The sequence below is a fragment of the Coturnix japonica genome, chromosome 1 (assembly GCF_001577835.2).
Source record: "Coturnix japonica isolate 7356 chromosome 1, Coturnix japonica 2.1, whole genome shotgun sequence".
Classification (NCBI taxonomy): Eukaryota; Metazoa; Chordata; class Aves; order Galliformes; family Phasianidae; genus Coturnix; species Coturnix japonica.
Window position 1 is genome coordinate 67,248,886 of NC_029516.1, and position 72,089 is coordinate 67,320,974.

General features: G+C 40.8%; 1 long non-coding RNA gene across 5 annotated transcripts; it reads right to left on the reverse strand.

The window, feature by feature from the left end:
• Window positions 1-660: 660 nt before the first annotated feature.
• LOC107318044 lies at window positions 661-53,076 on the reverse strand. Of its 5 annotated transcripts, none has more exons than XR_004308436.1 (3): window positions 31,856-32,090; window positions 22,620-22,809; window positions 661-981 (listed from the first exon to the last, which is right to left on the reverse strand). It is a non-coding gene; the product is annotated as an uncharacterized LOC107318044 (long non-coding RNA). The 5 variants fall into 5 exon arrangements; XR_004308440.1 differs by lacking the exons at window positions 661-981; window positions 31,856-32,090 and adding exons at window positions 22,071-22,258; window positions 52,850-53,076 and having other exon boundaries at window positions 22,653-22,809; XR_004308435.1 differs by lacking the exon at window positions 661-981 and adding an exon at window positions 22,071-22,258 and having other exon boundaries at window positions 22,653-22,809.
• Window positions 53,077-72,089: the final 19,013 nt, after the last annotated feature.

Genomic DNA, 72,089 nt, shown 5'->3' on the forward strand with positions numbered 1-72,089 from the left:
CGTGGACATTTGTGAAAAACTGTTTTGAAGGATGAAGCACAGGAAGAGTAGAATTTCATCAAAAATCTCTGGCAAACAACTTGAGAACTCACTGAGAATTGCAGCTATTGCCACTGAACCAGACTGATGGATTAGTTTCACAAAAACAAGGTCAAATATCCCACTAGTTTTATGTTTACACGGCCCTCTTTTTTTTTTGTTGTTGTTGTTATTTGAATAAAAAATATTAAAGATTAAAATACTTTGTTGGTTATATATGTGAACTAGATTTTACAATGTATATTTTATGAGGACTGCTCTGAAAGTAATGCCTCCTATTTTATTATGTTGGCCCACAACATCAGAGACGGATGTTGGTGGTATGTCCATTGAGGTTGAACCTTCCTGGCAGTATTCCGTTACATTTTCTTGCCAAGCAACAGGTGGCAGCAGAGGGACAGTCCATCAAAATGGCATCTGACATGCAAGTGTACATGAAGCAAATGTGTGCCATTGAATTCCTCCATGCGGATAAAATAGCACCCAGTGATATTCATCAGTGCTTGCTTAATGTTTGTGGAGACCAAACACTGGATGTGAGCACAGTAAGGTAGTGGGTGATTGTGTTACAGCAGTGGCATCAGCAGTGTAAAAGACAAGCCACAAAGACAAGCAAAAAGGTTGAATGCCAATGTGTATTTAATAGTAACATTTTTGGCCCTCCTGTGTAGGCTCAGTGTTATTGCACTCCATATTTTTGCTGACTTTCCTTATTGAGTCAGTTTTGGTTTCCTCTGCTCTTTGTGGGAGCGGTAGACCACCTTAGCAAACTCCAGAGAAGCTGTCTGATTCCCCTTGATTTGTCTTAGGCTGGTCAGGAGAGAAAAGTTCTGGTTCATTTGACAAGAAAAGTTTTGGTTCATTCCTATTGTTCTGGTGAGTCTTGATGGCACCTTCTGCTCCCTTTGGTCTGTACATACATAGACAGGTCACAGATGAGGGCTGGGAGAAGATGGGATATAGTAAGAATGCACTCTTCGAAAATTTAAACCCAAAAATCACCACATACATATTTGTTTTTAGACATGGTAAGACAATCTGGCTTGATGCTTCTTTGTTACTATAATCAACTAATCTTTGTAATTTTTCACTAATGTCTGGGAAATTGAGAACAGTAAAACTCCAAGATATTCCTGTCTGCTGTATCCAGAGGTCTTGCACGGGTAAAACTTGAACTTCAGTGGCAAAGTGATAAGCCACTAAAACCAAGAAGGTGTGTGAGTCTCGTCTGTTCCCCATGCATGGAGGTATGGTACTTTCACTCAGCCGGATCGGGAAGCGAGAAGTAAAAGAAAAGCAGAATTGCTTCTTATTTTCCTGAATGAATGGCAAAATTACCTTTTTTTTCTTCATTCCAGACAGAAAAACTACAGACACCAGGGACTTTGGGAGAAAGCACTGTTTTTGTTGTTGTTGTTGTTGTTGTTGTTGTTTGTTTGTTTGTTTTTTCCCTAGTTCAACAGTGTTATGATATAGATGGGGTTCATTTCATTAAGTTTTGCATGGCCTTCTTTCTAATCATCAGCCCTTCGAGAAGCATGCAGGAGAGACCAGTCCCTTTTCAGCAGTTAGAGGAAATGGATACCAATTAAATTATGGGCTTTGCCCTGTTATTTGATATAAAAATATCAAAAATGAAAAAAAAAATAAAAAAAAAAAATAAAAATTTGTTCCATTAATGTTCTACTCAATGTGAGCAAGGAAAGCTCCAATTAGTCCACTCTAGAGCAGCTCAGCTGCCCTCTGTTACAGCAGCTTTTCTTGGTGGAATGCCACATTACCAACCTGATCCTACCACTCTCCCTGCCAGACAGCTAAAGGAGCCATGCCTCTTGCTGCAAAGTCCAGTCCACTTAGTGCACTACATATTCACTTCATTGGCTTCAAATGTCTGCATAAGATCCTGAACAAGGCATAACAATGTCTCTACCATGTCTTTATCCTCCAAAAAATTAGAAGTCTGCTCATACAAATTGTTCAGGAAAGTCCCTAAGGCAGTGGAAGAGGTTTGTGATGCATCGCCAGAGTCAGGCCATCCTATAATAGGCATTTGAACAGGCAGTAGGAATTCACCTCTGTAGGGAGTGGTTCCATTGCACTGGTTGCAGAAGGTGGCCAAAAACTCACTTTGAGCACACTGTTTAGATGTTAGATGGCTAAGGGTAGGAGAGATTAATTTTCACTGAGTTGGAGGGTGTCAGACCTTGCCAGTGCAAATACATATTACATATAGGATATACTTCTAAAATATAGAATATAGCATAAATATAACATAAAAACCCACTGCTTTATAAACAGAAGGATGGCAGATTCTGGAGTGGCAGTAGGGATGAGGCTGGACTGAACTGAAGAGACTTCAACTAGCTAGAAGAGCATTTTCCATATGTCAGACCAGAAGCTGCCAGCTTTGTTCAAGCTGAATGATACTCTTGCCCATGATTAGTCTCATTGATTTTATCAGCTCTGCTCACGGAGAACTTGATCAGACCACAGTGCTTTGGCTCCCAGAAATGGAGCCACATACTACTGAGTTATCACTGGGACGGAATTGTCTCCCTGTTGCTCTGGGAAGGGAGAAAACCATGACAGGTCAGTAGCTGACACAGCACATACTTCCTGCTGTTAGATGCCTTGGGAAAGGAAATTAAGGATCCATCATGCTCTCCTTCTTCCCTCCTGGGCTAATGAAATGGCATAGTCAGCAGAGGCTATTATTCCCCTGTGTGTAAGAAGCAAGAAAGACACAGGACTGCAATGGCCCTTTACATCTTGCATTGGCATGCTGGCCATCATCTGGTCCCAAGTGTGGTTCTACTCTGCATGAAAAAGGGGCAGTGACCAGAGGCTTTACATGGCCCAGAGTATGAGGTCAGTACAAAACCCTTGAAAAAAGATGCAGCAACAGTGCATCCAGTGCATTTGCTGATGAAAACAAAAGCCATTTACAAGTTGAGGAGAGGAGAAGGAAAAGAAAAAGGCATGAGTTTATTTTCAGGGCAGAAAGCATGCCATTGAGCACCTACTCAAAGGCAGAGAATTGGTCTGTCACAACGCACCATTTGCTGGAGATTTCTAATCCACTGTGATATTATGGCTGATGGCTCAAAGACCTTGCCTTTACTGCCAATGTAATTGGCATGGCTGGATGTTTTTGATTGAGTTTTAGCAGCTCCTGGTGAATCTGCTGAATGGTTCTGCAGGACTTAGATGTAGGCAAAGCCGCATATTACTTACTGATCTACCCTCTGATTTTCCTGTCATGTGATTTACAATAACTAGCACTGTTCTTGTACCTCTAAGGTAATTAGTGAAAACGCTTTCTTTTTCCCCTAATTGTTCTACTGGTTTTACAGTTACCAAGCTGTAAAGCACCTCATCACTTTTGCTAATTCTTTCTTCCTTTTGAGCTGCCAGTTAGTAATCAATTATTATCCTTGTCATTCATACTGCAGCACAGCAGCTGGTCACAAGAAGCCTCTGTTTCATTGAGCTGGAGCCAGTCAAGTCCGTCCAGCTGTCCCTTGCTGCTCTAAATCATAATGGGCAGTACTTGTTGCTTTTTAAGTTCCTTTACCAGACTGCCTTTAAATATCTGAAAAATAAAATTAAATTTTGTCTCCCAGTTCTTCCAAATCTCACAGCAAATCTGGCTCTGAGAGAATAAACTCCCTAATACTACATTTTTATCAGGGGTGGGAAGATACTCTGTGTCAATACAAAAGAATTTTGGTCATATTTTCCATTTTATGATATGACTGCATTGATATAAAGACTGCTGACAGATCAAAGGTTTTACTGGTAAAATGATATGAAAGGGAGAGACATTAGCATCCATCAAGGTCCTGTCAGGATTTGCAGAACAAGGGTTCTGGGCCTCCCAAGTAAAATCTGGCAGGAAGGTCCATGAGCCCACACAGCAAATGAAAAGAAAAGAAGAGAAAGTACACAGAATATTGGAGGAAGTAGTGACCCACAAAATAGTGGCAATTCAAGCTTCAAGGCACCCTGATTGAATTGCAGCAGAGGCAAATGCTCTTAGGCCTTCTGTTCTTTTATGGAGTGATAAGCAGTTCAGCAATGTGCTCTAGGCCACCAGCAAGGCTTTTGGATGACTTTAATTCAGAGTGAGAAACATCAGTACCATCACATTCTTTGTTGTCTTTGTTCCCAGTATCCACTGATTAAGAGCTCCTGAGATAAGAAATCTTGCAGAAATACTCAGCCAATGCAAAATATCAGGGGGAAGTGATTGGCTTTGGAAAATGGATAATATCATCTTGTAGGATATGTTCCTCTTCATCTAATTTAATCAAAAGGAAGAAAGATTCCAGAACTCTACTACTGATATGGGTATTTTCATTAGCTTCAGAGGAGCAAGTCACAGGAATAGAAGTTTGGCCACTATACTTCACAGCAACTTCTCTTGCTCTCAGATGTGCCCCAAACAATCAATTTAATGGGAGAATTAAACAACAAATTTAAATGTGGTGTAACCCCTTACATCCTGTTACAAGAATTTGAACCCCTGGTGTTAAGGAACCCCATCAGTGCTAACTATGCAGTGTCCACCACTGATTACCTAACAGTGTCTAATTTTATTGCAGTTGCAGCTCATATCAATAAAATAATCTCTGCTAAACTGTGCGTGCACACACACACACACACACACACAAAAGAAATAAAAAACAAAACAGTTTTACAATAGCACACACCTCATAGAGTGCAGGTTTGCTATGGTGCTTGTAATAGCTTTCCCAAATAGGGCATTATTATCTGCTTCAGTAGAGAAAACAAAATAAATGCAGTCGTACTTCAGACATTGAAAAACCTGAGGTGCTCAATAAGTGCTTTGCCTCAGTGGTGGTCAGGCTCCCCATGTCTGCCAGGATCCTGAACCTCTAGGTGTGGGTGAGAGGAGCAGATTCTGTTCCACTGTAACAGCTAAACAAATCCAAGAAACTCATGATACTGAATGTGTATAAATCCATCAAGCCTGATGATATGCATCCCTGGGTTCTGAGTGAGATGGCTGATGTGGTTGCCAAACCACCCTCCATCATATCTGAAAAATCATGGTTGTCAAAGTCAAATCCCTGGTGACAGGAAACACGGAAACATTATTCCTATTTTTAAGAGAGAAAGAAAGGATGACCAGGGGAACTACAGGCTGGTGAGCCTCACTTCTGTGCCTGGAGCAATTCCAGGTGTTTATGCAAAGTGGAGGAAGATCTTGTGAGCAGCCCTGCGGAAAAGGACTTGGGGGTCCTGGTGGATGAGAAGCTGGACATGAGCCAGCAGTGTGTGCTTGCAGCCACTCCCAGTCAGCATCTTTATGAATGATCTTGATCAGGGGATGGAATGCACCTTCAGTAAGTCTGAGGACAACACCAAGCTGGGAGGGAGTATTGATCTGTCGAAGGGGAGAAAGGCACTACAGAGGGAGTTTCAATAGGGCTAAATGTCAGGTCCTGCATTTTGGTCACAACAACCCCAGGAAACCCTACAGGCTTAGGGAGGAGTGTCTGGAAAGTTTTGGGCACCTCAGTACAGAAAGGACATAGAGGTACTGGAGCAGGTCCACAGAAGGGCAACAAGGCTTGTGAAGTGCTTGGAGAATATGCCCTATGAGGAGAGACTGAAGTCTGGGGAAGAGAAGGCTGAAGGAAGGCCGTATTGTTCTCTTCAAATACCTGAAAGGTAATTGCATTAAGAGTGGGGTTGGTCTCTTCTCACTGGTGACAGGTGACAAGGGGAAACGGCCTCAAGCTGCACCAGGGGAGGTTTAGGTTGGATATCAGGAAATGCTTCTTTAGAGGCAGTGTTGTTAAGCACTGGAATATGCTCCCCAGGGAAGTGGCAGAGTAACCATCCTTGAATATGGTCTTCTCCAACCACGAGCAATACTATTCTTCTATGATTCCATTTGTCAGCATCTGTGCCCAAGTGCATGGGTGGTGAGGATGCCCCAGTATTCTTTGCACTGAGGTACAACTCTCAGAAAGGCTACAACCACAAGATACAGTGATGTGCATACAAATCCCACAATTTAAATAAGTTAGCATGTGTGTCAGGCTTGGTACAGATGATATGCCTTACCCTCCTCTTGAGTCTCACTGGTTCTGCTCAGAGGACTGAATTTCTTCGATATGAAGGTTGCATTAACTCAGACAGAGCACTACACTATGGCAGGTAGATTGCTTTAGTAGCCTTGCAAGTTGGTTTGATTAACTCTATATGGCCTGATACAGTGCTATGTAGATGGCCCTTTTGAAAGACAGTGTGTTTCGTCATTGTGCACTTCAGGGGTATAATTAATTTTTTGTAAAGTGCCAGCACCAGGGCATGCTCTGCTGCTGTCTTGCTTTTTTATAACCTGCACTTTGCTCTGGTGCAGAGATCTGCTGTTGTGTGGTTCTAATTAGCAGACTTGGAGCTGTGAAGTCTCTTGACTCTCAAGGAAAAGAGGACTCAGGTGGAGTGAGCTGTGGCATTCAAAAAGCAAGAGTTTGCAAAGAAAGGGAAATTTCTGAAGTATAAAATCACAGGATCACAGAATCACAGGAGTTGGAAGGGACCTCTAGAGGTCATTTATTCCAACCCCCTGCTATAACAGGTTCCTTACAGCAGGCTGCACATGAAAGTGTCCAGGTGGGTTCTGAATATCTCCAGAGAAGGAGACCACAACCTCTCTGGGCAGGTTGTTTCAATACTCTTTCACCATCACAGTAAAGATGATCTTTCTCATATTTGTATGGAACTTCCTGTGTTCCAGGTTATACCTCTTGTCCCTCGTCCTGCTGCTGCATGCTTCTGAAGAGATCCTAGCTGCAACCATTTGACTCCTGCATTTTGGATATTTATTTTTCTAATAATTTTTTATCCTATCACTTTTTAGTGATAGGATACCTGCTCAGTCTTCTCCATGCTAAACAGTTCGAGGTCTCTCAGCCTTTCCTTGCACAGGAGATGCTCCAGGCCCTTAATAATCTTTATGGCACTCTGCTGGACTCTCTTTTCCTCTTTGAATAGAGAAGCACAGAACTGGAAGCAGTATTCTAGATATAGCCTCACCAGAGCAGTGTAGAGAAAGAGGAGAAATTCTTTTGGCATCCTGGCCACACTTTTTAATGTGCCCCAGAGTACCATTGCTATTCTTGGCCACAAGGGCACACTGCTGGCACACTGTCAACTTGTCCACCTGGGCATCTAGGTCCTCTTCTGCAGAGTTCCTTTCCAGCAGGTCAGCCCCTAACCTGTACTCAAATGGCCTCATGAAGGGGTCCCAGAAGGCCTGGTAGAAAAAAGAGATTTGCAGAACTGTCACACAATTCTTTGTGAGAAGCTCAATTCCATCCCTGTGAGTGACCTCTTCTGCATGAATAGTTGGGAGTCTGATGTCATTGAAATCCTCTAGGCACAGAACTCACACAGATTTTCACTAACAGTAGGTTCCAAGAACCTCCAACATCTTCTCTGAGGCTCGCCTGATAGAATTAGTCTTCAAAATCTGTGAAAACAGCATGTGATGGGAATAAAGGGAGAGGTTTATGTTTCTGTCTTTCCATATTGTCTTAGAAGAACCGTTGGTAAAACCCATAACATCCATCATTTGAGATGTATTTATGTATTTATTTGATTTATCTCCTACCTATCCGACAAACAAAAAATGTTTTGTGAAACAGAAAAATTGTAAAAATATATTTTGATGTTACATGAACATTGAAGGATCAAATGTAAGCATTTATTTCTGCTTTTTATTTCTTTAAATTACTGCTGTTGTTATCACTGAGTTCTACAAATGAACAAGCTGAAGAGCATCAGACTCATGTGAGTAAGGTAAAAATACCTTTGCACCGTATTTAGTATTCTCCCATTGTTGTGTACTTGTGAACATATGCATTTGTTTAATGGCTACTTAACTAATGAGTAATCACCTTTCTATGCAGTATTACTATACTATACTATACTATACTATACTATACTATACTATACTATACTATACTATACTATACTATACACCTAAATGGAACACGTTTATTTAATATTGTCTAAATGAATATTATAGTGTCTGCTGGAATAAAAACATTGTATGGAACTTGGTTTGCAGAGAAGAGGAGAAGAAAACCTGTGAGGCACCTTTTCCAGATCACCTCATGCATAGAACCAGAGAAAACCATAAATTTGGTCTGCTTTCTCTGTTTTCTAAGATGAGCTTCAGATCTAGTTTACATTTAATTTCTAGTATCTGCAGCAGGCAATGGCCATTGTATCAGATACTTTGTACCTTTGTTACCTACCTTTAAGTATTCAGGTGAGTCTAGATATGTGGTGTAGCTGACTAATGACAGTAATAAAGGCAGTTATGTTGCCTCTATCTAGGCATTTCCACATGAACTAGCTGTGTAATCTCACTTTGTAGTCAGTGGAGACAAATGTGGGCTTCTAGAGTACTTTACTGCTCTGACTTGTCTTAGACATACCTATTCTGAAAGATACATTTATCTAATTCATTCAGCCTATCTGAAACTTTATATCTCTGGATGTAGTTTGACATTACAATGAACTTCAAGACTTACAGTATCAGACCATGAATGCTACATCCACAGAACACCAAGACAAGCATTGTGTCATGTCACTGTGTCTGTTCAAATACACTGGAAGTGGTTGAGTGCTTAATTTTGGATAAGCAGGGTCTATGCCAGATAAGGTATTGTATGCTGTTGCTGTTTAGCTTTGTGCTGTTATCAATTAAGTATGACAAATCCAAAGGCTCAAACTTGCTTTTAGATCAAGACTAAAGGCAAGACACTTCTTAAAGCAGTGGTCACACCAGGAATAGTGATAACAAAACTGGCATTAGATTTTACTGCTTTAGGACTTAACTCTTCAGCTTTAACTATATAGATCAACTTATTTCCTTTGTGTGAATATTACTCTGCTGATACTAGGCGCACATCACAGGTATGACTACCTTGACAGAATAATTCTGTGACACACACACATTGAAAATGCACTTCCACATCCTGAGTTTTCTCCCATTTCAGTGTACTTCATATGACAATATTTCTGCTTTGTTCAATCAATATCTACACCATCTTTTTCTAAAACTCAATTTCCGGTAATTTTTGCTCTCCCTCCTCTTCCCCCAGAATCTGAGTTTTGTAGTTTATAGTCTCCTGAATATACAAGCTGCCTCTTAAAATCCAACCAACAAGTTAAGTCTAATAAAAATGCAAAACAAACTGCAGTACAGATCAACATCCAGATGTGGGCTAGTGGATGAAATTCTTGTCTTCATTGGAATTTGTACTGGGGAAATCATAGTGCTGAAGGGTGTTCATGGGAAAAGTGCTACTGGCTTTTCTTGTCATAATAAACAAGTCTTTTCAGTATCGTCTGGTGGCTCATTCTTTACAGCTACAGTTTTCTATTCAGTTTGATCAGCCACTTGGAATTCCCAAGTGTCAGCTGCAGTTTAAAAACTGCTTTCCAAAGGGCAATTATGCAGTCCTGTTTTAAGATTCTTAAGTACCTGCTCTTAGAAGCAGAAGTGTAGATTTAGGCACCCATCTTAAAAATTTAGCCCACAGCAGAACACTATCATCCAGACTCCAAGCCTGGGCAGTGAACTAGAGGTTTTATGCTCTACATTTGTCCTGTTGCAATGTCTGCCTGTGGCTTGCTTATTGACAAAGAGACAAGAGTTTACTGCCTTCATAAGAAAATGTCTTCACAAGAGCTAACACAAGGTAATACCAGTCCTCAAAGTGAAGTTGGTGGCTTGATGAGAAACCTACCCATTACCTTCAAATTTCCATCCTCATTTGGATGATTGTTGCCCAAAAAATATTTGTTGTCTGTGTTTAGTAGATCAACTGTTAAGAAATGATATTAGTGTTAATAAGAACTACTTTGGCTTTAGCTTCTTGCATAACTGCCAAATCTAGAAGGAACAGAGTGAAGTCATAGAATCATAGAATGGCTTAGGTTGGAGAGGAATTTAAAGCTCATCTAGTTCCAACCCCCCTGTTATGGGAAGGATTGCCAAACACTGGATCAGGCTGCCCACTCAGTCTTTCCTCATAGGAGAGATGCTCCAGACCTCTGATCATCTTCATGGCCATCCTCTGGACCTGATCCAACAGCTCTGTACCCTTTTTGTACTGTAGGCCTCAGTCTTGGACACAGTACTCCAGATGAGGCCTAACAAGGGCAGAGTAGAGGGGGACAATCACCTCACGATCACCAATCATGCCTCTTTTGATGCAGCCCAGGATACTGTTGGCAAGGAGCATCCTTACCTGTAATATTCCACTTGAAGCCATCCTCAACTTTTAATTAGCCTACTGGGCTCTCTGCATCTATTTTTCAGCTATGAGATCTTTGCAGCAGGGGCAGGTTCATGCCATGAATAGAAGGGTTTCACTACTCTACTTTTAAAGTATTTTTAATTGTTCCATTCTGGTAGCCAACAGTTTCAGAAAGGTCTGTGAGGACACAAATGCTGCTTTGAGTGGAACACTTCCTTTGTTTTTCCAAACAATAAACCCTTTCCAAATATTTATATATGTTCACCATACTGTACTAAGAAGATAGAGTTGGGGCTGCACAGACTTATCCTGTGGCTAAGATAATTTTATTTAATGTACAGAAGTTTCTGGTGCAAGATATGAGGGGTTCAGTGTAAAAGTTCTGCAGCAGGAGAATCATATGAGAACAGAGGATGTTTTTCTTTCCTTCCAGAATGAAAATCTTTCTTTCTCTCCCCAAACACATCTTGATATTTTAGCACATTATTAATAAAAACTCAACAGAGATTTTAGTCTAAAACCCAAACATATATTCATTAAACCTCCAGAGCAAAATTATCTGATAAAATAATCGGGTGACAGTTATAACTGGATGATGATGATGATGATGATGATGATGATGATGATGATGATGATGATGATGATGATGATGATGATGATGATGATTACTATTATTATTATTATTATTTTGCGTTCTGTATTTGTTGAATATATCACTGAATATAGTCAAAACATCAGTGCAACAACAGTACTATTTCTGTCCTGGTTAGAAGCCTTGTGGGATGCTCACTCCTGTGGTAGACTTCTGGTGCCCTACTGGAAGAGTATGCAAATTGCACAAATAATATAATCATAGTGTTATAGAATCATCAAGGTTGAAAAAGACCTCTAAGATCATCCATTTCATCCATCCATCTACCACCAATATTTCCCCTTTAAACCATGACTCTTAGTACAACACTGAAACATTTCTTGAACATCTCAAGGGATGGTGACTTAATTACCTCCCTGGGTAGCCCATTTCAGTGTCTGACCACTATTCTAGAGAAATTTTTTTTCCTAACATCCAACCTGAATCTCCTCTGACACAACTTGAGGCCATTCCCTCTTATCCTATCTCCAGTTACTTGGGAGAAGAGGCCAATCCCCACCTTGCCACAACCTCTTTCAAGTAGTTGTAGAGAGCAATAAGGTCTCCCTTGAGCCTCCTCTTCTCAAGACAAAACAATCCCAGTTTCCTCAACCATTCCTCATAAGACTTGTGCTCCAGATCCCTCAACAGCTCTGTTGCTCTTCTCTGGATGTGCTCCAGGACCTCAATGTTTCTCTTACCCAAAACTGAACACAACAGGGGCAGCCTCACCAGAGCAAAACTGAATCTGCTTCAACAAACAGCAGACACAGTTTTCATCAATCTTTCTTTAAGAGATGAAAATAGAGGTGTTCTACTTGGACATACCATACAGCAAAATCTCTTACCACTGCAATTTGCTCTGATATGTCACTGCAGTGACACAACCATCCTGTTTGTTAGTTATATCTCAGACTAGCCTTTCCTAATTCCTTGTCCTATCATCCAAATAGTGCCAGTATAAAAATCATATCTTATTCTGGTTGGTCACAAGGCAACTCATGCCACCTTTGATTAGAAGTGTTCACACCCCATGTGTGCATATGTCAGTTTGCTCCACAACAATCTCAGACAAACTCAATTTCAGGATACAGTTATCAATAAAATTTCAAGGGGCTTATTAACACTGTCTCTTGATCTGTGGAATGTAACAATTTACTTAGCTTAGGGAAATGCACCAAAAAAATCCATAGCCTGCACTTTTTCTAGCAACAGGTTGCTACTTATTATGGGCAGAAACAGAGCGCAGGCTTTAAAATTTAAGGGAAAAAAAAAAAAAAGAAAGAAAAAAAAAAAAAGACCTCTGGCAATGAGGAAATGAGCCTAGACATTTTTTATGAATGGGATAGAGCTCCTTAACTCTGACTGGCTTGTTTTCTTTTCTTCCTATTCACATCACTCAAGTCCCACCTTCCTGCCTTAAATGGCGTCTTGTTCCCTGGCAGCAGGACAAGTATCTGTTTGATGTCAGCACCCTTTTATTTGCTTAAAAGCATCTTTTTTTCAAGCCTGTAAATTGAAAATGACTACCACATCGAGAACTAGCCAATTTCCATCATTCTCTGCAGAACTGGTCTGCTTTCACATTTAAGAGATATCATTAATTTTCTAATGAATAATAGGATCAGAGAGCTTGCATGCTGTATTATGTGTAGGAAAATGCTTATGTAAATCAGTATGGCTGCAGTAGCTTCCCAGGGGAACTTTAAAGCTTATCATATCATTAAATCTAATAACAATTCCTTTTTTTTTTTTTTTTTTTTTTTGGTAAGGGAAAAAAAGGTCTATTCACCACCTATTTGTAGTAATACATCTATAATAAGAAATACATGCTTATGATACAAAAGATAAAATAAGGCTACTAGATCATATATGAGAAAGTGCAACCAGAAATTACTTACTGTTTGCAAGCTGCACCCTGTATCGAGTGAAAAAGCAGCCCATATTTTTATATAGTTTAATCTTGTGAAATACACCAAATGCAGTGAAATCCTTGTTATAGCCCAATGTTAGATTTTGATGTTGATTTCATTTTTCTAAGCTCCCTGCAGCAGATAACAAAGCTCTTCTAACACCTCATTTTCAGTGACCTTAAGAATACTTTCCCTTATTCCCCTTCTTCTTTCCCATGTTAAAGGATGATCTCAATGAAATTAAAGGAGAACATCCAACTTCCTTGTAATTTAGTTCTAGCATCTTAGTGACAGAGATCCTTCTGATTTATACCAAGGCTAAAAACATTAGGATAATATTTTTCCAGTGTCACTGAGATCAGCTCTGTAGATTCTAGTCCTCATGTTTACCACCCAGAAAACTTTTAATTAATCTTCCTGTTTCCCTCCTCTGCTGTTTGTGCTGAAAACAAACAGTATTTAATTTGCAAGTACTGTTAATTCTGCAAATTACTGTATTTATTTTCTATCTCTTTCTCCCCCAATTCTTACAGCATTTTTTCCAAAGGGAATTTTTTGCCTTCTAGGCATGCAAAAAATGCATTTACAACAAGGTGCTCTCCATTAAACCAAGGTGGGGTGACACATCCTCTTGGTTCACATTGTGGAGCGTTATAGTGACTTCCACCACCCATCCATGAGGTGAGCAGCACTTGAGAGTCAGGGAACACATGGTAGGTAGATGTGGGTTGATAGGAAGACAGGAAATTCCTCTTCCACCTTAGACTTCCACCCCTTCAATGTTAAATATTAACTATATGTTTTTGCACATTTGTCAGAAAGTGAGCAAGAATGCATCTGTCCTTTAGCGATGATGAGCTGAATTTGGTGGTGATTTGAGGAGAAAAAAAAAAAAAAAAAGGTCTATTCAGCACAGCACTTAAACTAAGACACAAATGCCAACCTGAACAGGGACAGAGTTAAGCCTTTGTTTAAATGCTTTCCTGAACAGAGGTCATTAGCACTAGCTCTCTCACAGAACAATGCATTATTACTAATGGAAGCAGCTAGCATTCAGATAGTCATCCAAACTTTTCGGTGCTTTCTTCAACTATTTTTTGCTGCTACTTGCAGGCCAGTTGGCTGCTGAACACTTATAGAAATGAAGCACAGAAATCTGCCAAGAGAGCCATTCAACTCTGAAGTGCTGGTTTAGAGGGCAATGGCATGGGGTGGTGAATTGAAGGTGGTGTGAGAGAGGCGTGGACTCACTTTGAACTCAAGAAGCAAAGAACATCTTTTTCTAACAAAAACTTGGGCAGCTCACAATCAAGTAACAATATGAGAAAAAACACAAAACAAAGTAAATACTGTCAGATTTCAGAAGGAATCTAATTTTTCACAAAACATCACTGTTTTTGTCCTGTAAATATCATAAATATTTGAATGTCACTTGTCCAACTGTGAATAAAATGGATATATATATTGAGTTTAACAATACATAGGGATTCACTCAAAGCTCTTCTCAAACAATTATTCCCTTTTCCATGTGTAATTCTGGATGTATCCTTCATATACGGATAATCCACAAAACTGTAAGTTATTTTCAGTAGTACTTGCTATCTGGCCTTTTCTGTTCTCTAGTTTCATATTTGAGGTAGTAAAAGGAACACAAAAGTGATCACCAGAGAGAGACTAACTACACATACTGAGTACGTACACATTTAGCTCTGTGTACAGCAAAGTTGTTTAGCATAGATCATGAGCTTCTAGGTATTCCCCATCATTATCTCAGATAAATCTAGCTGTCATGGAAAACTGTGGACTTCAGGAAGATGACAGTCAGGACAATGCCAGGCAACACTGTAAAAGCCTCAAGTGCAGATCTATGTCCAACAAAGAGAATGGTGGGACAAGATAATGTGTTTAAAAGTGTGCATACATCACAGTTGTGTTGGATAGGTCATTTTGGTCTGCCTGGAGCCTTACTACTGAGCTGTGACAAGATTAAAATTCAAAGAAAGCTAGGTAAAAACAGCTCTGCCCTTAACTGTCCTTTCTGATAATCTGCATATTTTCCAGAAGGAATATGGCAAATCATGCACATGCACAAGAAATGGCACATTTATTGTTTAGGAATAGTCCTTTTCCTAACACATTTGTGGGTATGTGAAGATGAATGAGCTGTTAGGCTTTGGTTTACCAAAGGTGAATGTTGCTTAACCAAACTGAAAACCTTTTCACTAGCTTGTACGTGAAAGAGGGGCATCTACCTCTACTTGAGCAAGGCTTTTGACTATGTCTCCTAAAATATTCTTGTATGCAGTGTTATGATGTTATGATCTAGATGGATAAAAAGCTGGTTGAATGAAAGGGCTCACAGTGTAATGTTTAAGGGGTGTCATTCTACCCGGAGGTGTAAAACAAACTCTGTAGGTATCTATCTGTGTAGGTCCAGTCCTGTTTAATGTCTCTATCAATGACACGGAGGGAGTGATGGAGTGGTTAAAAGTTTTCAGATGACATCATGCTGGGAGGATCACCAAATAAGCTGTAGGTCAGGCCATTCAAAGAGACCTAGGCAGACTGTAGAATGGAATAAGGTTTACAAAATGCATCGAGAACAACTGCAAAATCTCGCACGTGGGAAAGAATAACCTCTATCAACAGTGTAGGCTTAGAACTGGCTGGTCTGAGAGAAGCTCTGCTGAAAATGACCTTGTTATCTATGTAGGCAGCAAGCTAAACACAAAGCAGCAGTGTACCCTGGCAAGACAGTAAGCAGTATCCTGGACAGTATTTGCAGAATAACTGTATTGAAGAAGTGTTTTTTTCTCTCTAGTCAGTATTCATTAAACCATAACAAGGACAGTCAAGTAGCTAAGATGCCAACATAGTGGAGGGAGTTCAGTGGAGTGACACCAAGATGATAAGGAGGCTATAGCACGTACCCTATGCAGAGGTGCAGTGAATGGGGATTGTTCAGCTTTGAGATGTAAAGGCTCTGGTTATTGAACAGATGGAGTCACGCTTTTCACAGTGGTGCAAAGGCAGGAGAAAAAAATAGACAAGGAACATAATTAAAACAAGAGTGATTATCATTGGTTATAGGAATAACATTTTCACCATGAGGTCAATAAACATTTGGAACAAGTTGCCCAGAAAAGGTTGTGCATTCTCCACCTGGGGAGTTTTTCAAGACCTTAACATGGGCATAATGGAAAGAGTTCAGCAAAGAGCTACCAGGATGATAATGAACTGAAACATCTTTCCTGTGAGAAGATGCTGAGGTAGATGCAACTGTGCTAGGGCAAGACTCTTTTCAGTGGCATGCAGCAATAGAAGAACAATGGGCAATGAGCAGAAACAGGAATGCAGGAAGTTCCATATAAACACAAGAAAGACCTTCTTTACTGTGAGACTGACAGTGCACTGCAGCAGGCTGCTCAGAGAGATTGTGGAGTCGTCTTCTCTGGAGGTATTCAAGACCCATCTGGAAACTTTATCATGCAACCTACTGTAGAGAACCTGCTTTAGCAGGGCAGTTGGACTCAATCGTCCCTAGAAGTCCCTTCCAACTCCTACAATTCTGTGATTCTGTTTAGCCTGGAGAAGAGAAGGCTCGGGATCTTATCAATGAGTGTAGATATGTAGAGTGGGTGAAAAGAGGATGAGCCGTGCTATTTTTAGTGGTAGGACAAGAGGGAATAAGCACAAGCTGGAATACAAGAAGTTTCTTCAGAATATCAGGAAGAACATGTTTACCGTGCCATTGATGGAGTTCTTGCACAAGCTGCCCCAGAGGGATTATGGAGTCTCCTCCTTGGAGATTTTCAAAAGCCATTTAGACATGGTTTTGGGCAACATGCTTAAGGGACTACCAGACCAGGGGACTGGAGTAGATGAACTCCAAGAGTCCTTTCCAATCTTAATCATTCTGTCATTCTGTGAACCAAGTGGATAAAGACCCAAACATCATGATGTGACTCATAGCAGCTGACCCTTCTTTGAGCAGGAGATTGTATTAAATAACCTCATAAGCTCTCTTTCCAAACTTCCTATCTCTAAGACACTTTCCTACTAGTGTCTCTTCAACACCTGCACTCATAATGCATTTCTCTCTCTGCTCCCAGTGTTCTTAAGTAGGTTCACAATGAGTTTGAAAACTACTTCATACTTTTCTCTGCAATCATAATAAAAACTTCTATAAGAAATGCTGGACTGAACTGCTTTTACTGTCAGAAAACACATGGCAGAAAAATTAACAAAAAGAATGGGAAAATGAATTACAATTAGATGAATATTTTTTGAGGCAACACATTTGAATTGGAAACGAAAACTACACAACACATAAAGAAAATCAGGCTAAGGATTTTATCAGTATTTGGATTTCAGTTATGTATCATCAGAATATTGAAAAAAAAATAGTCTATCTTCTTGGAATTAAGGCCATCTTCCATATAGAAGGGGATTTACTGTCACAGCCAGAAATCAACACTTGTCAAGACAAAATTTTTTTAGTGGGTTTGACAAAAATACTCAAACTAGTGACTGCTTGGTGTAAGGAGGCTATAGTGCCACTACACTACAAATTTTGAAGTTTTCAAAGGAGAATGAGCTTGGGATAAGAGTTATTCTTATAAAAGTGAAAATAGAAAGAAAAATGAGCTCTGAATTTCAAATATCTGTAATATGTGGTATGACAGAATCATAGAATCACTCAGGTTGAAAAAGACCTTAAAGATCAAGCCCAACAGCAACCTAACCATACTACCCTAACTATAACAACCCTCCTTTAAATCATGTCCCTGAGCACAAAATCCAAGTGGTATCAACACGTCCAGAGATAGTGACTCAACTACCTCCCTGGGGAGCCTATTCCCGTGCTTAACTACCCTGTCTGTAAAGAAGTGTTTCCTGATATCCAACCTAAATCTCCCCTGGCAACCTGAGGCCATTTGTCCCTTGTCCTGTCACCTGCCACCAGTGAGAAAAGACCATCCTTTCTCTCACTGTAAGCACCTTTCAGATATTGAAAGAGAACAATAAGGTCTCCGCTCAGCTTCCTTTCCTCCAGACTAAACAGCCTCAGTTCCTTCAGTCTCTCCTCGTAGGGAATATTCTCCAAGCACTTCACAAGGCTTGTTGCCCTTCTCTGGACCTGCTCCAAGTACCTCAATGTTCTTTATGTTCTGCATTGCCCAGAAGTGCACCCAGTGCTCCAGGTGAGGCAGTAGCAATGCAGAGCAGAGGGCAGGATGACTTCCCTAGTCCTGCTCACCACACCATTCCTGATACAAGCCAAGATGCCACTGGCCTTCTTGGCCACATGGGCACACTGCTGGCTCATACTCAGCTGACTGTCCATCAGCACACCAAGGTCCCTTTCCATCAGGCAGCTTTCCAGCCACACCTCCCCAAGCCTGTAGGGTTGCCTGGGGTTGCTGTGACCAAAATGCAGGACCCAACACCTGGCCCTATTGAAACTTAGACAGAATCATATCGGCAAGCCTCCAATCCTCTGGGACCTCTCCAGTTAACCAGGAGTGCTGGTAGGTGGCGGAGAGCAGCTCAGCAATTACCTCCGCCAGCTCCCTGTTGTTAATGTTGATATTAAACTAAGGACCTTTATGTGCAGGTGCTATATAGATGCTGCCTAGTGGGTATGCATTTCTGTTCCCATAGACATAGATAGAAACTGAAGGCATTCATCTGTTCCCAAAAGGCAGTCAGCACAACCTAGAAGCAAGCTTTAAGTTTCCATCAACTATAAGCTACTTTTTCCTTCTACTATAACGTGTTTATGTATTTATATCTATAGCAGTAGGTGGTTAAATGTTTGTTTAATGTGCTAAGTGTACATAGCCCTTAGTTTGGCCATATAACTGTGTTGCTAGTTACCATCCAGATTTGTAGCAACTGCCTTTAAGATGTTTCTGTCTGAAAAGCCATTCCTCTAGAGGTTCCCTAGCCAAGAGTGACAAACTCCTCCTGCCTTGTAATTCTAGGACTTTTTAGTTGAAAATATACATTACTACATAGCATGACCATTATCTGCACTGTTTCATTCTTGGGTTTTTCAGAATAAATGGGAAGGCTGTACTGTACTGTATCTTGCCCATAATGCACATTGGGAACAAAAATCAAGCAGCTGTCTGGAGCAGAATGTTAAGAACACTGAGATGATGACTGAGAATAGCATTTTAATTTTTCCTGTGTGAGAAGCAAGGGAAGTAGCTAATCCTGGCTCTGTCTGCTCTCACAGCAACTCCACTGACATAAATAGTTGTGGGATATTATATTAAAGCATTACATCACTGGGACAAATTCTAATTTACTTATTTATGGGCAAGGTAGAGTGAGATAGAGCTAGAATCCAATCTTTGCTTACCTGGTGTACACTGGAAGTAACAGCAGAGATAAATGGAAGATAAATGGACATAACCAAGATTAGAGTCTGGCTCCCCCCCCCCCCCNGGACAAATTCTAATTTACTTATTTATGGGCAAGGTAGAGTGAGATAGAGCTAGAATCCAATCTTTGCTTACCTGGTGTACACTGGAAGTAACAGCCGAGATAAATGGAAGATAAATGGACTTAACCAAGTTTAGAGTCTGGCTTTTCCCCCCCCCCCTTTTTTTTTATTTTTTTTAAGCTGTTTTTGGAAGCAGTTGGCTTTTAGACAATAAGGATGCCACATAAATCACTGGTAACAAAGTAGTTCTGGACTTCAGCTGCTAGCAGCTTCTGACTATCCATCTCTGTAAAACGGAAGGTTGTCCATGCAGCTGTTTTCTGTCAAATGGAATGGACAATTCTACATCTCCTATGGCCTCAAGGAAGCAGTGATATTTGTGCAGCATAGGAAATCAGAAAGACATATCTTGTGAAATGCCATCTGATTGGAGATGGGATTCTAATAATGGAAGTCTGCTAAAGCAGAAGCAATCAGATCTCATCTTCTTAGCTCTGGAGGAAAAATGACGTTGGACAATAAGTAGCCAGGATAACAAAGTACATCCTTCAGTGAGATACAGTCTGTTCATGACTGTAGGCAGAATTTACTGAATACAACAAAGGTAGAGAAGAGTACATGAATGGATGTGAATAGATGTATCTCACTCATACTTCGAAACCTTGAGGGAAGGAACTTATAAGACCTGTCAATCTCCTGTATTAAATGCAGATTGTTTACCTTGATGCTTTTTTACATATTGCCAGTCTACAGAGATGACCGCTACCTTCTGAGCTTTAGAAAGGCTTTTTTTTTTTTTTTTTAACATATATAAATCATTTCATCTGAAAATAAGCTGCAAAGATACACTCTATTGGTAATGAGTGCAAACACAACAGTTTGAGAGGCTATGTGGTGAAGACGCCCACATTTGCAGAAGTAAAAACTAAAACTCTGGGTATGTGAGGTCATCAACAGTCTGCTTTTACAGGTTGCAGAAAGGTTCCCTCAGCTCAAGGATGGGTTAAATACAGCCTTGGAAAGAAACCTTCTCCACCTTCCTGATGTGCAAGTACGTCCTTTCACTTTTCTGTTTTCTTTGGAAATGTCTCTCAAATACTGGGAGATACTGCTTTATTCATTAACCAGCTAGAAACAGAGAAGACAGGTCTGCCTAAAGAAATGCTGGAAATTTTTGTCACAGGTGAGTACCTAGCAGGTACTTTTGTAGAAGATAACAACACAAGGCTCCTTCCTAACGTTAGAGGAGCAGGAGCCAAGCATGCTGGTCTAAAGCGGTGCTGCTGCAACAGAGCGAAGAAGCTGCTGACACCCAAAGAAACTAGAAAGGGTGTGATAGGAAAGAAAAATATTTTGAAAAATTTTTGTTTGCAAGTAGGGGGTGGGTGGCTGCTAGAAAACTGGGGCATTAAACATTATTTCTCTAAGAAAATCATTTCCAAAGGGTGGAGCTGTAAAATACCACAACATAGCAATTAACATTTCAGTAAAATATTGTTGTAGGACAGAGGTTTCCACACATGAAATCTCTCCTAATTCTGAGTCTCTCATGGACATTCTGGCATTTCTTCATTAAAGGGATCAAAATCCAGCCTAGAGTAGACAGCAGCTGCAGCTTGAGCTGCTGAATACTATCAGTTTTATACGAGAGCTGCAATTTTTCTCTGGGAAGAAAGGGACTATGAAACTTCATGTGGCCTGCAGGAGGAGTGTGCAAAGGAGTTCTCTGTCTCCCATGCCCAAGAGCAGCTATGTGAAGGATATGGTGTCTGTCCAAGGATTGCAGGGAGTCAGCACTGCTTATCACCTTCCCAGGGGAGTGGTGTCCTGGAATGCAGTTCCTGCTGCAGACAGAGGAGGGAGGCCAGTCTGCTGCCCGTGGCCTACCACGCAGTGTGGGCTGGAGAAACCTGGCTGGGCCTTCTGCAGGGCTTGGCTAGCATTCCAAAAAGTCTTTGGCATTTGCTACCATGCCAAGTTCCCTGCTCTTCAGGACTATCCCCAGCTCTGTGCTTCCAGCCACATCTGCAGAAAGCATGGAGACACAGCTGTGCCCTCAGGGTGGGGGCTGCCACTCCTAATTCTGGCACAAGGAAACCCCCATCTTGCTAAGCCTCTGAATATTACTGTAAACACAGACAGTAAATAAGGGCACTGGCACGATTATTTTTTAAAGTGGCAGCTTGGCAGATGACAGAAGAAATACATACAGATAAGGTGACCTTGCGGATTTGAAAGTGAGACCCATTATTTGTTTTGAAATGTGACCCTGTTAGTCCTGCAAGTCATGTCCTGTCTGGAAATGACAAAACAGGTTGTACACTATATTTTTAACCAATTTAAGTTTTTGTTGAAATAAAGAGTATCAGTCAAGGGCTGTTAGGTCACAGGGCCACATTCCTTCAGTTGTTGATTTCCCTGGTATCTTTTGTCTGATATCCTTTGCTAAGAAGTTGTTGGAGGAGAACTCCTGGGGTGGGTGAGGATGACTAAAGGGAGACACATTTATCTGTGTCACTGTTCAATGTGTGCGATCAGGGATCAAGTTCTCAGGCTCCAGAGAAAACCTTCCAGTGCCCAGTGATTAGACAAGGAGAGATCCAGACACTCGTAGCAGAACAGAAACAACATTATGCAGAATGTGACAAGGAGAAATGGAACATAATACTTGGGAGCATTCAAGGTGCTTCTTATGGCTCCAGCAAGACTCAGGTAGCTTTGAAAGCATTTATCATTTATTTCCTCTTTAGGAGGAGTTTGAAAAGGTCACAAATCTGCCCTCAAGAGACAAATCTTTTCAGTTGTATGACTTGACTTTTAAAAGGGGGTAACTAGCAATACACTTGATTAACAGGTGCTCTCCCAGTGTGTTTCTTCTCCAGCTAGTGCTTTGGGTAGGGATTGAACCTGCCTGAAAAGGTAGAAGAATGCTGTATTAGAGACACCAAACCAATGAGTCTAGTACCTGCTGGTCCCCAGTCCATGCCACTGCTTACTATTATGCTGCTGCAAGATCTGAAAGTGCTCACTAACTCGAAGATGGAAACAATACAGCTAGGATATAAAAACCAAGGAGGTAATGTAGAAGACTATTTACAAACACAATAATTGAAGCAGGATTCCATGACCTTCTCTTTCTGTATTCCCAGAATCACAAAATCATAGGGATGGGATCATCAGGTACAGTTCCCCTGCAAACACAGGTTCCCTAGAGAAGGCTGCAAAGGAAAATGTTCAGGTGGGTTCTGAATTGCTATGCCTTTAGGCTTTACCTGATGGCAGGACTTCAGCAGTGAGAATGTTACCTGCCAGGAAGATGTCTAGAGACTTTTGGGGTAGCTGGAAGCTTTTCACTGTTGCTTGTAGATAAGCTGCAAGAAGGGGAACCAACACCTTCTGCAGCCTGACACCTCCACTTTTCTCTTTGTTCTACAGTCATTTTCAGATCCACAGAGGAGGAAACTGAAAAGGAATGGAAAAAAAATAAATAATAATGAAGGGCACTGAGAAGCTTGAGTGTGGAGTTCTTTGCCTGCCAGACAGTCTGAACATCTCTGTGAGCCTCCCCACAGGGCTGCATCTATTACATTCAAAGGCTGAAGACTGTGATAAGAGGAAAAGCTCCCTCAGGCAAACAGCAGGGACTGACTGAAAGTCTGTCAGACTATGTAACACACAGTTGCTCATACTCCAGGGTGTCAAAATTACAAGAATGCTTCCTCTGCAGCATGAACACATGAGCTGGCTTGCATGGGATGCAGTTTGATAGGGGGCACCTCAAGCAGCCTTAGCATTTGTACAGTCAAATACACAGTTGGAATAATGCAAGAATAGTTGTAAATAGATAGCCAGAGGGTACCCGTGGGAAAAACTCACCAACTCTGAGGCCTTCAGTCAAGATGGAAAATGTTGAGGCTTGCCACCAGAACTCCACAAAGGAGCGATCTCCAGAAAGAGATGCTGCCTTAGTGGTCAGCCCTTAAATGAAATCTAGGAGAGATGGAGCCAAGCTCCACCCCTTCCAGGAGCACAGCTGAATTACCTTCACCTGTGCTCCCACAGCTGACCAACACTTTCTTCAGATGGTTTAATCAGAGGTTCAGGCTGTGATTAACAGTTTCCCATACAGTATTAAGCCAAGCAACACTCATGCAGAACCACTCTGATTATGTCCTTTACCCATACACTTAAAACCATCAACCATTTTACTTCCCACTGTAGTCCTTCATGACTGAAACAAAAGCAAGGCAGATACTGCTAACAATGTATAGAGAGATAGCCTCTATAAAACTCTGTACAAATCTAACTAGTAGATTTTGCAGAACTACTAAAGAAAGCATATGATATTAACCAAAATATCACAAAATCTCTGAATTTACTAAAAAGTAATTCCCTGTAAATACTATGGTATGAGATGTTCCTCACTTCCCCTCTGCTGTAGCAGAGGTACTTCAAGGAGAACATATTACAGCTGCTAAGACAACCAATTACTTTCAAAAAGACTTGGGTAGTGCAGCTTGTTTCACAACAGAGAAGGTGGTGTGTGGGGGGGAAGTAAGTTTGTTTTCCATGCTGCCCCCTTTATCTTGTTGTGAAATATATCCTCTGGGAAAGGAAAACATTAAACCAGCAGATCCCATGAACACACACACAGACATACAAACACATCGTTTCCCTGTGAAGAGGCTGGAATGTGGTACTACTCAGTCTTCTGCTGGAGCTGGAGGTGTCTGGTGGGTAGGAAAAAATCATGGCAGAAGATGATCCAGGTGAAATATTTTCAGTATTGGGATGGGATGTGCCAGCCCATGACTGGGGGCTTGGAATGCAAAAGCTGCTGCATCTCAGGTGAAGCAGTCATTTGGCTATGATTGAGAATGCCTTCATGAGGTGTCTAACTACAGCAGGGGAGGACTATTAAAACAAACAACCAAAAATACCAAGTCATTTTAAAGCTCCCTGAACAGCTCACATCTAAAATAAGATGTACATTTTTAATGTGGAAGAGCAAAAAGTCTTTTGCCAGAACTTTTCAGGAAAGGGCTGAAAAGATCTTCACTGCCTCCCTGGATTACTTTAAATGAATTGATCTAACTCAGCCAGAATCTACTGACTTCATGCAAACATTACTGCCTAGATACTCTAGTCTTAGATGATCATAATGAAATCTCCTGGTCTGAAAATTCAATACATAATGCAATAAGCATAGTGGGCATACAGCAATGCTAATCCTTCCCCTATTATTCACAAGCCCAACAAAGAGTTGTTTCAAGAGCTCTGGACTGTAGCTCTGCTTGTGACTGCTGTGTTTAAGTGACTGGAAGCATGGTGCAACCACACTGAGGAAGTCATGCTTTTGACTAAATTGACAAATAATAATAAATAAAAAAAATCCCACAGAGTAAGAACAAATGCTGCAACAGCTAATGTGGAAGAAAAAATTACTTGCTAGTAGACAAGGAAGCACAGTACCAGTGTTCCTTAAGACAAAAAATAAAGTGAAAACCTTTTCCAGTCATAGGATCAAAGACGCAAACAAGGAGGAGTGCTCTTTTAAGAAGCCTTATGATTTGCTGGAAAGACAAGCAAAATTGTTGCCATTGTAATTATTTCAAAAGGTAGGGTGCCTGCAGTGCTGAAAGCTGTAAGACGTGCCCGTGGCTGAGGAGCTTTGAATCCATTGTAGTGTTGTTTAGACCTGGCCCCTGCAGACTTCAGACTGACCACAAAACTTATGGTGTGAGGTCCTCTTTCAGATGAGGTCTTCTCTGGGAGACCTTCTGGGATTCAGTTAGTTCAAAAAAAAGCTTTCAGCAGCCACTTAATCAGTTCGGAAGGTATGACTGATCACTGTAAAGGATCTGCCTGAGGACATAGGCAGTCATGGCAGACATAGTTCTGTCATGGTACAAGACCAGTGCTCCTCTGTGTGGTTAGTGCTTCATTTGAAAATGGAGTTAATTGTTGCTCATTTGAACTCAATTTTCCTCTTCCTTGTCCTCATTTGTTAATGGATTTTATTCCTCTCTAGCAGTTACTCATCTGTGAATGCTGGAATTAGATTGAAGATTTTTTCTATAGCTAGTGACTATTGGGAATCTTTGGCAATAAATATTAATAAAGATGAACATAAACTTTTTGGTTTTGCTATCATCATTAATAATGTTTGTACTACAGCAATGCCAAGGGAGCTTACCAGGTCAGGGTCCACTCTACACAGATGGTACACAATGTTTTACAAAGCTTATGAGCTTTAAGATGCACTGGACAAACCAGAGGAATGAGTAGCTGTGTGGGAAGCAAAGACAGGTGATGAAAATGTCAAGATAGTTTATTATATTGACTGTATTTCAACATTTTCTACATTCCCCCACTTGTCAAAATTAACTTGTTGATACATACGTATCATTTTCCCCCTTTTTTTTTTTGTACTTGTGAACTAGAACTAACCAAATATAAAAAACAACTGATTCAGAAATATTACCCCTCCCAATATATATTATTTCTGGCTTGGGAAGCATTTACTAATTTGAAAAACTATGCAGTTTCACTGTGAATCAAAATTTATCTTCTTTATTAATACAAATATTTGTACAAAAGACTTTAAATGAATTTTGCCATTTATATCCCCAGTTCTACAGTTACTACAGAAATATAATGCCAAATGCAATAGATGGCCAGCTGTACTGTTGACTATGTGAATATAATATCAGTTGAAAATTGAAGAAAATGGGACTGGTGATGTAAAACAGCCTGCTAACCAGAAAAAGATACAATCTTAATGGTTACTACTGCTACTATGTCTAGTGAATCATTTTTCAAATTAGCCATTTTTCATAACTGCTACAGGTTTTCTTCTGTTTTGAAGATATTGATGCAATCACAAAGCCATGCACTCTCTGTGTTGTCTTGTCTGTTTCATAAATCAATTAACTCGTGCCTCCATTAGAGCTTCTCATAAGAATCCATAGGATATTGGTATGCATGCTGTAATCGAAGTGTGCACATGTGGTCCACAATGTGAAATGTGCTCTGGGGAAGTTTGAGCACTGTTACAATGAATTTGACTCATCACATTATCTTGCTTGTTTGCAAAGCTCCCTAATTCATTGCCTAGTCTAAGCTACTGAGACAAGTAAGCATGTAGCCTAGACTCATCATATACTGAGAATCATTTTCATGCCTTAGACGTCTATCTTCAAATATAGCTGATCCATGTGCTTCATTTGCTTCACTACACCTTACTAACAGCAGGGGAAAGGCAAGTTTGATTTCCCCTCTCTTCCCTCCCAGATGAGCAGGAAGAGCATTGTTGCTCTGATACATGAAAGGAGCACATGCTGCCCTAGATACAGAGCAGACACAGAAAGGGTATATTTTGTTTTCTTTCTATTCTTATGTGATAAAGTCCATAAACATATTGGCTTAAGAAGTGACTTTCCCTTTTGTTACATATTTCTGGCAGAATATAACTACCAAATTCTGAGGTAGTTGTAATGGTCACCTCTTTGTGAATATGAAATTACATTTCTTCTGCCTGGTGTATGGACTGTTTGCCCTTTTTCCCATAACACTGAGAGGGATTAAAAGCTCAGTACAAACTCTAAACCGTTCATTCAGCTGCAGGATACTTGTAACATGAGGAAATACCTCAGCATGTCAAAAATCTAAGTACTTTGGAGAACTGCAGCTGTTCAATGAGCAGACAATACCTAGGTATTCCTTGGCAGCAAGAAAAATATCTGCCTAGGTATTATCACATTGTATCAGTAGAAGTACCTGTCTAGTTTAGTATCAGAGGGAGGACTTGGTAGAGTACTTTATAGTAGATAACACTGCATGACAGCACTTCTAAAGGATTTTTTCCTTGCCTCAGCTAGTTATGAGGTAGCGTCCACATTTTAAATAATAAAGAAATGTTCATAGAGGAAAAAAACCTAATTGTTCACTTCTGCAGTTGAGTAAACCATAAAGGAAATGAGTTTTTAGGAAAACACTTTTTAATACTCCTTAATTCTGACAGAAGTACCTTATGTTTGGAAAGTTGTTGTGAATTAAAAACTGCATTTAAAATCCTCCTGCAAAAGCAGTTAGGCCACTCTTAGGCCACACACTAATATAGGCAGGCAGATTAAAAATGATGTTGTTACAAGTTACTTTGGCAGAATGTCTGTTTGGAATCCCTGGTCTTGTAGTGATTTATGTACACTACTTATTTGTACAGGATTTAAAAGAAAGCACCTCATTCCTAAAAATTGAATGATCCATTTCAGGGGAAATTATTTTATAAAGATAAGGAGCTAAAGGTCAACATTTCAAAGGTATGTAAGTGGCTAAGGACACAGATAGGCATAACATACGTTTTCCGAAAGCCTGAAGATAGAAGTGTTCTGAAATCCCGTGGATAGCTGACTTTGTTTTTAGAGTCCCATATACCTTTGAGAAGATGTTCCTAAGAGTTTTGATTTGACAGAGGGAGAGACCTCTAAGATCTCCAGAGCAGCTTTAACTCAAAGGCTCCTTGAGACAGACATGGAGGACACAAACTACATTCCCGTCTTGTTATTCTAGAGTGTGGTTAAACCAAACTGGGTGGAAGAGCTCATGGTGCACTAGAAATATCACATGTAGACAATACCAATCTGGTGACCTTCTACAACCAAGTACCAGCAATAGTCAAAGGAAGAGTAACTGATGACATTTACTTCCAATGACTTCTGTAAGCCCTTTGTTATGATCCCACACTGCACACTCTAAACTGGAGTGATATTGGTTTGGAGGACTATTTATTAAATACCTAGATAGTAAGATTGAGTGCACCCACAGAATATTTGCTGATGATGCCAAGCTGATAGCTGCAATTGTTACTATGGAAGGAAGGAATACCACCCAAAAGGACATGACAAGAGTGAAAACTGGGTCCACATGAGCAAGATCAAGGGTAAGGTGTTGCACTTGGTTCAGGGCAACACTATGTGTGCAGACTGAGAGAAGAACTGCTTGAAAGTAGCCCTGTGGAGAAGGACTTGGGAGTCGTAGCAGACTAAAAGCTGGACATGAGCCAGCAGTGTGCACTCTTGTAGCTCAAAAGCCCATCAGTCTCCTCAGCTGCATTAAAAGAGGGGCTGCCAACAGGGTAAGGGAGGTAATTATTGCCCTTTATTCTTCCTTCGTAAAGCTCTATCTTGAATACTACAACCAGGCCTGGGGTCTCCAGTACAAGAAAGGTGTGGAGCTATTGGAGAAGACCCAAAACGAAGTCATGAAGATGATCAGAGGGCTAGAGCTCCTCTCCTACAAAGAAAGGTTGAGGGAGCTGGTTTTGTTTAGCACAGAAAAGAGAAAGCTCTGGAGAGACTTCATTGCAGCTTTCCAGTACTTCAAGAGGAGTTATAAATAAGAGATTATAAACAAGACTGACTTTTTACACAGTCTCATAGTGACAGGACAAGGGAAAGTATTTTTCAACTTGATGAGGACAGATTTAAGTTTCTTTACTCAGAGGGTGATGAGGTACTGGAACAGCTAGAGAAGTCATGGATGCCCCATTCCTGGAAGCCACTAAGACCAGGTTGGACAGGAACCTTAGGAGCCCGATCTTGTGGATGTCAGCCCTGTCTGTGGCGGGGAGTTTGGAACTAGATGATCTTTAAGGTCATTCCCAAACCAAGCCATTCTATGATTCCATTAATTTATCACGAATCCTACCATCTCACAGTGACTGTTTCAAATAGCATTATAGCACAGCTACTCTGACAGGCCACTCCTTTGAGTGGCTCCATTGTGTCATACCTCTACGGTAAATTCAGCACAGCAATAAGCATTGCAGTAACATGTAATAAGCACTGTAGGCTGGTCTTTTCCCTGCCTGGAGATACCTTACATTCTACATCTAAATCATGAAATTACCTTCAGGCTGGTTTTCCACACCCAAGTTTGCAAAGAGAACAGTTCTGCCCACCACAACCAGTGGGATGGAAAACTTAACACTGTCCACCAAATTCAAAGCCATTGTTTACAATGGGAACAATGGGAAAATGTAAACATGTACATATGATATCCTGCAATCCTGCTTTGAAAAGCAAAACAACTGTTTTTTTTTTTCCTTCTTAAAAAAACAAACAAAAAAAACCCAGAAAGCTTACCAAATATTTATTCTTACTATTGGGGTGAAAATCAAATACATAGCTGTGATTTTACTGTGATTCTAACTATGTTTGAGACTTTAGAGCTACTGCTTTCATTGAAAACATTCTTTAGCCTAACAAACCTCAAACCAAGAAAAATAACTCCATACTGTTGTAAGGTAATGACTCACTTTCATTTAAGCACTCCAGTATCCTTCAAGAAGCATTAATACTTGAAAATTCAGTGCTTCACGTATACCAAATAGAATTAACAATTATTACCCTCCTACTATTAAAGATCTTTGTGGTAAGTCATAATCTTCAAGTGGTTTAAAACAGCATAATAGTTAGAATGTATTATTCTTTCACATGTTATGAATTAGTATGTGTCCTATCTGCTATCCTTATAGTCACATGGAAGCATATTTACGTCAGAATTCATATTAAGAATATGAATTCTTAATATGTACTGAAACAGTAAATTCAGAAGAGAATTAAGAGAGGTGGTAAAAGAACAGTAAATGTAGGAGACAAAAAACATTTGGGTTGCCTAGCACTAAAGAAGTGAAATGTTCTGTGTCTATATACCTCTTATAGATACCAGACACTGAGACTACAGAAAAAGGAGAACAGAAGCCTAGCGCCATCATCGGGCTAACCAGTCTGTATTCCTTCCTATCCCTTTGCTTTCCTGCCTGTGCACTGGAGAAAGCATTAAATTTTCTGGTAGCATTTGAGAGTTCTGGATGAGAAAACCTAAATAAAAACCAAGCTACCATTTATACAAACTTAAGTTTTCTTCAGGAATCATATATGTTATGTGTTTTCAAAGGCACAGATTCTGAGAACAACCTTTAGTTCTTTGTGATAATTTAGTGTTAAGGAATGGGTGAAACCAAGGCACATAGCAGAGTGAATTTAAATGCACAAGTGCTCTCACCTGAGCTCAAAATGTATGGCATTATAACCACAAGATCGTTTTATTGATTCATTGTCAGTTAAAAAAGTGTCATTTAGTAAAATCCTTTGAGAGCACAGGAAATTTTATAAATTTTATATATCTTAGACCCCGTTTAAGGGCTGACTGCCACTGCATATATCTCCAGGCTCCCCTGGGAATTATTGGGAGATACTGCCTTGCTTCTGGAGTTATCCTTAATAATCAGATGAAGTAAAGCTCTACCTTTCCCTTGCTAGGAGCACGCTTGTTAAGTTCACCAATATCCTTAAGCATATTTTCATTAGTCCTAAATCCTTGGAGTTTAGGAATTAGCATCTAACTAGGAAAAAGCATATTTGTTAATGACTTATCGTTTAGTGCGTGAGACTTAACCTTTACTTCTTATCTTCAACATGAAGTGGCTGATACAGTGGCAAGAAGTCCTGACCTGGTAAAACTTTCTCCATATTCTGAAGCTTACAGCTATAAGAAATCACACCACTTTTTATTAAACCAAGTGTATACTGCTTCTCCTCAATGCATTACTCACTTCATCCTTAGGCTCATTTCTACAGCTCTCTTGTGCTACTTACCCACTCCACTCCACAACTTTCCAGAGGTTCCTCCAGCTTTTAAGTTATTCCCCCCCATCCCCCCTTCTCTCTTTAAAAACTTAATTGCCATGCTTTCTTTTAACTTAGTTCCCTCCCCCCCTCTTTTTTCCCCTCCTCTCTTTTACAACTTCTTCCCTGAATTTCAGTCACACCACTTCTGCTTTCCTGACAGCAGAATCATAGCAGCTGTGGTAAAGAATAGCACCTGAAAAGAAAATGCTAACAGGGGCTTCTATTATAGTAAAAAAAACCCTAATTAAAACAAAACAAAAAAAACAAAAAAAAAAAAAAAACCAAAACACGAAAACAAAAAATACCTCAAATACTATCTCTAACTCAGATGTATTGCCCTCTGATAGTCTCCCTCTACAACTGAAGTTACCTGGTAAAACCACAGGCAATACCTGAAGAGAAGCAGAAAACAGCCTTCATATAGCAACATTCATCTCATGGCTGATAACAAAACTGTAATTACTGTAAAAGACATTTTTTTACAGAGGCCTTGCAGATGTATCAAGAGCTGATTTTAAGTAGCCTTATCTTAGAGGCTCATCTGACCAAAACATTAAAGCAGCTTATTTTTTCAAGCAGAAAACTACTGAAACAATACAACAGCATATTACGTTATTCAAAGATGCCCTAAGAACATTACATTTTAGAACAGTACAGAAACTACAACCATTGGCTAACAGATAATCCATAATAAAAAAAAAATACCATTCTGCTCACAGAAAAAAGAAATCACTTATGAAAGATTTTTAGTGATACCATGTGAAATACCTGCAGGTAGACCAAAAGTCACGTACAACAGGAAATATCAAACTCACCCAACTAATGAAAGGGATCTCAGGCCACACAGCTACGCAGCGCACAACCTAAATCCAACAAACACCCTCCTTTCAGTGGCTGGCCCTTATATGAGCCTAGGGTGGCTCCACCCTGGGTCCACCCCTTCTCCCCTTCTGGTCACATAAGGAGTGCAGGTGCAGGCAATTTGCCTGTGTGTTCTGGACCAGCATTACCTCTTTATCAGGTGCTTTTTCACTAGCCCGTGACTTAGCAGTTGCCTTACAAATACTTTGATGTACATGGTTTCTCTTAAATTAGTTTTCCATAGAGTTTCTTTACAGAAAAAAAAAAAAAGAAAAAAGAAAAAAAAATGCTTCTACAAAATATATTGATAGAACAAAAATGAGAAATATTAGCAGTTTTTCCTTTGTCAATTCTCTTTTTTTTTTTTACCCCTTAAATTATTAGGCAAATTTTCTGGAAAAATAAAATAAATAAGTATTTCAGAAAAAGGCTATTTATAGGAAAAAGTGGAGTTTAAAAATGTTTTATACTTGTAGATTTCTCTAAAAGTAATGTTTTCTCTTCATTTCCATGGGAAATACAACAGATACAAAGAGTACAGTAATGCTATTCTCATCTATGGAACACTGTCTTTCAACCATTAGTTTTGCATTTTCACTAGTGATGAATGAAAGCATCTATGCCACACTCATCAGAATCTGTACCAATGGACATGATTGGTTTTATCACTGCTGCTGAAATGTACCATCCACTGCCTCTTCCGCTTACATTCACTGTTTGGTGTCCATGAGCATTCAGCAAGCACTGTTGAATGTCAATGTGAGCCTTTTCTTTTTTCACGCGGATGAATTCAATACCACATCTTTGCTTCGTCTGTACTTCCATGTCAGATTCTATTTTTTCAGACTGCCCCTCTGCTGCCATCTGTTGCACAACAACAAAGTGTAACAGAATATTTTTGGGAAGGTTCAACCTTTACTTCCATACTACTGCCTCTGGCCATCAGCCATCAGAATAAAATAGGACACATAACTTTTGAAGCAGCCCTTATAATATAGAGCCCAGTAATTCTGATTGTCACTGCCTCTCTCTTACCATAGCCCTTAATTACTTCCTCTATTCTGCTGTTTAAAAAAAAAAAATAAATAAAATAAAAAAATTCTAACCACATATTCTGGCACACAGCTAAGCTTTCATATGCTACTAGCCCTACTCCACCACAATATATTCTACATACACTATGATTTTCACCTGCACTTCTTGCATGCTTTGGTAGGCGGTGTAAAAGTGAAGCTAAGCTGCAACAATAAGGGCTACTTGGGAGTTAGGAGGCTTCGTGATCAAACCATCAATGACTGTGCAGTCACTGGGGAAGGGATTTGGCCTGATTCACGAGATGGACTGTATGCAGAGTGCAGAAAAGCACCTCTCACCAAAGGCCCAGGTGAGTTCTACCACCCAGCTCTCCAAAGAGCATGCTCACAGGCTTGGTGGGAGCTGTTGCTTACAGAGATCACAGAGTAAGTTATTAGGTATTTATTAACTCAGACTGGGAAAAGAGGAGAAGGGGAGGGAAAATCACTGGAGGGAAAATTCTTGCTGCAAAGAGGGAAAGCCCCATTTCCACTGGGGCTTAGCAAGTTCCTTGTAACCTGCCTAGTTTTAGTAAGTGTTGAAGGATATTTTCCCAGTTGGTGTGCATGTGTGTTAGGAAACAGTAATTAAAATATACAGGCAAGGACTTAACTTTTGATAGTGTCTCAGTTTTGACCCCCACTTAACAAAAAGCCCCATGACAGGAGCTTAGAGAGTATTGTGAGACATAGTTGTACCTCTTCCGGACATATCTCCCATACCAAGGTGCAGCCCTCGGTGGGATTAGGTGGCAAACAAGACAAAAGATCATTTGGGATGAATAGAGCCCTTGACTTGTTGTTCAGACCATCCAGCCGCTCTCTGTGTTCATTGTCAGGGCCAACACACTCCATATCATTACGCTGGCATTCGCTTGCCCAGTCTTATAATTAGGAGCATTAGCTGTGGGAACCAAATCCATGACAAAAAAGGAAAAAAAAGAAGAGGTAGAATTGGCACACACACAAAAAGGCTTTCCCAGCTCAGGCTAACAACTTGTGCCTATTAACTAAAAATGATCATTAGAAAATTCCCCTGCAGACTTAAAGCTTTAGGAAAAACTTGTTTCATGTATGCACTTGCCCTGTTACATGAACACATAACCAGCCTTAAAGAAACATACTCTCTCATACTCAGGGCTGAGTGAGCAGCTTTCATTCAGACACTCCATTGCCTATTAAAAAAACTTCTTCATTCTTTTGATATTTTAAAATAAACGTTAATATGAGATAATAATGATAAAAAGCTTTAATAGGAGAGGGATATTAGAGAGGAAAAGAGCACAAGCTGTCACTAAGTGGCCAATAAAACAAGAGCTTGTATAGCACTTTGATGTTCTTGTTTGGTTTGGTTTGATTTGGTTTAATTCTGTTATAGCTATCTTATATCAAACTACAGAAAAATGTGCAGAGGAGCAGGTCTCCATAAACTTCATAAAGAGAGTTTTCTCTAAGTACTACTAAACTGTCTTTGTGAACATCCATGAAATCTTGCCTGAAATACATCTTCACCACAACAGCAATAAAACACATGACTCTAGAACAGGCTCCCTAGGGCAGCGGTCAGGGCACAAACAATTCTGGAATTCAAGAAGTGCTCTCAAGCACTTCAAGACAATGCTCTCAGACATAGGACTTGCATGTTTAGGTGGTCCTGCATGGAGCCACTTGATGATGCTTGTGTGTCCAATCAATATTGGGAATATTCTATGATTCATAGGCTCTCTCCTCTCTCTTCCTCTCCTCTTCCTCCTCGCTCTCACCTCTCCTCTCCTCTCCACCTCTCCTCTCCTGCTCCTCTCCTCTCCTCTTCCTCTCCTCCCCCTCATCCTCTTTCCTCCCCTCCCCTCCCCTCCCCTCCCCTCCCCTCCCCTCCCCTCCCCGCCCCTCAGCCCTCCCCTCCCGCCCCTCCCCTGCCCCTTCCCCTCCCCTCCCCTGCCCCTCCCCTCCCCTCCCCTGCCCTCCCCTCCCCTTCCCTCCCCTACTCCTCTCCCTTCCCCTCCCTTTCTCTTCTCGAGTAGACTTACTTTCTTAAGATTTCCTAATGTTAAGGCTTTTTAGGCTGTACTATGATCCTCCTAGGAAATGCTGGAAATTCCAGTCTCTCAGACAGTCTCTTTCAGATTAAGGAAACATGTTCAAGACTGTGGTTCAGTAAATGTTGTTGGTGTTATGTACGGTAAGTTAAGATTAACTGAGGTAAAACATTATCATAATGGTTGCACCTGAAAATGTTGATCATAAATTTTTCTTATCTTCAGATTTGGTTGGAAAATGCAGTTTCACTGCTGTTTAAAGTATTGGTGGTATTAGTTTTGTATTAGAAGTCATCAAAAATTATGTTCTGTGTCAATGCTGAGCAAAATCTAATTGATGTAGCTGTGTACTTTGCTCTATCCCACCTTATGTTTCCAAAGGAAAGGCATGCTTCTGAGCATGTCAGAGAATGTTCCATTGGACTTTTGCAGGACATGTTGTTATCTGCAAGGATTAAAATGGGTTTATTAAATAGTCGGAACAAAACAATATCAATGCTTTGGTAGTAGTTCTTAGTGTTGAAGTTATGAAGTGTTAATATTCATAAGTTTATTTTTTTATTCATAAGTGTTTTTCATAAGTTTTTTTCATTATTCATAAGTGTTATGAAGTTTCAATATTCCATTTTCTTTAAAGGAAGGTTCAAAATTCCAGAAGCTGCTGTGTAATGGAGTTCTTGTTTTCTAACTAGCTCTGGAAATTCTCACTGATTAATCTAAAATTTATTTCTGAGTGTAGAGATCCATACATATGCCCGAATAGTCAATAGAAAAGTTTTGCTACAACTGCTTGGACTTCAAGCTGTTTTACTGGAAAAATGACATCAGAGCTAATGTTCCCACTGCCTGAGGAATGTAAATTCCATATTTAGGTTTCTAAACAAACCACAATGTGCATTGCAGCTGGTTCATGGAACTACTCTGCAGTATTTGCTTAGAATTTACCCTCCAGTAGGAATGTTTTTTGCATAAGATATTCACCATATTGACTACTGTGAAGACCAAACAAAAGGGAAATGCAGTATTCAAAATGAAGTGCTGGAAAAAGGGAAGAAGGTACTGCTGGGAAACTGACACATTTTTCTGGAAGACAGAGGTCAGTCCATCTTGCAAGGAGATATAAATCAGTCCTGTTTCATGAATACCAGTTGATCCATGCATGGGTCAATAAAGAACAGAGACAATAAATACTGTTACTACTAGTCTATCTAATTGTGCATTTTTTTCTTTTTCTTTTTTTTTTTTTTTTTAATGATATGAGCGGTTTTGTTACCTCCAGTTTAAAACTTGATCTGATTCCAGGAGTCTCTAAAAACATTTCCTAACAGAGAAGATTGTATGGGAAATCACAGCTTGAACCTCTGATTAATCAGCTGAGGCAAGTGTTGGGTCAGCTGTGGGAGCACAGGTGAGAATAATCTAGCTGTGCTCCCGGAAGGGGTGGAGCTTGACTCCACCTCCTCTATGACCTCATATAAGGGCTGACCACCACTGAGGCAGCATCTCTTGGAGATTGCTCCCCAGTTGAGGTTGCCTCAGCTTTCTGGTCAAGGCATCAACATTGGTGAGTTTTCCTTTGCAAATAATCTTTGAATATTTACTATCATCTTTGTTAAATCTTTATATTAGCCACCCTTACAGAAGATATAGCAAATAAGTCTCTGAACTTACTGTTAGCTCTGTATTCAAGAAGTAAAATGTACGCTGTATTACAACCTTGGTTTGACAGCATTTTCCCAGCTGGAATGATAAAACTTATCTATTCATTTATACGTCAATTTATTTGTCTCTGCACTCCAGCATACACTTACAATAGAAAAATTCTATTTTTTTCACTAGTAAGCATAAGAACATATGTTCTTTATTAACTCAAATGTTAGTTTAAAAAAAAATAAAATCTTTTGTTGCACATCATTAGAAAATTAGGACTAAATACACCAAAATAAATGGAAATCCTGTTGCTGCTTTTGAGGAAGTCCCATTAAGTTCTGTGTCTCTTGAGTTTTCCATGCATTTTTAGTTCACAACTCATTATTTCAGGTTGGTTTAACTTTGACATTAAAACCTTATGAGTTGACAAGTTGCCAAATATCTACTTATCAAAAAGTCCTTATGAATTCAATTTTCTCTTGTATTTTCAGATTAAAGAAACTAATTATTTTTGTTTAGAGTTTACAAAGAAAAAAAGTGTGGTATTAACTCTTGCACCTGAAAATAATTTGGGATGAATTATAGACAGTAGTTTGCAAATCTAAACAATGGGGAATCATTGTTTAAAAGAAATCATAGAATAATGGAATCATTGAATCATAGAATGGCTTAGGCTGGAAGATACCTTAAGAGTTCCATATCCCTTGCTATGGGCAAGGTTGCTATCACTAGATCAAGTAGTCCAACGTACCATCCAGCCTGGTCTTGAACACCTTCAGGGATGGAGCATCCAGAACTCTGGGCAACCTGTTCCAATGCCTCTGATTAAATAATTGCTTCATAATACCTCTGTTAAACCTTCCCTCTATTAGTTTAAAGTCATTTCTGCTTGTCCTAACACTATCAGGCTGTATAAAATGTCATTCTGTATCCTTTTTATAATCTCTCTTTAAGAACTGGAAGGCCTCAATGTCATCTCCCCAGAACCATCTCTTCTCCAGACTAAACAAGTGAAGCTTCATCAGTCTAAATTCATCCAAGAGGTGCCCCATGCTGATGATCATCTTTATGGTCCTCCTTTTGTCTTGCTCCAATGTCTTTGCACCTTTCTTTTGCTGAGGGGCCCTGGACCTGGATATGTTACTCCAGATGGGGCCTCATGAGTAGACGGAGATGGTTATGCTGGTGCCAAACTATAGAATGTGTTTGCCTAGTCCTCAGGTCCAATGCTGTGTGCCTCAGACACTGAAATACTCATTTGAACTACACCTTAGCTTTGCAGGTGTGTGGTCTAATATCCATCTCAATTCTCCTTGGTGCTGCTTTTTTTTTTTTTTTTCTGGAGTGACAGACAGCATGTCCTGAAGCCTATGGCAAACAACTTTGGAGGACTGTCTCTCTCAGAATGTGTGATAACTTTGTTGACCGGGAGTTCCCTTACTTCTTTTTCTTGGACTGTGGCACAAATCTTATTAAAATATTTCAGTTTAAAGCAATACATAGATTTGGACATGTAACATTTGCACGGAGCTTAACATGACAGTGTCCTGCCGTAACTCTTCTGTGCCTCCTGCGTACAAAGCTGGGCCAGAAGATTCTTGAGAATGAGCTTAAGTTCTTTGCTAATTCTGATTTCTGGTTACTCTGTAAATAGCATGTGAACTGTCTTCCTAGTGATTTTAGAGAATTTGTTTCTTAGTCATTACTAGAAAAGCCCAAGCTGTGATCTAAGTGAAAAGGAAGGGGGGAAAAAATTCTTTAACCTTTCAGAAAGCTCTTTTTTAGTATTAGGAGCTTGCTGGGGTGGATTCTGAGTATGCTTATACTCAGGTGAACAGGCCACTGTTTTCAACTATACTAAGACATGTATTTGTGAAGTTGGGTACCTTGCAGATGCTCAGTGCTCTATAAGCAGATATTGCAATGAAAATATCTTGATATAGCTGCTTTAGTGGAATTTTGAGGATGAGAATGCTAAAAACTGAACAGGCCTCAGTTCTTTTGCTACAGTTCTTCAGCAGAGAGACTCTGCAGTGGGGACTCCTAATTCCATTCATTCTGTCCTTTCTGGTTGTTTGTTTGTTTTGAAAGGTTTGCGAGGCTTAGAACTGGCTTTCAGTTGTGCCTTTGGACAGAACTGTAGTGCAAATAGTGTCTTCAAAAGAGTCTGAGTGTTGGAAGGCAGGTGGCATTTTTTTTTTCCTTTCAAGAAACCGCACAGCTACTATAAAAGTAATCTCAGAAAATGAATCCCTGTCCTGAAAACTAAACATAGACATCTCTGTGGTGCTGGGTACTCTTTCACAGGCCCAGACTTGAGCACTGGACCCTATCTCACATGCAAATTATTCCTAGCCCTGCTATCAGAAATACTAGTGAGCACGTCTGTAAATACCCCTGAGCTTTATTCCTATGTAATATGCTTGGGACGAGGTGTTGGATTATTTGAATTATTAACTGGAGCAAGTGTGCTACTAACGCTTCCTAAGCATGAAAAGATCACAAAGATGCTATATGTATCAAAGACAAAACAGATGAATAGTATAGTTAAGTATGGCTTTGCTTGCAATATCAATAAGCAAGCTATTGTAATTTCATGATATGTTAATGTCATTTCCAAACAATTTTCAGCAGTCGTGAGAACTGTCATAAATGACTTAAACATGCCAGAAAGATGTGGATCTCTTCAGTAAGGAATTAAACTACAACATGATTATCGCCAATAACACCTTGTCTAAAGAATATCACACTCAAAAGATGGGAAATAAAGCAACAGAGACAAGCATACGTTCTGTTCTTGTCTCTGTCCTGTGAATACGCATTATGGTAAAGTTCGTATTTGCATGGCAACACGCTGTTTTGCCACAAGACACTTGACTTATTCAGAATGCAATTAGATGGCTAGGTGTTTAATTGCTTATCCTCTGCTTCCTCTGTCTTCAGAGAAGATTACAGTTCTTTTCCAGAGAAGCTGGAGTTACCACATTGTTGGGTGCAACTCCAGTAAAAAAGGAGAGAAGTTTGGTATCACCTGCACTGTTTTAATACAGAATAGCACCTGAGGGACTCCTGGTTGAAATTCAGAGATCTGAACGTAGGAGATGGCCAAGAACGACTGGCAAAAGAGAACATACGCGGTGAAAAATCAAAAGTTCATAGCTGTATAAATAATAATCTGAGCCTAGAATGTGGAGTCTTGAAGTACATGCTGCTCCCTGCAGCAGTGGGGGAATAGAAGAGCCGAGTTTAATTTCTGAGATTCTGGGTGTTCTCTAGTTCAGCAATTTCCATTTTTAAGTGGTAGGACTTAATGATAGCTTCTACTCTGATAAAACCTCATAAAAATGCTATGAAAAAATAATTTGAGTCTAATCCTTACACAGGAATGTTCACGTGTAAGAATCCAATACTGGCTCTACAGCCATATCTGGTTCAGCAAACATCTATTTTTTTTTTTTTTTTTTTTTTGGTCTGTGCTCCTTTGAAAATTAATTTGTGACTGTAGTTAACATTAATTTGATCCTGATTCTGGGGAACTATTGAAGTCAGCTGTTTTGTCATTTATTGCTTCTATCTCTGAGAGGGCACAATATTTGCCCTCTTTCATATGATAGTATCCCAAACTCAGATCTGTTAGTATGGCTAGCAATCTAATTGTCAGCGATTTAGATGGGTTTTAGGTGCTTTGGGACTGATTCAATCATCTTCTAAAGCCTGAGTTGATAGGGAATGGTATCAGAACTGTAGCTTGATTGACCTTGGAGGAGCCTTCTGTAGCTGGAAGGGTCTGAGTTTGTGTGGCCTTGTCTAGGAGCATCTAGGATTAGATTGGTTCTCTAAATTTCTGAAAACTTGTCTACATATGAAACTAACATCACGCGATTTTCTAGTCTAGTCTTTTGTGTTGAAGAATGTTATGCCCCAAATTTCCCACTGTATTTACTTTTCATGTTCTTCATGTTATCGCAAGCAATATTTATACACACACAGTCTTTACTAACATTTGTGATAACAGCAAGTTTGAAAACTATAGACATAATAATTTTTTCATTAACAGCCTAGAATTTAAAATGGATTTTCCTAAAACCTTTGTTAAACAATAAAAACCTTATCCAACACTGAAGTCTTTGTAAGATAGAATGTATCTCTGTAAGCTAGCTATCAAATAATGTATTTCATCATAAGAATGGATTTTAGTATTCGTCAAGATGTCCCATTCAGCAGCTTAGGGGCAGAAACTGTGCCTCCTTCTTTGCAAACAGTATTGCTGGTATCAGACAAGAGAAACTGCAATAAGACTCTTAGAAAAAAGCATGGCAGAATCTGTTAAACTGTACACATTTGCAAACGTAGGCATCAGATATCAAGCAGGTACATTATATGAGCAGCTCCCGTTTACATGCTGCCCCTCCTATAAGATAAATGTAACAAGAAAATACCTACTAATTCCGTTTTATGGGTCCAGTACCTGAATGGAGCTGCAACAAGGCATGTTAAGAGTGCATAAAGGAGCAGAGAGACATCTAGTGGGGTTTTTCATTCTCTCTGCATTTGCAAGCCATTGGAAATCTTCCTAGAGGGCTCAACATATTTTTGACTTAACACATCAGAATGAGTTACCATAATTTTCAAGAACTCCCTTTAAAAATGAGGTGAAATGTTGCAGTTGCTGTGGCGAATGTTTAAAAGAGCATGCTTTGTCTTAATGCTAAAGTGTGGTTCAGAAACTTGCTGCACTGTGCTAACTTCTTCCACATGGCAGCCTGAAACTACTTCCTAGTTGAGGGTCATAACAGAGCCATGCATCTTCATCTCAGAATCCAGACTTCTGAACCACCTTCGCTTTGTGAGATTTAGGAATCTCAGTTGTAATTCAGAGTGAATCTTTGTCTACAGAGCCTGCTGTGAGAAAGGATAAGAGGAGCTGTGACTAATCTGATTTCTGTAAGAAAGCTCATCTTGATGAACTTTCAGTAGCAGTGAGTCTGAATGCATTCTGAAGGTTATCTTTATAAAAAAGAAGAAATGGCAGCTTACACTGGCAAAGGCTCTGAGTGCCCCTGTCCTGAATGAACAGGTCTTGTACAGTGATGGAAGAAGAGAAGGCTTCTGGATACTACTCATGTAGGAAAGTGGAAGGGCAGTGGGATGATACTACATTGCCCTACACCTTCGTTGGTAACTAGAGAATCTGATGGGAGACAAGGCAGACAAATAATTGTTTTCAGACTAGCTTTTCAGTTTCCTCTTTCCAGTGTCGTAGTCCGAATTTACACCTTTCTTCATCTACACTGACTGTATATCTGCAGTCATGCTTAATGTAGTCAGAGATGATGTAGAATCCAGTGAGAAAGTGGCATATTCCAGTGAGCACAGGTCTCTTATCGAGGGTTCTTCTTATTCAAATTGGCTAGCAAAGAATACCGAGCATCTTTTCCTTTGCATCAGGTTTAACAGAACAGCTGGCTCAAATATGCTAAAATTTAGACACATTTTCATTTCAGTCAGATTATTCTTTGAAACTGTGAGCAACCCTGCCTGACAACACAAAGGAATTTTCCCATGGATCAACTAAAGCTGACTCACGTGAAAGACTTGCCCAAAGTGGTCATGCCCTCTGAGCAAATACCACAGGCATGAGGATCTCTGCTCTTGGCCTAACAGCAGTGTTAGGATTCCAGAGACCCAGCCTAGGAAGGCAGATTTTATTGGAGGAGATGAGGTTGCCTACCTGTGACCCAGCCAATCTGCTCCTCTATTTATTCATGTTGCTAACTTGCAGGAGAGGTGAATGCTTTGTGTTGTCACTGCACGATCTGAAGAATTTCCTGCTCAGTTGCTGAAATATACTAAGCAGCACTGGCTATTTGCTTAAGCAGGTAAAGCACATAGCAAAAGTCACTTCTGTGGCTCAAAGGAGAAAGAAAATCACCTGAACATTAAAGCTTTGAGTACAGGTTTTAGTGCTGGAGCACAAATCCAGTGGAAGCTACACACCCTTCTAAGATAAATAGCTCCTCTGGAATTGCCAAGTGTATCATAGATGAATGCTTGCTTATTCATGCCTGACATGTATTTCTGGAGTCATTTCCTTTTCTTTCAGTGCTAATGCAGGACACATCACTCTGGATGTCCTGGCTCTTGAGAAAGGCAAGCATGTGCAAAATGTCAGACTAACCTACAAGGCAATGATGCAAACAGATCCAGGGTGTAAAAAACAAACAAACAAAAAAACTGAATGAAAATAAGTTTCTCTTTATCAGAGAAACGTTTGTGGAGGTAAAACTTCTGGCAGATGTGCTAATAGTAACTTAAAGTTAAATGTGTTTTGCACTAACCCCGGCATTCTCCCTCTGTGCTTTTTGTTTACTTTCTAGTCACTGGAAATAAAGCAGGCAGAACAATGTCACTTTCTCTTTCCAGTTTGCTTCTGTCTTTGTTCTAATAGTCCTGTAAGAGACATTTGTTTTAAATTTCTCAGACTTTCAGGAGAATGTTTTATTCATTAATTACCTGTCCCTCATTTACCATTCCCTTAGCTTTGGTTGCTCTTAGAGAATATTTGGTCTTAATTTATTTGATATTTTCTGTTCACATGTGGTCCATTTCTGTAATTGCATTTTGCATTTCAGTAAGACCACATGTGAGCTATGGCAAGATGTGAGATGGAATTTATCTACATTCCTAAAACTTAAGGCACCGGGAGCAGCAGCTTCATCTAAACAGAAAAATTCCAGTGGGATTCACTCAGTTGTGTGACAACAGTGAAGAAAACATTTGGTTGTAGTCTTTGCATTATTTATTTTAAACCATAGTATACAGCAGAATTTAGTATTGACAAATGTATGACATTTACAGAAAACAGGATAAATCCTTAGGGTTTTTTGTATGAGCTGAACATAGTTGAGGCTTCTGACTCTGGAGAGAGCTGTTTGAGTTAGGGCTTATCCTATTTGACAGATATGTCTAATAAAACACAGTCCCCAAATGTTTGGCTTGGTAGGATTGGACTGGTGAAGCAATGTCCCTTCCACTCTAAGCGAAGATCAGGTTTGTGACCACCTGAAGAACCTGAACTGATCCACAAGTCTATGGATCCCAATTAGATGCACCCAGAGTCCTAAGGGAATTAGCTGATGTAGTCAGCAAGGTACTCCCAATGGTATTTGAAAAGTTGTGACAATAAGTTGAAGTCCCTGATGACTGGAAAAAAAGGCAACATCACACACACTTTTAAGAAGGGTAAAATAAATAATCCCAAGAACTACCATCCTATCAGTCTACCCTCTCTGCCTGGAAATATGGAGCAGATCTTCCTGGAAGCTATGCTAAGGCACATGAAAGATAGGGAGGTGATGCAAGAGAACCAGCATGGCTTCACCAAGGGCAAATACTCTGACCAAACTTGTGGTCTTTTATGATGTTGTCAATGCATCAATGGACAGGAGAAGAGCCATTGATGCCATCGAAGCTAAACAAGCTCAGTTCCCTCAACCTTTCTTCATAGGAGAGGTGCTCCAGCCATCTGATCATCTTAGTGGTCCTTCTACTGGGCCCACTCCGAGACTTCCACGTCCTTCCTGTACTGGGGGTCCCAGGCCTGGATGGGGCATCGCAAAAGCTGAGTAGAGGGCGACAGTCACCTCCCTCTCCCAAAAGCCAGACACAGATGACTCCTGGCACCCTGCTGCCCCAGCTCTGCACCTCCTTGTTGCCTCCTCTTTGTTTATCCCTTGTTGTAATTTATTGGGCTGGGTTCCATGGCTGCTCCTTTGCTGAGTGCAGCTAAGGTATGCAAATTGCTTTTCAAAAGCTAATAAATACTCACACATACAGTAATTTAAAACGAAAACCATATGATAAGCAGTGAGTTGCAGGAAATCAAGAAAGGATCCAGAAGTAAAGACATTGACTGGCTGGCCAATTCCTGCATATGGCTAAAACTCCACCCATAAGAAACTCAATGGAGAGCAGTCTTTATAGATTCAAACCAGGAATTTAAGGAGGAGACAGCCTTTCTGGATGTAATGCATGCTGGTGACATCTTGCTTACTGTCCTGAACTGATCTATTTTAAACAAGACCTTTTTGTTTTGTTTTGTTTTTTCTTCTTGCTTTTCACTTGTGTGCATGGCTTTCACAGAACAGACAGGAAAATGACCAGAAGAGGCTAAGTGGTTTTAGCTCCTTAGATTCTTACTTTCTATTGTGAAAGCACCAGAAATGATAGTGAGAGTTTAAAAGCACAGTCTGTACTTCATTTGCCTTCCAGTACTTCATGTGAGCAGACTCACTATGTAATCTGTACTTGGACTTGTCTTTTGTTGTACTCAGTATTCCTGGTTTCCAGACTGTTTGTCACCACCAAGACTAAGCACAGCTTTGGTAAAAAAACACAAATCTTCACAATTCAGTTCTGCAGGTTTTCTTCCACTTTCTGAGAGGGAAAGTTTTCACTTCTTTGTCATTAAGTGGTCCACTCTGCTAGGCTGATAGAAAGGTTAGTCTGACTTAACCTGGGGTGTTAAAGATGAAGCTCCCATTGGCTAACCTAAACACCAGCATTTTGTCTGAACCTGCAAGGATGTGAGCCAGGTATCCATGGAGTTAGTGGCTTCAAATAGCACTGCTTCAGAGCTATGCTACGGATGGGGTTTTTTGTGAGTGCCCACTTGCAATAGCTTTACTTTTGCTGCAGTCCTCCTTGCTGAAATATCATCTAAAGACAGCAAGATTAAAACTTATACTTCAGAAAGCTAGGATTGTTCACAGTTTTGAAGTAATGGTGTAATTTTGGGAAACAGACCTGTGCTTTTGGATCCAACAAGACTCCCTCTTTCTAAGTCCAGAGCCCACAGTGCAACACCATGGCCCTGTCCTGTGTGGTACCTCAGTGCTTTGCCTGCTAGCTGAAATTCAGCCCTTACAATGTTAATGTAATGATGTTCTCACTTCAGCAGGGAGAAAAGCATACCTAAATTTGAATAACTCTGACTATTCTATAAGCCATATAAAGCTCTAAGCTATTCTAACAACCACAGAAAGCACACAATTTAGTTTATTTCAGTAAGATTTCAATGCCTATATACCTCTGAAGAGCTGGAATGGAGCAACTGGATTTCAGCTTTCACAGTTTACCAAATGTGGCATTGATGGCAAGTCATATGGTGATGTAAAGAACAGAGCTATATTTGTTTAAGGAACATTCAGGCTAAATTTTCAGCTTCATGAGTGCTGAGAGAGAGGAAAGGGGAAAGGCTCTGAGGAAAACAAATGTTTCCTGAACTTTGAGTTTCTTTACTTTGATATATTACCAGATTTTTCTGTGATGTGACCAGTCCACCTTTATAAACGTTGCTTTATCTTGGTGACATTTTGTGTCTAGAAAATGATTAAGCTGTCATATTTGGGGAATGGAAAGAGCAAAGGGCTGAAAGAGTTTGTTCTACTTGTCAAGTTACTCAGTTACAGCAGAGTCCCTTGGCAGACATGCATTAACTCTGGCACACACATGCACCATGTGCTCTCCCATGACTCCAGCTCATGCTATAGGAACTATAGATATAACAAATGTAGGCGTATAAAGTTATAAATATTAAAATATATATCATCTGCTAAGGAGAACTATGGGGCTCAGCAAAGTTTCCCATTACTCATTAGCCAACCAGTGGTCTGGCTTGTCTGTCTCTGTCCTTGGCAATAAAGCAGATGAAAGGTAGCCGATTATTTGGAGGCTGACTTAAAAGTACAGTAGCTATCTGAGGCCCTACCCTTATCAAAGGCTGGGACAGCAGTAAGAGCAGTACATGGAGCAACAAGGACATAGCAGGCTAGGCTGTCAAGCAGTTACACCTTGTGCACAAACAGCAGTTTCCCATCGTCACAGGCAACCAAAACACATTTGGCAGCTGAAGGTGGGCTGCAGTAAACAGTTCCTGGCCCCTGCCTCCTTATCCAGACCTACACACAGACAAGGCCTCACCTCATGAAGTGGAAAATCTCTTTTGGAGCCAGCCAGTGAAGCTAGAGGCACTTGAGGAGAGATTGGCCCAGGCCCTTACGGGGGAAGCTCAGCTATTACAAACCTGGGTCTGAAATACTGTTTGTTTTGCATGATCATTCTCACCTGTGATCCTGTAGATCACTGCCCACTCAGGCTGAGAGCAACCAGCCCTACAGCCTTCTCTAGGGATGTTAAAGTTGTTGTCTCACATGCAAGTAGGAAGGTGGGGCACAGGGAGTGCCAGACTTTTTAAGGGCAGTGGATGTATCCTGCTAGAGACCAACATTAGAGTTTTAACTTTAGTCTTCAGCAGGTACCATGTGGAAGCTCCAATTAGTGTAGCTCGTTCTAGTGGAGAGCTGCTGTGCTGAAGAAAAACTCCAGTCAACAACTTGAACAAAAAGATAAAATCTCACTCAGAAAGAAAAGAGCTGAGATATTGAATCAGTCATTGCAGGCTTTCTTTCCTTCTTTCTTTCTTGCCTTTAAAAAGAAATCACTTAATAATTGCCTATTCATTTCCATAAAGCACTCTGGTTGGATGTGCTGGACAAATTGTGTCCTCCTTAGTGCAACCTGCAAACATGGAAGAAATATTAGAAACAAGTGCTCCATGTAACAGCATACAATCACCCAAAGAATCATCCAAGAGCAACCTGAAAAACTAAGACCAGCTAAAATTCAGCAGATGGATCCTAACAGTAAAGGTCAGAGACAATGCATTAACAGGATATCATATGAAAAGTGGGTGTGTATGAAGGCAAAATGAAGACTGTTTTGAACTCATGGGATAACCTGGGTCCAAATATTTCAAGACCTGATGCTAATAAATGGATCTTTCCAAAGCTTCATTTCTTGTCTGCCATGAAATTTCTCAGTGAAAGTCAGGAATGCTTTTCTTTTTCATTTGATAAATCAACCAAATACTTGTAGCTATAAGCACTGTAACACTGGTGCTCGAGCTCAAATGCTTCTTATTTCCATTCTTCTCTGCAGGTCAGTTTTCTATAGAAAGGAAGCAGGAAAGAGTCACAGAGAATCCGGAAAAGGCACTGGAGGCACAACTGAAGACACTGTAATGCAAGAGTAGCATAAAAATATGTTTTCCTTGAGTCACAAGCACCTTATCAGGAAAGGACACAATATCCAAACATACTTTCATCATGAGACTCCACAAGTCTTATAAGCAGATGGTACCAGCAGTGGCAGATGTGATACTTTCTAATATACTAATTGCATTGACACGCTTACTTTTCCACTGGAAAATAATAGTAATATGCTAGATGAGTCTGGTAATGATCTGGTAGAATTATCTCGATAAATTTAAATGAACTTTAAATAAATTAGTGGAATGCAAAATGCCCTATGAATAATTTCCCGTATTTAAGTGATGCTTCAGGAAACACTAAGTAGGGGTAACAAAAGAACTCCCAGGACAAAAATTCTCCAAATATGCTTTCTAAAAGCATATGTCAGCCCTACTGAGAAGCTCTGTGAGTTGCTGAAATAAGTCTACACAGCATTATAGAAAGTTCTTTGCTTCATTTCAATACCAGTAAGAAAATTCTTTTAACTTGTGTAAAGAACAATAATGATGCTGCTCTGCTTCATTTTGCTGCTGTGGAGTAGGGTCCTGAAGACTACCAACAAGATGGGTGAGGTAATGCTTACTAAGAAATCTATGATTTTTTCCGTTCTTAAGGGTAAATGAAGAAAGTTTTTGAAAACTTAAGCTTAGAGTATTTTTTCTACTCTTGTCTGTCATAGGGTCAGCTCTAATGTTAAAGACTAAGGTTTAAAATCATTATTCAATTTGAAAATACCTGGAGTGTCAGGGAAAAAAGGACAAACATTGGAAATAACTCTAGAAATGACATTTGAAGTTGCTGAGTCCTATTTTAGGATACCGGAGGAAAGCACATAGTGTAGTCATTTCATGCACTGGTGGATTTCTTTTTCAGGTTGAGTAGAAAGTTTTCTCGTGCTGCTCCTCTTGAAAGCTCTTCCAAAACTTCCTTCCTCTTACAGTTTGAAACACAGGCATCCAACCCTTTGGCTTGCCTGGGCCACGTTGAGTGTCTTGGGCTCCATTTATGTAGGTCACTCAAAAAATAACGCTAAGTATTCTAATTATTTCCATGGAAACTACAACTAATACAAGGAGCACAATAGCATTATTTAATAGAGCAAATTCTCAGCTACAGAGCACAATTTTTCAGCACAGTCACCACCATTAGCTACACATTTTCACCTGCAACGAACAAGTGTCTGCATGCTGCTTTTGTCAAAACTTGCACCAGTGGAGGTGACACACTCTTGCTGTTGCAGTCACCACTACTGAAATGCCTCATCCGCTGTTTGATCCCATAAACATTCAGCAAGCATCACAGAGAAATTCAGTTCCACATTTTTGCTTTGTATGTACTTGCATGTCAGATGTCCCCTTAACCATCAGTGCCATGGTAACAAAGCATAACAAAATACTGATGGAAAGGTTCAACTTCTACTGCCATTCCACCAATATCTGTCTCTGACTTTGGGGCCAACATAAAATGAGAGGTGCTGCTGTTAGAGAAGCTCACATAAAATATATAATACTTATAGAAGTAATAAAGCACTTTAATTTTCAGATTTTTTTTAAATTAAAGCATAAAATAGCAAGCAACGACAACAAAAAGACAAATGGGGTATTTGAGCATGTTTCTGTGAAATCAGTGTATCAGTCTGGTTTGATGGAAGTAGCTGCAATTCTTAGTGAGATCTAAAGATGTTCATCAGAGAAGAAACCATGATTGCAAAGCAAGAGTGTTACAGTCAGAAAGATTAGTGCAATGGAAAGGTGATACAGGAGTGGAATGGCAAGAGGGACAAACAACAAAGGAATATTCACCTGACCCCCAGGATCTAGACTCAAAGGGAAAAGCTCTACAACAGAGGAATCTCCAACCAACCACCTTTTCCCAATGGCAGTCAGCCCTTAAATGGGATGTAAGAGAGGCTGAGCCAGGCTCAACCCCTTCCAGTCTCACAGGTGAATTGCCTTCATCTGTGTTCTCATGGCTGACAGGGTCATTTCCCCAGGTGTTCAGTTAATGGTGCAGGCCATGCCTCAACAGTTCCCATTACAGAGGGATAATTTTCTCTGGTAATATAAATGTTATAATAGTCTAGTAAAGAAACATGATTTCTGAGTTGAATATCTGATTGCAGCTCTATACATTCCATTTGAAAATTTGCAGGTAATGTATTTATGTTGACTGAAAATGGAGTTGCAAATATGCAAAATAATAGTAATAAAAAATTCAGTAATTTTGAAATGTATTCTCAAATTCCTTTATCAAAATGGAAAGCAAAGCTGCATATTTTTTACTGTTCACAGGACTGTGTTTAGCCAATGTATCAAAATGCATGAAATTATTTGCCATAACTTGATTTGGCACTGCACTGTGCCCTCCACATGCCCTGGTTTCAGCTCATACAGTGCCAGTTGCAGACCTCTATTTGTTTTTTGCTGAAAAATGGGCGTACATCCAAAGCTGGACAAGATCACTTGGCAGGGCAGAGGCGCTGCCAGAATGATGCAGGGTATAGGGCAGCTGCAAGATGGGCTGGACCGAGTCACATGTGGGTTGGACATACCTGGTTTGAAACATTCTTTTGATTTCCTGCATATATTTCTCAAAGTGTAGCTTATACACCTTTTTCTGTGTAAGCACTGTCTTTAGCTTGAACAGCTCTCTTCCCCATATGTTTCCAGAAAGGAAAGACATATACTTTCNGAATGATGCAGGGTATAGGGCAGCTGCAAGATGGGCTGGACCGAGTCACATGTGGGTTGGACATACCTGGTTTGAAACATTCTTTTGATTTCCTGTACACCTTTTTCTATGTAAGCGCTGTCTTTAGCTTGAACAGCTCTCTTCCCCATATGTTTCCAGAAAGGAAAGACATATACTTTCCGAAGGTGCAATATCTAGACATTGGAAGGGGCTGAGGTCCTCTAGGCCCTTGGACTTTTCAATTAGGACCCATACTGGTATCCCAAAAAGAGATGTTTAATGAGTTAATCTGAGCTGAGATTCAATTTGCAAATTGTGGTGATTGCACAGTTACTTCTGTTCATATGTGGGGGCCCTATGTTGAATTAACTATTTTTTGGTCCTGGAAGAACATACAGAAAGTGATGGCATTAGTAGACATGGGTGCAGAAACTTCGATTATTTATGGTGATCCAACTAAATTCCATGGAGATAGGGTGATGATTGGTGGGTTTGGGGAACAGACCATCCTCATAACCCAGACCTGATTGAAGTTAGGGTTTGGGCATCTCCCACCCTTTCTTCCAGTTCACTGACTTCACCTCCTCAGTACATTGAGCTTCACAAGTTTACTGTTGATGTGGGTAAATCTACTACTGTATTTATTAAGTTCCTCCTGTTTACCATGCTGTTTTTTGCACTGTCTTATCAGAGCTTAAAACAGCTGCAAAGAAAGTATACAGACTTCATCCCATGTCTAGGTGATGCCTAATCTGTGCTTCGATTCCTCTCTAAAGATTTGCAACTTGTTTCAATGCATTTTCACACTTTAACTCTGCTCATCTTGGAGAAAATTCTTACTTTAATCTCTAAATGTTTTGGACTCTGAGTTTCTGCTTATTAGTGTATTTTCACATTTTAGTAAATTAATTTGAATTCACACAGGGAGGTATGAATGAATTTGGAGACTGCAAGTAGAGAAATAATAGGAATAAGAGAAGTTGGACCTATACTAGCCTTACCTCTCTGTTGTCTGTGGGTAAATTTAGCACAGATGCCTGGTTGCATTTTCCATGAGCAAATGGCAAGCATATCTGTGATTCCAAAAATAGATTTGCCCCTTATGAACACCTTCATGGTGAAAACAAACTAAATTAAAATTCTCTCCAAGATTTTTCCTACCATCAGAAGCAGAAGCCTGTAGGCACTTGAAATGCATAGAGAAATATAGAGGTAAAATATTATTACTGAGTGCAGAAGCGCTCTGTCTTGAGGAATTTTTTTGGCAAAAGCAACTGAGTGGATAAACTCCAGAGACCTGAATGTATAATGAAAACAAACCTTATCAACAAAACAACAGCATCCTTTCCTAAACTATAACCTGTTCTCCCATGTTAAGGGGACCTGTGGAAGATTTATACCTGCATGCAGTGGCCGTAGCAACAAGGATGATTACAAATACAAAAGCTTACTTGCACCAAGTGGGTGAAATCTAGAGAGCAGATCTTGAGGTGTCTGTTTCAGTGGGAGAAGTGCTGATGCTCAGTTTTGGTTTTCCTGTCAGTTAGGGCCTTTGACTGATATCTGCCCCATGAAAAAGGCGCAGTGCAGTCAATGAGGTAAGGATGGTACCAAACCAGGTGGGACTCTGCATATTAACCTACACAGCAGGAAGAGTCTGCTTGAGAGATCAGTATGGACAATACTTCTGTCCATGAAAACATTTAAGAGTCCTTTGGTGACTCCTGGAGACTCGCATAGTAACCAGTTGCTGATCTACTTGCTGGCAATTCTCAGCCATGTCAGTGAAGTGAGTACTTTGCAGCTGTGTCCTGTGGGATGAAGAAAAGTGTCAAGATCTGGCCTTTGGAACAGAGATTTGCTGGATGTGAACAGGACATTGCTTGCAACTTCCTGCCCTTCTGTGATCTCTTCTGCTCCAGTCAGCACTGTGGATCAGGTGGCATAGGTTTATGGCTTGAGCCAGCCATGCTGCTCAGGGACTATATGCCCTCTGAGATGGGTCTGTGGAAAGCTGCACTGTTTGCAGTGCATTCAGCCAGCATTCTGCTGGCTGAGTTACTGTACATATGAACTTTCCCATTAACATCCAGGGAGCTGTTCTTGTTCCCTCAAGAGCAAAGTTTGTAAATGGGACCAATACCACTAAGACAAATTTCTGTAGGCAGAAAGCAAGAGATATACTCAGAGTGACTTATTTAAATTTACCATTGCAGGCTGTCAGATCTAACAATCAGGGAATCATTAAAGAACACAGTCAGTTAGTCAGTGTTTCAGGCATGTGTCAGCAAAAGCAAGAGGACTATTCATGGATGCTCTGAGGAGCAATCACATATCCAAAGCACAATTCAGGATTCTGCCTTACTAAGGTTATTCTCTTGTATTATACTTTTATCGTGTTTTCTTACCCATCATGGTTTTGTGCTGTGCAAGTCCTCACTAGAAGATTTCATGTGCTGTGCATGTTTTCTGAAATGCAAAGATTAAGAAAAAAAAGGAAGGTTAGTCAGTGGTTGTGAAAAAGCAATGTCACTGAAAATCACTGGTATGGAATTTTAATATCAAATAGTCTCCTTTACTACCTTTTGGTATACCATCTTGCTGCAACACTACAGAGAGACATACTACGAAGGAGTACGAGGGTAGTGAAGAACATACTGTTCTACTGAAATTGCTGAATTTTGAACAAGACTGAGAAACCAACCTCACAACCTCACAATTACTTATGTCTTTTGAAATACCTTTGTTCTTTTCTAAGCATCAGCAGTGTTTATCAGGTATCTTGGTTGCATTCTAGCATGGAAAATATATTTCACTCACATACAGCTCCTCCTGTTACTTCAGTGAACTCTTGTTCTTCATTGTTACAGCACAATGTATTCATGAGAATATGTTGTAATTAATATCACCTTTGATTTTAATACTGTTTGAATTGGTTTGAATACACATGACAAATCTGTTTTTCATAAGCCATTTTTTCATATATCTTAACAGATATCCTAGGTGATCTTCCCATATACACACAGTACTCCCACAAAATGTAGATCAGAAATCAGCATAGGTGGAAAGAACATCACATTCCTCAAAGGCTAGTTTATCCCAGGGCTGTTAATACCATGGGCCAAGTCCTTTTGTCCCCTTAGTTCACAATGAAGTGCAAATATGCTATGTTTAGAAGACAACAGCCTTCATCAAATGGGTATGAAGAAACATGCCCGGTCTGAGGAGGTTCAGGTTCTTCTATGTGTCCTGTTGCCATTGCCACCCACTTCAAAGGCAACCAGCTCTGAAACATTGTGCTTAAGCTCATTTTTACTTATTTTCTCATTGGCCTTCCCAACATGCATGTCTATATGCCTCTCAGTAATGGAGAAAGAAGCCTTGTTTTCCAGTATCAAAACATACACACTGTCTGATGTTTATTTTGTTTGGTCTATGATGACAGCTTTTTATAGGTGTCTGAGAGAGCAGATGGATGAAGAAGCAACTTCTGATGGCTTCTGTCAGCTGTTGACAATACCTAGTAATGTGCTCTTTCTGAAATAGACCTGATGCCTCTTGTGGATGAGTAAGTGTTGTGTTAATCATAAAAAATTAAAAGTCACTGAAGGGTAGGAACAGCAAATGTGAAATTTGGACTGCTTTTCGTTCACAGGAAGATGGTATCAGACTCTGTGTGATTTAACATCATGTTTACCTTATGCACTTCAGCAAAAGCTTTCACATTGATTTTAGATCTCAGCTTTTAGAGATGTAAGACACATGCTTTATTCATAAAAAACTTGTGAAGCCTTCTTTAGCATCTAGGCTGATATCCTGATTTGTACCAAACTACTAAGCAGTTTGTTCCATTAGAACAATTTTATTACTTCAGGTCAGTCTTCTAAGTTAGTGATATGATTTCTTAGAAATCACATGACAATCTTTTTGTAATTCACAGGACAAGAGATGAATAGGTGAATGATGTCACTCCTCTTTTGTGACAGGTATCCACATCATGCAGCCCTCTTTATAATATCATCAATCTATCTTAAAGGTAGGAAGAGTTCTTACCCTAGTGACTCAGTTCAGTTGCCTGTGCTGGAACCTCTAATTGAGGATGGTACATTCCATTTTGTGTGCTTTTATCAGCATTTGAGAGGGTGGGTTTTCCATGCACCAAAGGACTAGAAGCTTGCTACTATAACAGGATAAAGATGTCCAGGTATTTTCTCAACAGCATGAAGGAATTCTTGCTATCATGCATTTATTTAGATAATTAGATGTGTTTTAATTAGATGTGACTGAATTTGTTCAAACCACAGTTGACTTACTGGCTCCTTTACAAGTACATTAACCACTAAGTTTTACTTTTTTCCCTGAGAAAATCATTTTTTCCTGAATGGGAATGGAATTCAGAAGTGCACCCATCGTGTTTCCTCATCCTGGAGCTTTCTAACACAGAGTTGTTATTGGCTGGAAGTTCAACTGCAATGGCTGGTTGAACACCAGCATAGTATGTGGTCGTTTGATTCCCAGACTGACACAGGGCAAAGGAGAGCAGCTGAGGGCGTGGGTTGCACAGGTGCCAGCCCACAGGCGGGGCGTCGCTGCCCTCTGCTGGATGCTTCCGTCCACCGGGCTTCTTCCTCCTTTTCCTCGCGCCCTTTGGGATGGAGATGCAACTTTGCCTCTTTTTAATTGAGCAGAGAAGCTATTTATGTATGTATTTGCTGCAGAGGAACAGCTGCACTACAGTATTATCTGTCTGTGTTCCTTTACATTTTTTTATGTACCTTTAAAGTCTGTCTCAGATGAATTCTGATTTCATACCTCTAAACTCTTTGATTTGTTTGCTGTGAATACCTTACAACGACACTCCTACTGATGCTCTTGAATAAGTTGAAGTGTGTGTATAAGAGCTCATGGATCCATCTTGCATTTGGGAGACATGAAGGCTGGAACCATATCCTGCATCACCTTCTCTCATCTGACAGGAGCAATCATGCAGTGGGAATATGTGAGGGTAATAGCGAAGTTAAGAAGAGATAGCACTGAAAGAAAACGATGTGGGAACCACTGAAAACAAATGATGTGGCTAACACCTTGAGAGAGATCTGAAGACAACTATCCATAAACTATCTTAGTGGCACCTCAAGCAAAAAAATGTATGAAAATCTCCACATAAAAGACATGGTATTTAAGAACTGCAGGGAAGGTAAACCATCTCACTTTGAACACAGGCAGTTGAGTTGAGGTAAAAGATCTTCATATTTGTGATAAACTTCCTTTTGGATAAAGACATTTACTGAGGTCTCAGGCATATCTGTAGACATTCAGATGTGCTTGATAGCAGTGCAGATTTGATGGTCTTTTTGAAATGAGGCATTACACCTTTACCAGATAGCTATAGAATAACTTGATGAAAAAAGAAGCAGATGTCATGTAAACGATGTGACACCAGTAAATGGTTTAGCTTTGTCACATCCCAAGGCCCCAACTTTATGTTCAAGTAAATTATCAGTAAGACCCCTTTTAACTCTCATAGGAAATCACCTGCCCCATGGTAAGACCAAAGGCCAACAGCTGCATTTGGGAAACTGATGAGACTACTGCAAGCTGGTCATGGAATGCTCTCATTACAGAGGACATTGCAAAGACAGGACTGTAAGCAGCTTTGCCTTGATGCCAGCACTGACTGTGACAGTGGAGAGGGCAGGATAATAGTGGGTGAAGAGTACATGGCATGTAGAATTTCACTCTTGATGCTCCTGCTCCAAGTGAGCAGGCTCTCTCAGGCTCTTGTGGCCAAGTCACCTCTCTGATCCAACCTTTTCTGCTTAGATAAGTGAAAGATGCTCCATGTCACACACTCCATGTGCTGGGATTAGCACATGTAAAGTGCACAAGAGCCCAATTGTGGTGTGCCAGAGGTCTGTGGGGCGATGGGAGACTGCTCCAGGAAACGGTGGGAAAAAGGAAAGGAAAAGAGGTCAGAGACTCGGTCCTTGTGGGCTATGCAAATTTTCCTACAGGCTGCCTGAATCTCAAGGGCTCCTGTTTCGCTAGTGCTGGGCTAAGGTCTTGACCCCCTGCTCCTGTACTCAGGCATGCAATTACTTTCCAAGTCATATAATAAGCCACCACACCTGATATACATTCACATATGGGAAGGGAGAACTGATCTCTATGGTTTGCCTTGAGGAAATTGGTGCAGACTGCTCATTTCTGAAGTCTTGAATTTTGGTCACTGGGGTAAAAAGTAGTAAGAAACTCTTTTACAAATACATCAGCAGTAAGAGGAGGACTAAGGAGAATCTCCATTCTTTACTGGATGAGGCTGGGAATGTGACCACTGAGGATAAGGAAAAGGGAGAGGTTCTGAATGCCTTCTTTACGTCTGTCTTTAAAGGTCAGACCAGGATAGCCTCAGAGTACTCCACTCTCTGACCTTGTAGTCTTGGCTGGGGAACAGACTAAACCCTCCATGATTCAGGAGGAAACAGTCAGAGACCTACTGCTGCAACTGGACTGCAGCAAGTCCATGGGGCTGGATGAGATTCACCCAAGAGTGCTGAGGGAGCTGGTGGAGGCGATAGCCGAGCCACTTCCCATTATCTATCAGTGTCCAGAAGACTGGAGGCTTGCAATGTGACTCCCATCGACAAGAAGGGTTGTAAGGAGGACCTGAGGAACTACAGGCCTGTTAGCCTGACCTTGGTGCCAGGGAAGGTTATGGAGCAGATTGTCTTGAGGGAGATTACGCAGCATGTGCAAGATGATCAGGGGATCAGGCCTAGCCAGCATGAGTTCACAAAGGCAGGTCCTGCTTGACCAACCTGATCTCCTTCTATGGTCCTTAGTGCAGCAAGATGAGACATGATGTCTGCAGCTTAGAGATTCTGGTGTCTCCTCCCCAGCTACAACAGGACCATGCCAGTATCTTTCTCTCCTGTATTCCTTATCTGAGAGGGTCCACCATGATATGACAGCTGGTTGGGAGTGGTGGAATAGAATTGTTTATATTTATGATCATTCAAGAAGTATCATGACTGAAAGTTCTTGCATTTTCTTTATTATATTATTTCTAGTAGTATGTATTTTATAGATCACATCCCCTTTTATAGATAATATGATATTTATATACATATTCTATTATTTTAATATGAATGCCTCCCCGAAATCCAGATGTATTTCTGAGTCACCTTTTCAATAATAAGAAAGATAATCCCTTCCCACAGGGAGAAATGCTATATTTCAGTTTGTTAGAACCTATAACATACTGTTCTACCCCTGCCTCATGTTTTTAACAGCCTGTAACCCAGGATAAGTAGCTAGAGCAGCAGGCTAGGAGCTGGTACTGACACGTGGACTTGGCTTTTTGCTGCATAACTCAAATATGGATTTCAAGTAAATTCTTTGCTCCTCTTTCTCCCTAGCTTCAATTGGTGTAATTTGTGTAATGAACTGCACAGGTCACGGCCTTTCCTGTATTTTTCTCAGCTCCTTCTGCTGATCCAAATTATTGATACAGCTTAGACCTCACAGTTCAGATACTGCAATTTCCAGACAGAAAAAATATAAATAAGGAAAAATTTAAATCAAGATGTATAACTCTTACCTTCATAGAATATCAGAGCAAGCATTTGCTTCAAAAGCAAGAACATTGTTTAACTAAAAATGAGCACACGGAAATCAGAGTGTTTTTCTTCTAATCACTGTCAAAATATGTGTTACTAAAGTTTTTCCTCATTAACATTTTCTCTTTGACTAGACAATCAGGAAAGGATAATATCTATATAATAAAGCCCGCTTATCACAATTGCACATATTTGAAACATTTGCCACTGTGGGAGTATTTTTATGTAACCTCCACTCAGCAGCCAAAACTATTTCTGATCAGATTTTTTTCTGCCCTAAATTAAAAACCATGTGAGCCATTTTCCATAAACCAATGAAATACATCATCCAAAGCTATTCACCATTCTTCAACAGAACAGACCAGGTGTAGCCTTTCTTATTACAATTTTGCTTCTGAAGTTGAATTCATAATAAAAGTTCTTAGAGATTTTTATGAACAGATGGAAGTAGGGATCTCAACTTTCACTGGGACTGGGTTAAGGATCTTATGCCAGGGATGATGGGCAAGACAGGGCCTTTCTAACAGCACAACTCCCCAGAACCTGCTGGGCAGGCAGCAATACTCACAACAGAATCTCAATAGGTTCTCAACAGACTGGCACCTCAAGCCTCAGACTTGTATAAGTTCTTCACATTTAAGAGCATGGCTAATCCAATCACCAGCAGATGTGAAGCTGTGTACCTCCCATATAGCATATTTCTGTAGGCTTAGGGTCAGTCTTCTCATCAGCCCTCCCTCTGTGCAAGCAGGCAGATTTCCACCTTGAACACACAGAAGTAACCTTCCTTGCCCAGCCCATCAATTTAACAGCTTTACAACTTCAAACCAGTTAAATGGATGCAGTGCAAGAAGGGCAGAGTAGTGTGGTGAGTGGTGGGAGGCAGCTGTTCCATGCTGACAAAAAAAAAGTCATTCAGATTGCTGAAGGCTCAGGTCAATCTCTTTCACACAGAGAGCAGAGCAGAGCAGACTGCACACGTGCAACCTACCATTAATTTCCCTTTCACACCCCACAGTCCCTGTTCCTGTTAGCTAACCATTTCTTTCCAGTTGTAACCTCGGGTTTTATACACCCTTTTCCCTTGCATTCAATGGGCCACCATCAGCATATATGAACCCACGGTCTATATTGTTTCTGATATTTGTGTGAATGGTGTAGTCAGCCCATGCCTGTGTCAGCACACAATCTCACACATACCTCTTCCTTTCTCTTGCTCAAGGGACTGAAGCAAAAACAAATGCAGAGAGTGCCAAGCTCTCCTCAGAGAGCACCGACCAGGTGTGCCTCCTGCTTGAGTGCAAAGCTCTGCCAGCTGCAGAAGAGTGCAATCTGATCCAAGGAGGCTTTGTGTTTAATTTTGTTCTTAGCCATCTGTTCTACAAATTCCCAAATAGAGTCTTCCTCCTTTCTTTAGTTTCACCAGTTCACAGCATCCTTTAGCAGTATCTCCTGTACTCTGGCAATAGATTAAAACAGACCTGATAGGCAAGCATCTTTTAAGGTGTCAAGAGAGCCATCAGGAAGCTGTGAGCTCCTAGCTTCTTACCAACACACTGAATCATTCCTAAACTCCAGGCAGAACCAGCATCTGAAAACCCAGTGGAGACTGCAAGGAGTACTTTTTTTGCCCCCCTCCAGCACTTTCCCTGTCATTGTTCACCTTATGTGTGGAACAGACCTTGGGTGAAGTTTATACACCTGTATGTCGCACCTGAGCTCCCCTCTGTAGCTGCTAGAGGTTAAACAGGACTAGAATGGCCATTGTCTTCCAGGATATTGCAGTCTTTGATGTGTCTTTGACATTTTCACACAGCCTATTTGTTATGTTTAACATGTTCTCATGTTCTTTTCTGTCTGGTTCCTTTATAAATGGTTTGGGGGGGGGCTGCATGGTTTCTTTTTTTTTTCTTTTTCTTTGAACTTACATGTGTCAGTGAAGATTTAGTCCTAACAAAAATCACATAAGTTTTCAAGTGTCATCAGGCCGGGGACTGCCTTTGGTGATGCAGAGCTGGGCTCTGCTACTGAAACAGGAAGACGGATTTCCTCATCATTCTGAACAAAAATTTAAAATTGAAGTGGAACAGAAAGAGGATTTACAGTGAATGTTTCCTCTCTCCTCTCCACTTAAGAACAAAAGGAACTTCTCTAAAGAGATCACAGTACTTTGATCTAGCAGCTAGGTTTTGATTTGGGCAGAGGACAGCACTTAGAAGCAGGGACTCCCAGCTGTTGGCATACTATTAGCTTGACATGTTCTGAGGAATTCAGAAAGTGATAACAGCCCACTCAGACTAGAAAAATCAACAAAACCAAAACAGGTTTCCCCAACATCAAGATTACATCGTTGAAGAAGAGATAGGTATTACTTGTAGGTGATTCCTCCATGCAGAGAACTGAATGCCTGATATTATGAGCAGATCGTCTTCTTAGAGAAGTCTGCTGTGTCCCTGGAACTTAGGTAAAGGATGTTGCTAGGAAACTACCTAGTCTGGTATAACCTTTACTCTTTACTGCTTTTCCATGTGGGGAATGATGAAGCAGCTACACATGGGCTTACGGCAATCCTTCAGGGCCTTGAGATGCTGGCTGAAGGAACTGAGAATACAGATCTTCTCCTCTTCTCTGCTTCCTGTATTGTGTAAGGACACTGAAACTGAAGAGAGGATGTTATCTTTAAACACCTGGCTTTGTGGCTGGTGCCACTGCCAGAACTTTGTATTTTCTTTAGAGCCAAATGACCTACAAGGCACCAGGTTTGTGGGCACTGGATGGAGTTCACCTTTCTCAAAGGTGATCCTTGGGAAAAAGCTAGTTGGTCTCATTGGAAGGGCTTTAAACTAAGTGTGAAGGGGACAGGAGGGACAGTGAGTCTGCACGATATCGCGTAGCTATTTAAGAGGGACAGGATGTTAGCAGAGGCCCTTGACCTGCTCCCATTAGAGAGCTTAAAATAAACCTCAGAGAAGGTGGCAAGGCCTGCTGCCCAGCTGAAGTGCCTCTACACCAATGCATGCAGCTTGGGAAACAAACAGGAGGAGCTGGAAGCCACTGTGCTACTAGAAAACCATGATATAGTTGTCACTGAAACCTGATGGAATGATTCCCATGACTGAATGTGGATATTGATAACTACACGCTGTTTTGAAGGAACAAACAAGCAAGCAGAGGAGGGGGTCTACATGAGGAAAGGAATAGAATGTCCCTAGAAAGCTGTCATGAGGAAGTTGAAAGGCTATGGGCGAGATTAGAGACCAAGGCAGCAAAGGGAGCCTTGTGGTTGGTGTCTACTACAGGCTACCTGATCGAGCAGAGCCTGTCAATGAAGCCTTTTAACTCTTTTAGGTGTCACAATAGCAAGCACTCATCCTGTTGGGGGACTTCAACCACCCAGACACCTTTTGGAAAAGTAGCACACCAAGCTGTAGGTGATCTAGGAAGCTTCTGGAATGCATTGAGGATAACTTATTTAGCCAATTAATACATGGCCCCACCAGGGGAGATGCATATGGACGTATGTTGCTCACCATAGCAAATGAAATGATTGGTGACACCTGTATGGGAGTCTGCCTGGGCTGTAGTAACCATCTATGGTAGAGCTCATGCTCCTGAGGGATATGAGACAGTAAAGAGTTAAAGCGTAAAACTGGGATGCTAAATTTTAGGAAAGATAACTTCAGAGAGTTAGTAAACAGTGACAAAGGCAAGCTGGTAACAACAGACAAGGAGAAGGCTGAGGTACTCAACAACTTTTTTGCCTTGGTCTTCTCTGATAACTGCTCATCACACAGCCCTCAAATTAATGGTTTGGAAGAAGGGGACTGTGGAAGCAATGCTGTGAGTGAAGATCAGGTTTGTGAGCACCCAAGGAACCTGAATATCCACAAGTCTATGGGTCCTGATGAGATGCATCCCAGAGTCCTGAGGGAATTAGCTGGTGTAGTTGCCAAGACACTCAATGATATCTAAAAGTCATGACAGTCCAGGTGAAGTTCCTGGTGACTTGAAAAAAAGGCAACATCATACCCATTTTTAAAAAGAGTGAAAAAGATGAGCCAGGGAAGTACCAAACTGTCAAAATCACCTGCATGCTGGGAAAGACATGCTCAAGCAGTGGGCCCAGGAGAACCCTGTGAGGTTCAACAAAGCCAAATACAAGGTTATGCACCTGGGTCAAGGCAACATCCACTATCAATACAAGCTGGGGGATGAAAGGATTGAGCACAGCCCTGCCAAAAAGGACCTGGGGGTACTGGTGGATGGCAAGCTGAACATGAGCTAGCAATGTGCCCTTGCAGCCTAGAAAGCCAACTGTATCCTCAACTGCATCTAAAAAAGTGTTCAGGGAGGTGATCCTGACCCTCTGCTTTGCACTGATGAGACTCACCTGGAGTAATGTCTCCAGATGTGGAGCCCTCAGTACAGAAAAGACATTGACCTGTTGGAGAGTGTCTAGAGGAGGGAAAAAAAATGATCTAAGGGATGGAACACCTCTCCTATGAGGACAGGCTGAGAAAGCTGGGGCTCTTCAATGTGGAGAAGGCTCCCAGGAGACCTGAGAGCAACCTTTAAATATTTAAAGGGGAGGTACAGGAAAGAAGGGGACAGACTCTTTAGCAGGGTCTGTGGTGACAGAACAAGAGGGAAAGGCTTCAAGCTTAAAGAAAGGATATTGAGGTTGGATATACAGAAATAGAGATGGCAAGGCACTTGAGCAGGTTGCCCCAAGATGAGTTGGAAGCCCTGTTCCTGGACAGATCCAAGGGCAGGCTGGACCAGACTCGAAGCAACTTGATCTAGCTGTAGATATCCTTGTTCTTTGCAGGGAGTTGGAGTACTTTTAAAGGTCCCTTCCAAATCTAAAGATTCTGATCCTGTGATGTGCAAGCAAGATCCAAGATTCTCTGAAATCATTGGTATCCCTTCTGTTGACTTCATGGGACTTTGGATTATACCTTGAATTTTCAGAGACAGACTTTTAAAACTGCTTGGAGGATGAAAAGACCAGAAAAAAGTTTCTGCATGGCATTTAGGACTACATCTTAGTTTTTCCATTATGCTTATCAGGAGTGTATATCATCAGTAGATAGTGATGGGGACAAATACTGTAAGGAGGCAGAAGATCCAAATTATGGGAAGAGTAAGCTGCCTAGAGCAGCTGTCTGGGAGAGGACAAGCAAGAATGCATGGAGAGGGGAAACCAAATACTGGACTCAGAGTAGACTGAGAGTATTCAGAGTGAAAGCGATAGCAAGGATGCTAAGGTAGAAAGGCATTTAGCTGGGAAGTCATTTGAAGTGGTAGTCCTCTTCTTTCCTTTGGCTTTTTCTCCTTGTTACCACTACTCTGTGGAATCCCATGGGTCAGCTGAAAAAGGGAACAAACCTTAATGAAAACTAATGATTTTCTGCCCTCCAAGTGTAGCTGTCAATGGATCAGACACAGACCTGACTCCCACACGGCTCTTCAAGTAGTGATGCCTGAACAGTGGAGGGTTGGTACAGTACAGCCAGAGGCTGCTATCAATGGTAGTCAGGGATATCCACATTCCTACATATCACATACTCTTCTCTTGAAAGTATAAAGGCTAAAACAGCTTACAGATTGTGAAATGGGAAAACCTTTCTACTCATGGGGCTTATTGCAGCTAAGAGCTGACCTGGGATGCATATGGCCACAACCAGCCTTTTCATGAGTCTTTTGAGTGTTACTGCATCTGCCTGAGTCTGTAACTACCCCCTAAGGAGGGAGAGGTCAACAAGCCATGCACTTTTGAGGCCACACATAGATAAAAAGGAATTTAAACTGAATTCAGTCACTTCTGCCCTGAGTTGCCTTTTGTTAGGAAGTCTCTGCCTCACTCAGAGAGGCATGGTGACACTGTTGTATCTCTCTCCCTTATTCTCAGGATGCAGTTTTTAATAGGAGCTCTGCTGTAAAGAGGTGAGGGCCAAATGTCCCACACCCAGCCTGCTACCCATAATTTGCTACACGGCGCTGCTTAGTGCCTCACTGGGCTCCATACAGTGCTGATACACTCTTTGCTCTCACTGCTTCCGACCTTAGACTTGGCTATTAGCTGTGAGCATAGCCAAGCTGTGGAGGTAGATCACACAGACCACTGAGCACTCCTTCCACGAGAACAGAAACTGAAGTAGCCCAGGCTAGGCCAAGAGAAAGTATCCACGAGGCAGCTGCAGTGGTTCTGCCTGCCACTATGTGCCAGCACAAGTAAGCAAATTCCAAGAAGATACAGTCATCAGCAGCTCTGTGAATGCAGGAAAGTGGTTACAAGCACTATCTGCCTCAAAGAGAGAAGAAACCACAGACTGACTGCAGACTGCAGCAGTGCTTGTGCTTTCTGATAATCTGCTGTTCAGAAACATTTGCTGCTGTACTATAGTACCTGAGGCTAGGTAATTGTGAAAACAAACATGCAGCATTTTAGCATGCACATAGTAACATTTAGCATGCACATAATAAAAGTCACATACAAAGGAGAAAGATGTTTATTCCTCAAAGCTGTTATGTACTGTGTTATGGGAGAGGAAAATTTGCTAAGGTGTGCAGTGCAACTGTCCCAGTCAATGCAGGACTGTTTTGCCCCAGCACAGGTCCCATAGTTTTATCTACTGACTCAAATATAGTGTCTTCTTTACATTCTGAGACTGCTCAACAGGCAAGTCAATTACCTAATTCAGAAGATTTTCCCCACTTTTCTCTTTACATTTTCTCAATTTTAATATTCACCTTGTGCTCAAATTTCATATTGTTTGCCTGAAAAAGGAGGAGCAAGTGCTTGCAAGCATTCCTGACTGGTTGTAAATGATAAAATTAACAAGTCTGACTGCTTGAAAAGTGCTCTACAGTTGAACGTTTCCTATTCAATTAACTGTTCAAAGGACAGATTCTCCATCTAGTCAAATGTCCATTTGTTGCCCAACTGGAAATGATGGGAGTTGGGTGGGATGGTGAGAGGCAAAGAGAAAACATTATGGATGCCTTCCTGTTCATTCTATACCAGTGCTTCATGAGCTGTTTTACCAGCTGAAGTTACATGTTCCCACCACATCTCTTCACCTCCCTGTCGTACCCTTGTTTCAAGAGCTACAGGGAAGGGAACGGCTCCGAGCTTCAATCCCACAATTCTGTTCTTACACAGCATGAAAAGACCACAACAACATGCAGAACCTCCCCTCTTATCTCTTATCTGAGATTTTGTATTTTCATTATTGAAAGGTTTTATTGAAGCCTGGGATTTGCCACAGAGGGTGTTCTTTAAAAATCTGCCACGTTTGCTTTTGAAAAAACAGATAGCATTACCTTGTTATTTGTGGTATTCCTTGTGCTGCTCTTCCCACTTCAGTGGAAGGCTGCTAAGGATGTTTAGGGAAAGGCTAAGATAAATGTACTTCAATATCAAAATAAACAATAGAGGGTAGTGGGCAGCTAGTGTTATTCATGCTTGTACTGGATTGTAGTTTGTGTTTAAAGAGAACTCTCCCAGAACTTTTCTAAAGGGACTCCAAAGTCCAGAAGGATCATGTCAGCTCTGTCATGAGCAATGACTGATATTTTTAGTGGGGCACACATGGTTTTGAGCACAGTACTCTAAAATTACAGCAGGCTGAAGCCTGTGCTACTACGAGCTGTTCAGCTTACCACCATTCCTCATGTTCTTCTCCAGGTGTCCTGGGAGCACTGCATCTCCTCCAAGGCACACAGTGGGACTGTCATTGTTCTTAGCACTGGAAATGGTCAGAGTAGCTGCTACACAAAATCTGTCTCTTGCCTGGGGCTGCTCTGTGCAGCTGGAGGAGGAAGAGCTGAAGATTTTCTCCCACATGAGAGCTCTCATTCCAGAAGATAGACATTAACTTTCTTGATCAATAAATGTCTTTCTATCCAGGCATAGTTTCTGAAGGACAACAAATGAAGACAGTCACAGGGAAGTTATGATTTCACTGTAATGATGTAGAAGAGAGAACATGCATGTATTCATGTGCAGATGATGAAGATAGAGAAGTTCCACAGAGTCTCTCTTTTGAGATGGTTGCATGTTGCCAGCAAATAATAAATAATAGCAACTGTATGGGAATTCTTCTACAGGAAAATTCATCTGCCACAAAAATTACCATAACTAGTCACCACCCTTTGGTCTGGCAGAGCAAAAGCCAGAAGCTTAACATGCTGCATAAGGGGGAAAGAGAAATTATCCAGGGCAGATTTTTAGTGATCGGAACAGATCATGGTTTTCCTGCTCTGAAGTGTGTGCAATGCAAAGAATGAAAATCAGAGTTAACCAACTGATTTTTATGGCCTAAAGTCTGAAAAGATATGGTATGAAATCCATGATGTTTAATCTTCAATTACATGTTTTTCTTGCTCCCATGTATTTGTTACATAAGGAGATTATGACTGTACCATCCTAGAATAAACAACGTGAGGTGCAACTGTCTCAGAGAACAAAATTCAGACAAGATTGCTAATTTGAGCCAAATTCTGATGGAGAGATTCACTGTTTCATAGATAAGTTAATGGATAAAACATACAGTGCTACTTGTCCATTAGGGCATATAACATAAACTATTCTATGGCCTGATCATGCAACTCCTATGGGATGCAATCTGATGCCTCAAGTGTCCGGTTCAAACTGAATGGCCCTCTAAGAAGCAACTGATGTGAGACATTAGTCTTTACAATCTAAAGCAAAACTAAGAAAAAACAGTTGCAGAGTTCCGGAAGCATCAGTGAAAAATACAGCTGTACAAAATGGGTTCGTGTTTGATGTCTTTCTAAGAAGACATTATTTTATATAGATCTCAGTGCATATGGCACTAAGCTGACAGTTTACTACTTAAGCAGTTCCTGACAGACTGAGTGGCTGGCACTGTAGGCATAACCTTTGTTCTGTATTTCTCTGTTGCCATATCCCAGTGTTTGGGTTTTGTTTCAGTGTGATGTTATTCTACTGCAGGAGAGAGCAGAAGGCAGCAGTATTCTTTGCTGTGCCTCAGCTCCACAGGGCAAAATTCTTCTCCCTTTGCTTACACATAAGTAAGTCTGCTGGTCTCAGTGGAATAACTGCCAGCTCCAAATCAAGCCTGCTGACCTCAATGAGAATATATTAGAGCACAACATTGCTGGTGTTGTTGTAGACACTATAGGATTCATCAGTGATCACCTGCTGGAATTTCTGACATGGGAAAACCTTCTGTACTTTTAGGGAATACCACATAGGTTCAACTGATATGGAAATAGCCTTAAAAAATCCATTTCTCTTTTCCTTGTGATTGTCAGAGAATCCTGGAATCTCTCAGAGTACCTCTGAACACAGATGCTTATGCTCCTTCAAGCAGCACAAAACTTGAGTTTTCAGGGCAGTATTCTTTTATGGATATCTGGCAACTTCTTACAGAGAGAGTTGGCTTTGGTTTTGCATCTTAGGTCTATTGACACACTATAGAAAAACTAGTCTCTGTGCTTCTGGGAATCAACTGTATTTCTGCTGATAATGAACACTGGTGTTTCTAAAAACAAAATATGAAATCTGTGCTGCAGTCCCAGCTATTCCAGGTATTAGTCCCTTTGGTGAGAATGATAAAGCAATCACGATAACCAATCAACGGAACAGAAACAGCAAGATTGTACTTCTAAATTAATGCAAGGAACCCACCTCCAAAACCACTTCCACTGAACTAGCACAGCCAAGTGTCTGAAAGCAAGGAACTGACAAATTCTGATTGCTCCAACAGCCTTAATTCTACCTGCTTGGGAGTATGAAAAACAGAACAGTGTTTGGCAACATGATCTCCCTTACCCTAGAATCTCAGTCTCTCCAGCACACAGCTTGAGAGGACAAGGAAGGAGATTTATTATTCATTAATATTGTACTAATTGTTGATATCCCACTGACACAAACAATTTAGAGATTTCCAAGTATTATGCAGCTCTCCTGCCTAATCAGAATAGACCGACACAGCTGCAACTACCTACTTAAGAAGATTAGCCAGATTTTATTTGCTTAAGAATTTAAAGTGACAAAAGCACTTAGGACAGCCAGGAAATGATCACTAAAATTTAATTACCACACATTCTTTTATTAGTTCGATATGTATGTGTCAGTCTGCACATAAAACATTGGACACTAAGACATCAGACTAAAGCAGTCATGAAACACTAGGGTTCATTCACTGAGTTCCCTTTGAGTCCTGCTGGCAGCAAAGAGGAGCCTTGCAGGCTTTATTTTTTATTTATGCTGCAGCCTTCTGTTAAAAGAATGTTGGTTGGTTGCAGAAAATAATCCCTCTCAGGTTTCAGCAGGTAAGCGAGAGCAGGGAAGGAATGAGAGGAAATACAAAAGAGCACGTAGAAAACTCATCTCTGTGTGAAGTCTCAGCCACTTCCCTTATTGATAATTTTTGGTATCACACTAACAGTCAGAGGCACTTCCCAAGATCACTGCTGTGCTGTGCCAGGGAGAAGATTCAGAATTCTCACCACTCGCCCAATGACAAGGATTAAACTGCCCCACGTCCAGAGCAAGCGGTGTTTTATTTCTCCTCCTACGCAATCTCGGCGCTGCGCTCCGGGACACATCAGGAGCCGCTGCTGCTCAGGACCCGGGGCTCTGGAACCGCCGGGGCAGGCCGCCCTCTGCCGGTACTGGATGGCAGTAATTTAAGGAGTACGGCTAGGGCTGCTCCGGCATGGGACACCAGAGAGCACAACTGAGGTGGAGCTGATGGAAAAGCGCGTGTACTGCTTGTTCAAGCGAGAATTATTAAACATTGCTGATAGTTCAAATCGAACGGAACTGACTCATCATCCCAATCAACAACAGGTGCAGAAACATGCCAGTTCAACTCCCAGCAATGAATACCAATGAGTGAAGTGCAAAAATGCTCACCAAGAGACAGCTGCAGCAGTGAGAATGTTTTTTTTTTTCCAATGGTTCAGTGCTGTTTGGCACTTACATTGCTGTGGCTAAGAAACTGATTATACCTTGGAAAGAAACTGGGATTGATGCATCTGCCAGCACTCCCTCACAAAGTGACCTAGGAATGCTCAGTGCCACAACTCCTACCACGCTCCCTCCCATTGCTCAGATCTCCCTGCATGATGCCAGCCTTGCCATAGCTACACAGCTGCAAAGCCCAGAGTTATTTGTGCTCTGTGGTTCCATGCAGTGGCAGTGATAACTCACGTGGTCTGGTTACCAGGATATAACCCTAATATAAAGATCCTAAATTTCCCGCAGAAGAGTTCTTTCTTCTTTTTTTAGCCTGAGCTTTTTCCATCTCCTTTTTTCAGTCTGTGTAATGAGGACAGGAGCAGTGAACAGTGGTAGGAATACTGACACTGGGAGACTATAAGTCCTCCTACCACCAAAATCTGCAGCAGAAATGCTTGTCTGTGATACAGTGTCACTGATGCACAGCCTGTTTATTTCAAGACAGGACTGATATTCAGGAATTTGAGACTCCATATTTCTATTTCCAGAGCCCTCTGCCATGAATGTAGGCAAGTCACTCGACATGAAATCTTGTTCTCATTCTTATAGTAGCTGATGGGAGTCTTGCTATGGAATTCAGTTATATATTCTTTAATATATAAGCAACAAAACAAGGGGGAAAAAAAGGAAAGTATAAGAAAAAAGAAAAAGAACAAGAAAAAGAAAAATGTCCCTTGTTTGGCATAAAAGCAGATAAGAGAGGAAGTATTTTGGAGCCAAGACTGTCTCTTTTTTTCATGTTCAGGGGTCCTGTAGTGCATTAATTACATATGGAAGAAGGAACAAGATCTGCATACTTGAACAAGGGAGTAAATTTGAAGTTCCAGCTAAGGGACAGAAAATAAAAATTACCCTTGCAAAGAAAATGAGTACACAACTTCAGCTCATGTTTTTAATAGACTATCAGCCCGAAGAGGCAAACAGAAGGGCAGATCCTGGCAAACAAGAGAGCCAGATTGGTGGCAGATAGGATAGCCTGATTTAATGTTGCAGGAAGGTCAAAACAGAAATTTTAGCATCAAAGAAAGGAGGAGGACTGCAAAAGCTCAGTGCTCACAAGTAGCACTTAACAGAGGTATCATATAAAATTAACTCTGCTGTCATTATGTCTATTGGAAAGAAAGGAGGTGAAGGCCATGACCTATGGAGCAGAGGTCAGATGGTACAGACCATCAGACAAAGGAAGTGACAATGGGGAACATTTTTGCTCTGAAACATTACCAGATGGTAGCTAATCTCAGTCAAAGGAGAGGGCACGGCCACCAAACCTGCACAGGCTTCCTGAACCTGACACTCAGACATTATCAAGGGAAAAGACTATTTTTACAACTGTTACATGAGAGACCGTGCAGTGCAACCTGTGCAGTTAATGACAGTGCTGTGCTGATTTGGGACAGAATTAGACAAGATCAGTCATAAAATATGTATTTGCCTTGTAACTGTTTGTCCATAGAAGATGTAATCTAAAATAACTCGAAAATTGCTTTCTTAATGGGAATTTTTCCTCCGCCTCTCCTTCCCCCCCCCCCCTTTTCCCCTTCTTCTGGTTTTGAAAAGGACTTTGTATTTTGATTTAGAAGAAAAAACAGAGGAGGGGTTGCTGTGAACTGGCACATCAACACTGGTGTCTATTTGAGTGATGTGCTTCATAGTAGAAGTGGTAGAAATTCTGCAGTTTGCACTCAGCTGAAATTTGCTGGCAGATTTACTGGGAAATCTCTGGCTAGTTCAACCCAGGTTGGACACTACTGTATTTCCACACCTGCAGCAGAAGCAAGGATCATACATAGGGACATACGGGTGGCAGTGATTTCAGTGTCCACAGACCAGCATCTATTCAAAGCATTAGGGCATAGACCTGAGAATAGAAACCTAAGTGCTTTTTGTGGTGCTCATCACTACATGGTCTGTGTTTTACCTTGACTGAGTTATATTTTCACCATTCTTATTCTGTTCTGTCTGGGAAAGACAGGACACTTGGGCACCTGTAATAGTTATGATCTGATTTAAAGTCCTCAGTTCAACTAGAAACGGGGAGCAGTGCAGCATGCTTTCCTTAAAATGACCTGCTGTGCAATGCTTGTGTGGTTTTATCTACAAGTATTATAATTTTATGTGCCTGCTATATGAGAGTTCCAGCTTTGAATTGTGGAAGCAAAAGCTGGAACACAGGTCAGGGGAAGTGCAGGCATGGTACTTAAAACAACAAATCTATCGTAAACCCACTGTGGCACACCCCCAGGACATTCTGTCATGAGCTGTCTTCCGGTCTATTTAATAGGTACCTCAGCCAGCCTGTGGTGAAGCAAGGTCAAGAACACATTGAAAAAAGATAAGCTCTACCCACGCTATGAAACCTCTCTCTCTGTTGTTGCTCCGGGAAAAGGTCTGCTTCACCTTCTCAGCATTGTTAATGATCATGTTTCAAAGTGTTTTTCTTGTGCTAAATATGCACAGCTAACAGAGGAAACAGAGTACACAGAGCTTGTAAAGAGCCTTGCCCTGCCCTTTCACAGAATTTACTAGCCTTCAAAACTTGGGTCTGTTGAACCTGGGATGTCTTTCTGGTTTCTTTCAGACACTATATTATTTATCCCTATCCTGTGAGATAAAAACAGAGAGTCACACCACCGCTTCTCCTTCCTTGCCTATTCCCTCTGAAGATCTTGTTGCCATTCACTGCAGCACTCCAGCTATGGGAGTGATTTCACCATGTTTCTGTAATGGCAATTAAATCATAGTTTGCCTGCTGCACAATGGCTTCCAGCTCCTCCTGTTTGTTGCCCATGCTGTGTGCATTGGTGTAGATGTACTTTAGCCAAACTCAACCCAAATGCCATCATCATTCCCCTAGATGAGACTGTCCCCTGGGTAGAGAGAGACACTATGCCCTTCTTGCCCATCCCGAAACATCTCTCCCCACTCCCAGCCACCCCTTTCAGTGTGAAACCATCACAGCTATGTATTTAAGTTGTAATGGGAACTCAGTTCCAGTCCATCAGTTCTGCTGCA